This window comes from Gobius niger (assembly GCF_951799975.1).
Source record: "Gobius niger genome assembly, chromosome: 7".
Taxonomy (NCBI): domain Eukaryota; kingdom Metazoa; phylum Chordata; class Actinopteri; order Gobiiformes; family Gobiidae; genus Gobius; species Gobius niger.
In genome coordinates, this window is record NC_136858.1 from 8,983,242 (window position 1) to 9,055,330 (window position 72,089).

At 43.1% G+C, this 72,089-nt stretch overlaps 1 protein-coding gene across 1 annotated transcript; it reads left to right on the top strand.

Moving 5' to 3' along the window:
• Positions 1-5,624: 5,624 nt before the first annotated feature.
• On the top strand, positions 5,625-45,120 carry LOC306965503 (polycomb group RING finger protein 5-A-like). The gene is made up of 9 exons (XM_079559985.1): positions 5,625-5,955; positions 17,458-17,989; positions 19,765-19,861; positions 27,324-27,379; positions 30,601-30,660; positions 33,605-33,780; positions 34,440-34,538; positions 37,444-37,533; positions 44,781-45,120. Exons 2-9 carry the CDS (start codon positions 17,875-17,877, stop codon positions 44,826-44,828), a joined length of 741 nt encoding a protein of 246 aa, XP_079416111.1. The 5' UTR covers positions 5,625-5,955; positions 17,458-17,874; the 3' UTR covers positions 44,829-45,120.
• Positions 45,121-72,089: the final 26,969 nt, after the last annotated feature.

The following is a 72,089-nucleotide window of genomic DNA, read 5'->3' on the forward strand; positions in this document are numbered from 1 at the left end:
GCTTTTTCCGCTGCTGCCCCCCGACTGTGGAACGGTCTGCCCCTCAACATGCGTTTGGCCCCGACTCTAAGCAGTTTTAAGTCCTCCTTTAAAACTCACCTCTTTACACAGGCTTTTTAATATGTTACACTGTTTCTCCATTGTATTTTGTTTAAATTGATGCAATGTTTATCATGCCTTGTTTGTATTTGTATTCCTAGTTTTTTATCATTTGTTTGTGTTGTGAAGCACTTTGGGCAGCCGTGGTTGTTGTAAATGTGCTATAGAAATAAACTTGACCTTGACCTTGGTGTTCCCAAACGGTCTCCCATCCAAGTACCGACCAGGCCCTTCCCTGCTTAGCTTCCGAGGTCTGACGGGATTGGGCATCGCAAAGGCTGTATGGCCACATGAAAGAAGAGGATTATTATTTCTTGTACTTCTTCTGACAAAAAGTACAGCCAAGATGCAGCAGGCATTTGTCATGGAATGATTGTTGCTGCTGTGAGCTGCATCGTTCTCCATGCATGCTCCCATTACCTTTACCCAGAGGCAGAGGGAAATGTGTTTTTGATGAAAACCGAGCATCTTCACATTTTGATGACATCTGACGGGGACATGATCTATGTTAGTGAGGCAGGGTCGGGGGACGAGACAAGGTAACGCAGTCGTTCCCAACGTATTTACAATACAGTATAACGATTAAACATTTGAAACACTCTTCCTGTTTCCCTGTAAACAAATCTATCAAGTACAAGGCCTCTAAAGTTGTGTCCGTCCCCGGTCTCATGCCCCTCTGTGTCCCGTTGCCGTGGAGACGCACTCAACTTCCTGACAGCAGAGGTCAGGTCCTGCTGTGCTGTACCACTGACCCCTGGGCTTCCCTTCCTCTGGCCCCCGATGTGTCCACTGCACTTTTCCATGACTGATACTCACTGAGCAACTGGGACATTGAACAAGTTGGAGTCAGTGTTGCTGGTGGTTGGAGAGATGATGATGATGATGATTGGCACACATTCCCATTTGACAGTTGTTGCTATTTACTTGCCACCACCAAATGAGTCTAGTGCTTAGAGAAATTAAATTTGAGGAAAACAGTGCGACCCAAACACACACCAAAACCCTGCCTTAAAAGGTCTTTGTCCAATCATACATCATAGCAACCGTTGCCACCAGACATGATCTCCTGCCATAGAAAATACAGTAGCGGACAGCTGTGTGTTTATTCCTTTCAAAGCCAAAAAAAACCCTGAAAACAGAGCCTTCTAACTTATAAACCAAGGTAGGACTTAGTTACCGTCTTTTGGCGTGCCAAAAGTTTCATGAGCTGTCGTCATTAACTGTACATAAAAGCTCCTTCTGGATTATATGGCACGTTTGCTTTTTAAATGCTACAGGAAGCAGAGCCTTGATTTACTTGCAGCGGCTGAGTAAAAGCAAGCTTCCAAAAGGATCACAACAACAACACTTTAAGACCTAGCCATGCTCTAACCAGTGTTAATTTGACAACATATTTTAATTTAGTCTTAGTCTTTTGACGAAAATGTAATTCGATTTTAGTCTAGTTTTAGTCAAAAAAATATCTTAAATTTTAGTCTAGTTTTAGTCGACTAAAATTGCAAGTAAATTTAGTCGACTAAATTTAAGACGAATTTAGTCGACTTTGCATTGATAATATTCATTATAATCATATTTAATCTTGTTCCTCTGCTTCATGGAGCTGCTCCACATGAACAGAGCTCAGAGCTGATCCTTTTTTAGTCTCTCCCTTTCATTTTTATTTAGTCTTATTTTAGTCGACTAAAATATCTGGACATTTTAGTCATAGTTTTAGTCTCATGAAAAACTTTTTATTTAGTTTTAGTCCAATTTTAGTCGTCAAAAATAACACTTTGACTAAAATTAAGACTAAATATTTTAGTCGACGAAATTAACACTGGCTCTAACCCAGGGGTAGGCAAGTTTTCTTAACGGGCCAATTTTTTTCAAGACCGTAAAAAGACCGAGGGCCGAAGTCGCCAAAGTAAAACACTACACTGGAAAAATGACCATCTTAAATGAGATGCATGACTTAAAATTGCTTGAATAAAGGTTCTTTATGTTGAATTTGAGTCTGCTTGGACTAATCTAAGATAAAGATACACATACTGATGCCAATGGAAAAAACATAAAACCCACTTTGAAATCAGACAAATGAACTTTTACTTTTAAAAAGATATGTTTTTCACTTGAAATTATACAATATAATCTGAATTAAGAGAGTAATGGCTTGTTCCATTGGCGACAAGATGTTTTATCTGATCTGATCGAAGACCAGACCAAATCTACTCAAACTTTAGATTCAATCTCTTAGTAGGTTTCTGTCATTTCTTCCTTCAAATTATTATTATTTTTCCAGTGCACTTTCGACAAATGCTGGAGTTGTACATAATATGACCTCATTGGGTGTATTAACAGTATTTCTCCCATTTAACCCTAAAACTGTAAAAGTACTTCTGATTTGTGTCACTATGTTTCTCAAAATCATCTCGAGGGCCAGAGGTTCTGTGCTGGAGGGCCGGATTTGGCCCCCGGGCCTGACGTTGCCTACCCCTGCTCTAACCTATTGCCGTGCTGGTTGGTTAGATTTGATCAGGTGGTGGCGTGCATGCAAAAGCTGACGCACGAGAGAACGCTGTGGCTGCACCTTAGGTCCATTAGCGCAAAAACAAATGCGAAAATACAGTGGAACTGACTATAGGCTACGCGACAATGAGCACAGGCCAATTGAATGAAGAACCATACAGATGTGCGCTGTCTCGGCACGATGGCGCAGTGGTTAGCTCTCATGCTTCACAGCTAGAAGGTCCCAGGTCCGATCCCTGGACGGGGCCTTTCTGTGTGGAGTTTACATGTTCTCCGTGTCCACGTAGGTTTCCTCCATGGACTCCGGTTTCCTCTACCACTAAAAACATGTACAATTTCGCCATTTTATTAAAACTCATGCAAAATCTTTACATATGGATAGACCTTTACTTAATCCCCATGAAAGATTTATGACTACGTTTAAATTATCAAAGGGGTTTGTTTCCCATTGCTATGGTGTTTTGCAAAAATGTACTGGGGATAGTGTTGAGAAGCTTATTAAGAAATGGGAAGAAGATATTGGTTTTACTTATACTGAAGCTAATTGGCAAAAAACTATTTGTGATATTTACTCTGTGTTTCTGAGTAACAGATAAAGAGAAATGCAATTTAGAATCTTTCATTGGCAGCATAGGACCCCTTACATTTAAAAAAAAATTTATCCTTCTAGATCTTCTTCATGAGTTAAGTGCAAGCAGTCACCGGCGACATATATGCACTGTTTTTGGTCATGTCCTAAAATATTACACTTTTGGTCTTGTATTGCCAAAGGGATAGGTGCAATTTTAAAATGCCAAATTATCTTAGATCCAGGTCAGTTTTTATTGGGGCTGCCAACTAAAACAACATATTCTAATTCTAAATTATTGAAAAAATTCCTATTCCTTGGCTAGGAAAAGTATATTGAACAAGTGGATTATGGACAAACCACCTACAGTCACAGAATGGTACAGTGAGATTTTTAAAGTGTTGCCAATGGAAAGGATAAGTGCTAAATTGAGAGGAAATGATGATTTGTTTTTAGATATTTGGCAGCCTCTTATAGATCACCTACCAGGAAATCTTAGAGATGTTATCATTAAAGGATCAGCTACAGTAGCCTAATATTTTAGATGAATAATACCGTGTTTAACTTTGATGTTGTTGCCCGTGTTGGAAGAATCATTTTATTTTGTTTTGTTTTTCATGGTGTGCCCATCTTATGATTATTTCATGTTTAATTTGTTTTATATAGTCTGCTCAGTGTTATTTGTGTATGTGTGTGTGTTTTTTGTTATTTAAAAACAAACAAAAACAAATAAAGTCTTATTAACAAAAAAAACAAAAAAAAACATGTACAATAGGTGAATCCTCCAGCTAGGTGATACTGACCATGACCTGGCTCCACATCTGGAAACGGGCCATCAGGCACTGCACTGTGGTCACCCACTGCTCCTGACGGGTCACAGTGGCAATTCGTTACCAATAAGCCTGACTAAAACAAAAACAGTGTCTTCCATGATATACTGTAGCGAGGCTTTCTGTTCTGGGGATGCTGCAGTTGGTCAGGTCTAGGTTTAGCAACACTCTGTGCCCAAAGAATGGGATCAGCTGATGACCTGAGCACTGTGAATGACCGGGTTATTCCATCAATAATTTCATTTGTCTTTTTCCCTGACAGCGCAGGCTTATTCCAAGATGACAATGCCAGGGTGCATCGGGCTCGCATTGTGAAAGAGTGATTCAGGGAGCATGAGATGATCATTTTCACACACAAATTGTCCACCACCAAGTTCAGACCTTAACCCCATTGAGGATCTTTGGGATGTGCTGGAGAAGGCTTTGCGCAGTGGTCACACTCTCCCATCATCAATACAAGATCAGGGTGAGAATGAATGCGACACTGGATCTTTAGACATTGGAGAAGCTTATTGAAATAATGCAACAGCGAATGCGTGTATGTAACACTTGAGCACTAGTAAGTTTTTGAGCAATGACTCTCCACCTGTTACAAAAAATACATATATTTGTTGCCTACAAACGGCATGAATGCTAACATTATCCCATAAGCCATGAGTTGATGTCAAGTCCAAACTTTTCCTCTGTAAAAACCATCTTCCCTCGTTGGGCAGATTGTGAGGTTGGGGAGATGTGACAAAAATTACTCAAAATCAGTTTTTCCTTTAAGAGGGGGTATTATGCTTTTTTCAATCACATAGCACCAGTCTATAGCACACTACAATGATGATGAAACCTTCTGTTGGTCTGTAAATGCAGAAAATTAGAATAACTGCCTTGTATAAAATGTCTCTCTCAAAATGGCTGTAGTGAATGTCTTGAAATAGGCCTCTGTCTCTTTAAGAACCTCTGACCCTTTCCGACACGGCCCCTCCACACGCTGTCTGTGGCATCAGTGGGGAGGGGGTTCTGCTGAGGAGCAGTGGTTGGTTACTCGGCTGGTGACGAAAGCTCGGAGGCGTCTCCAGGAGGTGGGGGCGTTCCTAGGAGGACTCAGGCAAACCTATCCCTAAAATGGCTGCCATCAGAGTTTTTACAGATTACTCAAAAATACGTGAATGTGCCAAGGCAACACTTCAGGCATGTTTTTGACGAGGGAATGACATAATAACATGATGTAAAGCTTGAAAAAGTAGATTTTGCATAACACCCCCCCTTTAATACAATCTTCATACCAGCAGCTCATAGCCTATAGAAATAAGCTTACTGATATGTTTTGGTCCGGCAGTGTATTCAAATCCTTTATTTGCCAATCATATTTTCCAACACTGAAAGCTCCATTTCACCACCCGAACAGTCCCACAAGCTGAAACCACGCAGACAGCCTAATATCAGTAAATGCATATGAAAGCGTAATAGCTAAATCAGTTACCACCCACACTGCCTCTGACAGCCTTTATCTATTAGGCACTGAAAACTTGTCTGCCACAATGCCACGTGGTTGTGGTCTGCCCGCTAACTGCGCAGATAAAAGGCGGCACATTTTCACTAAAAGCTAAGAAAGCTGCGCATAAAGAATGAGCAGCTGAATAAACGGTCCCCGCTCTTTCCCAGCGTGTGCCCGTGCTCGTCCGCGTGCGCGCGTCCCGGGGCCAATAGTCACACACACGGACGGAGTTGCACAAGCGCTTTCAGTTCGAGCCCTACGCTGCTTATACTGCTGCTGCTGCTGCTGCTGCTCTGCTCCCGCCCACCGCGCAGAGCTGTGCCGCTGGGAGGACTGGGCAGAGCGAGAGCGAGCCGACCGACCAGTTCCGCCTTTCCCCAGCCCCGCCGCAAGCCCCCGCTTCGCCGCGCCGACGAAAAGGACCACGGGCTGGTGTCATGGAGGACGGACCTTCGTAAGCCAGAGAGGTAAGCTGCATGTGTGTCTCGCTTTTGGGGCCGTGCGGCGTGTCGCTTCTGGTTCGAGCCAAACTTTGACGCTGTGTCGTAGCTGCACCGCCCCCCTACACTTCGCGCGCACACACACATACGCACACGCACGGGGGCTCAGCGTTGTTGCCCCCGTGAACCGATATCTACGCTTTACGTTGCCGCGCGTGTAGCGTGTAGAACCGCGGGCAACTTTTCCGTGTGTCTGTTTCCGCGCGTGACGAGTGAACATGTAATAACGCGGGCTGTTACGGCATAATGTGATGTGCGTATACCGCTCGTCCCTTTGATGTTGTTTTGACATAGGTGACGTAGAGCGTGACGTGCCGTAACGATGAGATAAGCAGATTCTCCGGCCTGGCTCATTCTCGGAGGAAACATGGGGATTTTTTTGTTGCTGCGCACTTATGTTTCCAGCGAAAATGGCAAAGCTTCTGTCTGCAAATGGCTCTCTCTGTGTCTTATGTTTACACACCTGACACGCGCGCCTGGGTCATGTGACGTCATCCCGCCATGAGCCATGCTGCACATGGACGCTGTAGTAAACCTGTCATAGATGCGTACAGGTGCATAGGTTGCATCGGGTTTAGCTAACTGTTACAAAGGAGTCACAAATGACTATCGCATTATTACAACCTATTACTGCTTTTAGAAAAATAATTCAGCCTACAGCAGGAAAATAGAAGATATTACATTATGATATAGGCCTATAAAGATAAATATGTAACAGTACAATAGGCTAGTATTTTAGTTTACAACAAGCTTCATTGTCACAGGGACCGCTTAAATGTGCAGATGAAGAAGCAGGTACGTTACACATACAATGGTGATTTTTATCTAGTTTAAAAAAAAAAAAGATTATTATTATTATTATTATTATTATTATTATTATTTAGACACGATTAATGATGATGATGAATCTGGAAAATTAATATGTGAGAAAATAAGAATAAACAGCCAGATGCAGGCAAACTATATAACAGACAAAGGCTGATGCACAGTTCATTGTACATAATCATTACAAATATTGTGCTGATAATAAATATGACTTTAATAGTTGGCCAGGCCAGGCCTACTTTTAGAAATGTGTATTCACCTTATTCCGGAGGCTCGTGTGGGCGCCGCCATTAATTGTGCCCGCCCCTTTTCTCCTATCAGTTAACATGGGACTGGAGAAGTCCATGAAATCAGTTACTACACGAAAACAAAGTCGTTTTTCGGTGGCGCTGAGAAACGAGTTGACTTGTTGATGCAAAAGAACATTGGACATTTTACACAAATCAATCGACTAAACATCAGATTTGAGCGGAAAATATTTTCCCTCGTTCTCTGTTTAAATGAACGGGCTTCGCGCTCGACCGGAAGTGTCTGTACGACGGAAGTGCCGAGACAAGGCAAAAAATGGCAATAAGGTGAATATCCACAGTTATAAGGTATTACATGGCAGGGCTCGACATTATGTCCGCTTGCCTGGAGCAAGTAAACTTTTTGTCGGGCAAGTGCCCTGTTCTCCCTGGCTGCCCCATTGGGCAAGTGAAAAATACAGAAGCCACGTGTCCCGACATTTATTAGTCTGCAATTATTTTCTGCCAATACACTTGCCAATAGTTTATCCCCCTGCAGATGTCTATGTTTTTCACTATTATGTTCACCTTTAGCGGCAGTACTGCACGAGCGCCGGTCAGGGAGCGCTGTGTGCACGAGGCGGAGCAACTCGCGAGGAGAAGACAGGTCAGTGCAGAGGCACGTTTGTTCCTACCTGAGTTCACCCTGATTTCCTCATGGTCAGAGAGTGGCTTTTTTGTTTGAAGCAGAGCGCTAACATGAAGCTAACTGCTAAAGCTACTGTCAGAGTTAGTAATAATAATCTATAATAGAAAACGCTATCTCAATGGCCGCCGCCTGGGGGCCGCCATGTTTATTTCCCATACCGACTTTGAAGCTAAGCAGGGACGGGCCTGGTTAGGACTGGGATGGGAGACCGTTTGGGAACACCAGGAAGCCTGGCGACAGTACTGAGTACGTGGTTGGTGGTGCTGCTGTCCGAGGACAACCCGCTGTCACAAAAACACGAGTGCACGAGATCTGACTGCCGTGCGTGTGCGCGCATCCAAACAGGGCGGTGTGTGCGCGTGCGTGCGTGTGCGCGTGCGTGTGTATGTGTGCGCGCGCGCATCCAAACAGGGCGATGTGTGCCATCGTCACTCACCCTAACCTGCAGCTGCAGACGCTCCGCACAGGTACAGTTACCTCCTCCAAAACACATCTGCGTGTCTTTGTTTAAGTCTCTCCTGCAGTGACCGAGGCTGTGGTTCATTATAGATCCAGTGCTGCGTAAAGTCAGAGACGCAGACAAATGCGCAAGATCCAATCCTGGCCGTATTCCGTCTCCAAAGCTTTGTCTCCGAAAAAAAGTACACGCAAAACATTGCCCAAAACACGAGCCTCTAATCAAACGCGCTGCTCCGACTGATTTATCCTCCGTGTGAGTAAAAGCGAAAATGAAACTACCGCTTAACGAGCGCATGGCCTGCACTGCGTATTTTTTTTTCTTTTTTTTTTTACTTTGCTGCTGGACCATTTGTTTTCTATTTTGCTTTCACGTATTGTGAGCCCAGAGATACATTTTATTCTAAAGCAGCTTTGAACGCATTGCCAATTTTATTGTAAGGTTATAAATACTGTCTAACAACGATCATTAGGCTATTTCATTTCAAAACCTACTTCTTATTTTTTTGATTGTACACTACCGGGATGCACCAAACCACCGGTCCTGCACCGTGAACTAAACCGTTAGAGCTGAACCCCTAATATTTATCCATAATTATTCCACTGTCTCTTGAATTCTATTCCCTGAGTTTAGCGAACATATTGTCGTTGTAGTTTATAAGAAAGGAGCACGGGTGCATCAAACACTCAAATTGCAGTTTGTTTTAAATTATTTTTAGCATTCATTATTTTACACATTTAGTGGCCATAGTTTTTGGAATGGGTTGGGAACCACTGGTCTACAGCTGAACTGTGTGACGGGTTGGACATTTCTTTGTAATCACTCATAATCTCAGAATATCAAATGTGGAGACTAGCGAGGCCCGGCCAAAGGCCGGGTCTCAGCTAGTAATAATTCCAAATGAAGACTATTTTACCGGACAAGTAGATTTTGTTGTCGGGCAAGTAAAAAATACCTGCCACTTTCCGTGGGCAAGTACCTCAAAAGCTTAAGGTCAAGCCCTGCATGGGGTTTGTGTTTGTCATGACATGTGTAAATGTTTCAAAAACTGCTTTCCATCTTATTCCAAAACCAAAGATGACTACATAGGGATTAGGAAAAGGTTATGGTTAGTATGCCGTTTTTCTTCTCCCTCCTTGCCTCCAGTGTCTGTGCGCATGAGAGTGTTTGTGAGGGCAAATGCAGGGCAGCAGATGCAAATGAGCTCATGGCCACAATCGGGTGTGTCGTGTTTACACGTGTGTGTTTTATAAACAATAGCAGGGAATTACACATGGGACAATCGTTCATTTGTATTAGTTTGGGTCCATCCATCCATCCATCCATCCATCCATCCATCCATCCATCCATCCACTCAGGAGCAATATCTAGCTGTACAAAGTAAAAAATAAATAAATAAAATGTGTGTAAAGTGCAATGCTTTCCAATGGAAACTATCTTGTTTTGCCGGCCCTATATGGAGGTACTGCAGCAATGACGGCCTCTAGCGTCTCAGTCACGAAGCAGAGCCACCAGCGGCCATTGAGTTTAACTCACTCATTTGTTTCCCAATGGTATAACATGGTTGGCACGGCAACAGTTTAAAAGTGTTTGCCTCTATCTATGTCACTTCTAGTCAGTGTCCAATAAGGAAGTGAATCAATAAACATCACAAAAAATGTCAAACTAAAGAAAGCTGGGTAAAACTTTTAGCAAAATCCATCCATCCATCCATTTTCTTCCGCTTTATCCGGGGCCGGGTCGCGGGGGCAGCAGTCTCAGCAGAGATGCCCAAACTTCCCGATCCACACACACCTCCTCCAGCTGTTCTGGGGGGACCCCGAGGCGACACCAGGCCAGCTCGGAGACATAGTCCCACCACCGTGTCCTGGGTCTTCCACGAGGTCTTGTCCCACTAGGACATGCCTGGAACACCTCCCGCGGGAGGCGACCAGGAGGCATCCGGAACAGATGCCCGAGCCACCTCAGCTGGCTCCTTTCAACGTGAAGGAGTAGCGGCTCTACTCCGAGCTCCTCCCGGGTAACTGAGCTCCTCACCCGATCTCGGAGGGTGCGCCCAGCCACCCTGCGAAGGAAACTCATTTCGGCCGCTTGTATTCGCGATCTTGTCCTTTCGGTCATTACCCAAATCTCATGACCATAGGTGAGGGTGGGAACGTAGATCGATCGGTAAATCGAGAGCTTTGCCCTCCGACTCAGCTCCCTCTTCACCACGACAGACCGATACAGCGACCGCACCACTGCTGACGCCGCACCGATCCGTCTGTCAATCTCACGCTCCATCCGTCCCTCACTCGTGAACAAGACCCCGAGATACTTGAACTCCTCCACTTGAGGTAAGGACTCCCCACCGACCTGTAGAGAGGAAACCACCTTTTTCCGGTGGAGAACCATGGCCTCGGATTTGGAGGTGCTGATTCTCATCCCGGCCGCTACACACTCGGCTGCAAACCGCCCCAGAGCGTGCTGAAGGTCCTGGTTCGTTGGAGCCATCAGAACAACATCATCCGCAAACAGCAGAGATGAGATCCTGAGGCTCCCAAACCGGACACCCTCCGGCCCCTGGCTGCGCCTAGAAATTCTGTCCATAAAAGTAATGAACAGAACCGGTGACAAAGGGCAGCCCTGGCGGAGACCAACACGCACCGGGAACAGGTCTGACTTACTACCGGCAATGCGAACCAAGCTCCTGCTGCGGTCATACAGGGAACGGACAGCCCATAACAGAGGGCCCCGGACCCCATACTCCCGGAGCACCCCCCACAGGGCACCACGAGGGACGCGGTCGAACGCTTTCTCCAGATCCACAAAACACATGTGGACTGGTTGGGCGAACTCCCACGAACCCTCAAGCACCCGACGAAGGGTACTCAGGGCGAATCTCATCCACCCCCGGAGCCCCGCCGACTTTTAGCAAAATCTTAAATAAAATTGTGTTACCTGTGTTTTAGCGAAAAATGTGTCCAAGTGTCATAAATCCAAACACTTTGTTGTTTGGATTATTTGAGCAATTTATATTCATTATTTACATCATATCGCCTTACACAGTAATGACAACTCAAAAGGAGTAGGCTGACGCAAGAAAGTGCCTACCCTATATTCAAAAGTTATTTACAGTCTCTCACGCATTTCAGAATAATGCAAGTGAAGACAAAACATAGCAGTGTATCCTTTCAATAGAAACAGCCCTCAAAAGGCTCTTAATACTTAAGAATATAAGTCTATTGTCTTAAAATAAGGATATTATCTTATGGCTTTTCTTAAAGCCTTAAGAAAATATACTTAGGGCTTTAAGGCACATCACGGCAGGTGACAGTATTGATTTTTACAGTTTAATGTACAGATTTTTTTCCCTTAACATCTTAGTTTTAAGAGTATAAAAAGAGTATAAAAAAGACAAAACTTACCTCGTACGATGCTTATTTTATTATGTTTTGTCGCGAGGTAGAGATATCCCGAAGTAGCATCAATGTCGCTTGGCAAAGCCATCTTTCCCACGAGTATTCATTTACAAATATTGACAGATTATACATCTTGAAGGGTGCCTGAGATGACGCTGAAATCCAAATATGGGATTTTCTTTCTGCAAGACACCTTAAAGCTGGTTTTCTCAAAATGAGGTGTTTTTTCAACTCATCCAACGACATAGCCATGATAGTAGCCCCTACGGACTCCAATACGTATATACAGTCTTGGGCTTAACAAGATTTTTTCCAGAGGGATTTTTTACATCGAATTCCCAGTCTGATTTGTTCAGCTTTGAACCCCAAAAAAATCAACGCAACATTTCACTTTATACAGATTTGTTCACTTATGGCTAGCTTATTCAAAAACTAAACGAGCCAAAATCCCCTCTGAAAAATCTTTGTTGCTAATATGTCAATAAAATGAAACCATACATTTACATCTGGGTAATCCGTGTACCCTTCGATCATTAGTTATTCCGTTTCAAAATAAAATCAGAAAAACTAATTATGTGGTTGTTTTATTGTATTTCCATTTTCTAAATTAAATTGGAAAGGCAAAAAATTCTAAATAAAATATTGACCCATTTCTTTGCTATGCAGTGGAAACAAACACTGCTAAAACAACTTCCGTTATTTTGTTCACTATTGCTTCTGTTTGATTTGCTACTGGAAATGATGAATAACTTTTTCTCTGCCTCTCTCTCCCTCGCGCAAGGGGGAAACAAAAACAAACTTAAGTAAAAGAGGTCGAGCTTCAACGCGATCTCCTCTGTAACCGTTGTTTATTATTTCATTAGGACTTTTAAGTCCGTGGCGGAAACGTCAGTATGTTGCAGGTGGCGTTTCTCCGAGTTGAACCTCCTCATCAACACATCCTTCTACTCAAACTTGAATTCATGAGAGTGAGGTCCTTTTCAAAAGCAGCTGAAAGAGCTGGGCCTTGCGTCTGTGCAGAATATTGCGCCGATGCAACGAAAACACGTTTCTGAGCGTGGAAAACAACCGGACTCTGGGGCTGTAGAACGAGCGCCTGCACCCCCACACTCCCCCCCACACTCGTGCCACCGTTTTGGACCATGAATATGGCTCGGTCAGTGCTGTGGCCGCGTCCACTTTTCAGTCTTTCTCAAGCCTTCACTGAAAGCTCCAGTGTCTGAGTGTAAAACGCACACTTCGAACGCGGAGTCTTTTCGGCTTTCTTTTCGGACTTCAGCGCTTTTTAGTAAAATACACACGAGCACCTGTCACTGCCTTTGCCTCTCACGAGCCGGGACGGGGAAATGAGCATAAAGAGGCCGACATCGTGGACTCTCAGAGCGGAGGATGATCGTTAATACTCATATCATATCAGCTATATTTTATTTTGTGCCCAGACAACACGGGAGCCGTGCGCAATTGCGCACGAGCGCAGCTAGAGGGAACCGTGCCAGAGAAAGAGAGAGAGGGGTGAAATGCCGGCGCTCCCCTCTCTCGGTGTCAGGGGAGGAAATAGTTACTTGTTGTGGAGTTTGGGCTGGTCTCTAATCAGGCAGAAAGCGCAAAAGTAACACTGCGCAAATGAGTGATACGTAGCCTATCTTTGCCCAATTTGTAGTGGTTTTATGGCGTATACCTGAGTATCACGTAGACGACACCACATCTGTGTCTGGGGGGGCACAAGCATCTTGGGGGACGGGCATGGCCCCCTATGGCCCGCCCATAGCGATGGGTATGGAGACGCACAGTGTCTGCCCAGCTTTTTAAGGTTGTTTTCCAAGCAGAATCTCCTCACGGATATTTCTGAGCAACCATTCCCTCCGTGGTCATATAAAGCATCTCTGATCTCTGCATGTGTTGCCCAATTTTTAAAAAGTATATGCATAAAACTTTCCAAACAAGTGTAGGAGCGGCTCTGAGCTGAGGTCTCTCCTCACTTCCGGTGTCGAAAACAATAATAAAACGAAATAATAGTAACGTCATAATTTTGGAGGGAATTTAAAACAACTAGAACCAAAACAAACACATTGACATTGACATATACAAGATTTATTTTTCTAATTCAAGTTTAGAAAGGGAAAAAAACAAATGGAAATGTTGTTTTTCTGATTTTATTTTGAAACGGAATAACTAATGATCGAAAGGTACACGGATTTCGTTTTCGCAATTTTGGCAATATCTATGCTCAAAATGTCTTATTCTTATATGAAAGCATAAAATGACAGAACACTTACAATTCATTTTTCCCCCTCATATTTAGATCAGTAATGTTCAGCAAAAGTTTCAAATTTATATTTGTAAATATTTTTTTCCACTGTTCACCTGCATTGTCTCGAATTAACAGGACTAGATGTAAGTTGGACCTTTTTATGCTCACTACTGCCACCTCAGGTCTTACGTGTAACTGCAGTTTCTGTATTAAGCACGTGCATGACGGCACTTCGGACCCAAAGTAACAGCTTTTTGAGTGACAGTGCAGGATTTTAGAGGCAGTTGTGGTGAACAGGTCTGAGCTCATTCTACACATTAGGACATGGCTGGAACATGTAGGGGGAGGAAAATACTTCACATTTTTAAACTCTGTATTAGGTGCATTAACACAAAATGTAACAAAGTGCTGTTTAACTGTTACTGTAAAACAAAAGAGTGCATGATAAAAATGGCTCCAAACACAACATTGAAAGTATTGCGATACTTGATGAAGTATCGATATTTGATAAAGTATTGATACTTGCTATTGCTACAAAGAATTATTGCGACACAATATTATATTTGGTCCCAACCCTAATAAATAGGCAAATACAGCATTTTTGTTCCAATATGTCAAAAATCCTCCAGACGTGGCAGATTTTTGTACAATCTAACTAAAATGACCATTTACTGCATGTCTTTTGTTAAACTTATAGAAAAATACACTTTACAATTTATTAGTACCGTGGCTTCCCTAGCTATTGGTTTCAAGTAGCAAAAGAGGTTAGATGCCATAACAATTAGCGAATATTAATAACCTATCTTTTGAAATGTCAGAAGTTGAGTAAACTGACAGTCATGTGACAGAAACCCTTGAATCCAATGACTAACATCCCTCACTTACAGTAAGCCTGGCAGCTTCCTGTAAGCAACACAAGTAAGTGATTCCTAGAAAATGTGCAGTGAATATGATACTCCAGTACACAAGGGTCTAAATATGCAGCAGGTAAACCCAAATTCACTCAGATTCATCAGGGCAGGGATAGAATGGGGCCAAGTTCCAAAGTTTTGCTATTCATAGTAAAAGCAACCCAGACAGAATCATTTAGGTCAGGGTTCTGCTAAAAGTTCACTCACAGACTGGTCCACCATCACTGAGATCAGACGTGACATGATTCTCCTTTACTTTAGACACTGTCGGGATACAAAATACATAAAGAGTGAGCACCTCATATAGAAAGAGTGAGATCTGTTGAGCAAGTTAGTGGGACATAGAGGACAGACTCCAGACTAGGGATGGGTATTGTTATGGATATAGCTTTATCAATGCTACTGGTTATATTTGGCTGTAGGAAAATTACAGATACATTCCTGGAAACTTGGGGAACTTGGGAACTTTGGAAATAAAAAAAAATCCAAATGCTTCAATAAACCTGATAGTTTAATTTTTTTTTTTTTTGCATTTATTGATCATGGCAGACGTTGACCAATACTGTTCGAGGAATGGCTCGGGGCCTGTGTCTGACACACAGATGCATTAAACAGAACAGACCTACATTAAAGGAATAGGCCACGGTTTTTAAATACTGAGATATGTACTTACCTGTCGGGGGGCAAAGCTCTCGATTTACCGAACGAGCTACGTTCCCACCCTCACCTACGGTCATGAGATTTGGGAAATGACCGAAAGGACAGAATCGCAAATACAAGCGGCCGAAATGAGTTTCCTTTGCAGGGTAGCTGGGCGCACCCTTCGAGATCGGGTGAGGAGCTCAGTTACTTGGGAGGAGCTCGGAGTAGAGTTGCTACTCCTTCACGTCGAAAGGAGCAGCTGAGGTGGCTAGGGCATCTGTTCCGGATGCCTCCTGGTCGCCTCCCGCGGGAGGTGTTCCAAGCATGTCCTATTGGTACAAGGCCTCGTGGAAGGCCCAGGACACGCTGGACGGACTATGTCTCCAAGCTGGCCTGGTGTCGCCTCGGGGTCCCCCCAGAACATCTGGAGGAGGTGTGTGTGGATCGGGAACTCTGGGCATCTATGCTGAGACTGCTGCCCCCGCGACCCGGCCCTGGATAAAGCGGAAGAAAATGGATGGATGGATGTTCTTACCTCAGCTGAGACGGGTTGATATGCAACTGTCTGGACTTTACGCGTGCCCTCAGTCACGTAAACAGAGCACAGACAGATAAAACATGTCGATTTTATCAGCAGATAAAATGGGAACTATTTTGCAAGGCGTAGTAATATCTCTACGCCTACACTACTATATTGGAAGGTGTAGTAATATTACTATGCCTTGCAATATAGTTCCCCTTTTTATCCGCCTAGTATATTGACATGTTTAATTTTGTGTGACTATACTTGGATCGTGTAAAGGCTCATGTAACCATATTTAAATAGGGAAAGAGCTTGGTAGCAACTAACTTCACCCCAGTTTGGAGCAATACCTATGCTGGGAGAGGCTATGCTAACTCCGTCTGTGCTCTGTTTAAGTGACTGAGGGCATGCGTAAAGACCAGACAGCTAAATATCAACCTGTCTCAGCTAAGGTAAGAACATAGTATTTAAAAACGGTGCCCTATTCTTTTAAGACATTATAATATTGTAATACTGCACACATTTGATGAATATACAGATGGAAATAAACATGGAATGAAGCTCTTCTTTGTATGGGCCACAAAACACTGTCCAACCTAAAACACTGCCATTGCAAAAATGATTTGCTGAGATAGATATTTTGGTGTATAACTATAACATAAAATTTCCATGATTCAGCTCATCTCTGTTCAGTTGTGTTAATTCCGTGTTAATTCCCATTAATTGCCATATATTACTGTTAATTTCCATTCATTCCCTTGGAAAAACTGAATTCCTTTTGCAACCCTAGTAGGGACTGATCCTAAATGATAACTTGAGGTGTAAAATAATCAAGCTTGTCTCCAGTGGGTCAAGATGGACTCTCGCTGACATTCACGTGGGAGCAGCCGTGGGAGCACCCTTGGGAGCACCTGTGGGAGCGTGGACATATGCGAAAATAGACTTACTTCGAAACTCTTTTAGTTCAGGCACCTGTGAAAGAAGAAAACTGCACGTGGCTCGTCTATCTGTACAACACCAGGCGGACAGTTCATCTAGATTTTAGTTTCGCTTTCTGAAGCTTTTTATAGCGGGATAGCGGCAGCAGCTCAGGGGATTTCTGAGCAGAACAAGCAAGCTTTGAATGTTAAACACCACGTGTCTTTCCAGAAGGCATGTCTACGGCGCACCTGCCTCTCAGTATTGCGCACACATCACTCCTATTCGGCAACTCACTGCAGCCCACTCTGACCAGTCCAGACTCCTCCAACTGACCGCACACTACAGAGGTTTGTTTTGAATTGGAGCGAAGGGGAGGGGCTTAGAGACAGTGCGCTTGTTGAACTAGGTAGTGATGGGTCGGTCGCAAACGAGTCAGTACAAAGAGCCGGCTCTTTTAAGCGAGCGATGAGAGCCGAGTCTATTGGTCTGAAGACTAAGAAGCTGTAGGAAAAAAGCTGGGGTTGATCGACACAAGGTACTTCACCCACACTGCTCATTGTGTTTTGAGAAAGTATGTCATTCTCCCCCCTGTCTTTTTGCAGTTCCTTCCACCATCAGTCATGGCCAGTGCAGAGCCGTGCAGCCTGTGGACACCGAGGAGCATCTGCAATTGGATTTACCATGAATATTAGCCGAACAAGAGAAGGCCAGTTTGAGCTTCCTGGAGTTTTGAAACATTTGTGAAGGATGACTTGCACACTTTCTACATCCACCATATTCCGGCATGGATTCACTGTTGTACTGGACCTGACGTTGCACTGAATTCACTTTGGAATTATCACAATGGAGAAAGACTTCACACAGTAGCTTCCTTCCTCCCTTTGTTATGCACGTGTTTTTGCACTAGCCTGGATCACCACTCAAACCTTACAAACTACAACTTGGACCTACTCCTTTGTCGAATCTTCCAGTCTGTTGGACCTAATTGACCCGTCAGCGCCGTTAAAAGAACTGCAAACATGTCCGCCGCTCCGAGGAGGCACCTGGTCCGGGACTTTAACCACTTCATCACCTGCTACCTGTGCAGGGGTTACCTGATCAAGCCCACCACAGTCACCGAGTGCCTGCACACCTGTAAGTAGCCATTTACGAGAGGTTTAAGTCATTTTTAAGATGAATATTGGACACAAAGGGAGTCTGAGAAACAATTTGTAAAGTTAACTAGAGGTCGACCGGGACGATGTTTGGGTGTTTTACAGTATCAGCTATCTGCAGCGCTGCAGATCCAGGACCGCAGATTCAGGGCCTTCATGCTATCGCTAAGCTAGGCTACAGATTTAATTTATTTGATTTGATTTATTCTTCTTATTGTGACTTGCATTTAAGTAAGTGCCCAGCCCTCATGGGTTTACAAGACACATTTCAAAACAAAATTCAGATGGCTGCCAAAATAAAAACACAAAAACTGTACAATCAATCATAACAGAACAACATCCATCGTTATTCGCCACGAACAGTTGTTTCTGAAAAACGTAATTTAAAATTCAAAGCTATAGCCAAAACCTTGCATGTTTAATAAAAAAGGCCAACTGGTGAAACTACTGTAATATCCATAGGCTATAATATATAATTATATATTATATAAAAATATAATGATACAAAAAGACTGTATCAGATCGGTATCGGATTGGTATCGGCCAGATGAAGTGTCAAAATATCGGATCGGATCCAGAGCTGAAAAAAGCGGATCGGTACATCCCTATTTTAAATTTGATATTGCAGACTTTTGCTTATGGAACAATATGAGTTGGTTTTGAAATCTGACGTACACTAAACATGAATGTATTCAATAAACTCGCCCTATGTCCCTAGTAAAGCATCCCCTGTTTTCACAGTTCAGCATTGACACATATTGCAGTTTAGAAGCATCATATACAGGATTAAAATCAAGACATTTTAGAAAAATTGGCCCAAAAAATCGTCAGTGCATATCGGCATTGGCCAATAAAAATCCCCCAAAATTGGCACATGCCTTATAAAACCCATATCGTCGACCTCTTCAAACAACTTACCACATTATTTGAAGATCCATAACTTTAAAGGGATCTGGGAATTGAATATTGACTCTTTGACATACTTTGGTCAGTTTCCCATAGACTTTCTATTGGATTTTGGCCAAATACTTTTTTCCCCACTGTAATTGTTGGATTTAGACAATATTCCCTTGTCCCTTTGAGGGCCGTGGTTGTGTGGAACCCACATGTACAGTAATTTCTGTCCTTTCTTAACACATTGAGCACTGCGCTGTTTTTGGGATTTAGCTGTTGAGTGCCAACAATCCAGACCATTTTTCATGATATTTGTAGCACCACAGCGTATTCTATGTTATAGCCATGGACACATGCTATGGCTCATATAAGATATGATATCAAGTATTGTTTTTTTTTTTCCCATAATGCCTTTAAGTTACAGGCAGAGTTTTTGCAGAGAATCGTTGAATGTGCATTATAAATTGGGTTAGTCGATAATATTGTTTATAGTTTCGAGTTTATAGTAAATATACCACGACAGGCCTATGTACTCATAGTTCTGTTAAGAAGAGACAGAATTGTATACTTTATAGTTTTGTTGTAAATGTAAATGTAAATGTAAATGTGTAAAATTCATTAATGAAAAATCTGTGTCAAAGCATTTCATCAAATAGAAACTGAGTTAACCTTTGGCCTTCAGTGTAAAGGCATCACTCTACTTTGTATGATGTAGAGTCTACATCATACAAAGTCCACATAATTAGGGCACTAGTAAGGGAGCAGTGCTATCTTGTGATACATTACTTTCCGTTTTAAATGACTCATGGAATGGACTTTTAAATCAAGCCAAACGATTTATTGATATTCTCTTTGCCACAGTCTGTAAGAGCTGCATCGTGCAGCACTTCGAGGAGAGCAACGACTGCCCTGAATGTGGCATCCAGGTTCACGAGACCAACCCCCTGGAGATGCTCCGGTGAGTCACGGCTACTATCACTCCATTTGCTCTGCACTTTTCAGTCATTCATTATTCTCTCTTGACTTTGGCCCTTTTCCACTGGCCAAGAAACCCTTTGTGTTTGTACTCTCGCCCAGTCATTCCCAAAGTCCAGGACGTCGCGGCCCCCTTATCGATCCAAAAATTCCCTTGGGACCCCCAATGATAAAGTACATTCTACAGCTAAAATTACACAGAAAGCAACATCTCGCTATGACTGTAGGGTAAATACAGGTTTAAAACAATACATTTCAGCAAGTAAATGTATTTTTCATTGAAATTTATTTTTGTAGACAAGCTTTGGGGGCCCCCTGCAGTGCCTCTGAGGCCCCCCGGGGCCCCCTGCAGTGCTTGGGAACCACTGCTCTAGTCTGTTGTACAAACTTGCAATGTCCCAATGCCAAACTTCAGTTCAAATGATCGTGAAAAGACACTGTAGCGACTGTGCTGCAGATTTAACCTTTTAAAGCATTTTGCCATAGTAACACTACATAGACGGATGATAATGGAAATTTGGACCGATAACTGATCATTTTCAGATAATTTCCAGAAAACCAATACCATCGCACTAAAACTGTACAAATTTAATTGGTAAAAATGTAATATTTGTATAATCAATTAATTATGAGCAAAAAATGCATAATATTGGAATTAATTTTTTAAAAATCAAACGTGAAGAGCTGCCCTATGATGGGACACTGAAGAGTTCTAATGAGAGACATGACACTGCCTTTGTCTATAAGCTCCTTAAATGTGGTGCAAAGGTTATTGCGACTCTAAATGTACATTACATGACCCAGACAGCTGTGATTGGACAATGCACATTCGCTATGATAAAAGTTGTTTTACCTGAAAATTCATATATTCATTTTTCGTTTTACCAATTACAAGTTTTTAAAACTCCCAATTTTTCCCAAACAAAACTTCTTGCTGAACCATATGCCAGTGAAGTTTTCATTTTGCATCACTCTTTCAAAAGAGAGCTATTGATTTTCCGCTTGAAGCTTCATGTCTTCAACACCATGGAAATGTGTATGTCCATAGTCACAGCTCTTTTATCAGTTAAGGGGGGTTGTTCTTAAAACACATCTTCAGATGCACCTGAACACATCATCAGTGATGTAACCTGGGGTCATTGGGTGTTTCGGGTCTTTCAACATCAGACAGGCGACCCAGCCACGGCTGATCAGACCGCGACTCGTGTTCAGGTAGCACTCGCTTTCCCCCATGGTTCTCCTCTTCGGATCCAGAGCCATCTCGAGGCTTTCTCGGCTGCATCGGTGGCGTTCTTGATGGCTCTGTTCCTTGTTGTTCCTACAATGCCCAGCGCAGTAAAGGCTTTGTGGAGGGAGCGCCCCACAAATCCTCTGCAGCCAACCTCGATAGTCATGCATCTCGCTTTCCAGCCCTGTGCTCGGCAGTCTGTGACCAGATGTTCATATTTGGTCATTTTTCTTTCATGAGCTTCTCCCAAGTGGTCCTCCCATGGCACGGTCAGCTCCATAATGATGATGGTCTTGGTGCTCTCTGAGAGTAGGAGGATGTCTCTGGCCTCAGAGATGTGCTGACGATGTGCTGGGGGAATCTCAGCTGCTTCTCCAAATCCACTGAGAGTTTCCAGTCCTTGGCTGATGCCAGGATCCCTGCTGGTGCCTTCCTGCCTTGTGGCTGTTCTCCTGCCCTAACAAATGCAATTGAGCGAGTGGTGTTGCTCCCTCGGCCGCCTTTGATGAGCTCTTTGCTGATGGTGTTTGCGATAGATTTCAGCACCTGGTTGTGACGCCAGGTGTAACGACCCTGGCCGAGCGCTGTTGGGCAGGAGCTCAGAATGTGCGCCAACGTTCCACGAGCTGGGCACAAATGGCAAGTTGGTGTGTCTGCTTTTCCCCACGTACAGAGGTTTGCTGGGCTAGGCAGGACATCGTACACTGCCCGAATCAGGAAGGTTATGCGGTGCGGCTCGCTCTGCCAAAGCTCCGTCCAGGTGACCTTGCGGTCCATGGCCTGCTCCCACCTAGTCCAGGCCCCATGCTGTCCCATTCCAGCAGCTCTGCTTGTCCTTCCTTCCTCCACTGCAGCTCTGACCTCTTCCTGTACTTGGCGGCGTTTCTCCTTCCCTTCTGCTCCTTATGTCGAGGAGGTGTTGGGTACATCCCCACGCACATACATCCGGTCACATGTAAGTGCAAGTTTGATTTGACAAGAGACATTTTTTTGCCAGTCGTGAGAATTTGTAAAAGTTTGTGCTCTTTATCAGCTAATACTTCATCCATCCATACATTTTCTTCTGCTTTATCTGGGCTAAATCTGGGCCGGGTCGCGGGGGCATCAGTCGGCGACAAGGAGTTTTCCGAAACAGATGCCCTAGCCACCTCAGCTGGCTCCTTTCGACGTGAAGGAGCAGCGACTGTACTCCGAGCTCCTCCTGAGTAACTGAGCTCCTCACCCGATCTCGAAGGGTGCGCCCAGCCACCCTGTGAAGGAAGCTCATTTCAGCCGCTTGTATCCGCTTGTAACTGATACTGATAATTTTCAGATAACCAATACTGATAACTGATCATTTTCAGTTAACCGATATTTTCAGATAAAAAATACTGATAACCAGTAATCAGACCACTGATACCTTCTAATTTGACAAAAAAAAAATTTTCAATCAATTGTTTTTTTGTTTTTTGTTTGTTTTCTTGACATTATACTAATGAATTTATGGATGCAACACTTGTGGAATATAGACCGAATATTTCACGGAGACTTCGAGGCATGCCTAACGGGAGACCTTGGTGTTTTTTTCCCTGCTGTCCTGTCGTCTGTTGACTGTAACCTGGTGCTGACACGAGAGAGAAGTGATGCCAAAGCCGTGACTGTGACAGATTCAACTTTGCATTGCACATGAAGGGGATAGCACCATAGCAACACGGTCACTCCTGCATCGGGCTAAATCTGTGCATTTCCCAGTGTCGTGAGGCAGAAACACGACCTGAGGCTCATCGACTTTTCATCAATGCAAAACTCAACCTTCAACCAAAGCTATTGCCTTCATTTTTGAACTGCCAGAAATACAAAGACACCGGTTTAGGACCCTCTCTGTTTGTGTGCTAACTGCAGATTCAATGCAATTTGTTAAGATGGAACCTGCCTGGACAACTGAGAGCTTACGCAGACAAACCAGTTGGTCTGTTCGAGTGTTTCAAATACTAAATGTTTTGGGTTGCACTTTCCATGAACCCAGTGTAATGCACCATGACTGTGCTAATAGCTTCAAAGCCGTTCCTTACCCCAAGTCTTCATGGAAACTGGGTTTGCTTCTTCTGAAGGCAGTTTAAAGTAAAATTTTCTGGTACTAATTACATTTTATGATGAATACTGCACTTAAAATGAAAATCTGTACTTTTCACTCCTCTTCATTTTAGAACTCGATGAAAGATCCAAATTGAGTAGTAGTTTCTGGGCACAGCTGGGAGTTGAGCAGCAACATAAGACACTGTTCTAACCTCACTGCTGTAAGTTCAAGTCTCTGCTGAATGTCTCTCCACACCTTAACCCCACCCTGCTCTGTCCTGTGATCAGGCCCACCTTAATGTACCCATAGGCCCCAGCGCTTTAACAGAATTGTTAAAGGCCCCGATTTTTTTTTTTTATTGATGTTAATGCCATTGATAGTTTCTCTTATTGATACGGTTCTTTATTGTTTTGCTTATCAAGTCATTAAAACATGCTATAAATTACTGCCTAATATGTGCTTTTTTATTTAAACAGAAAAAAAGGAAATTAACCTATTTTGACATAAACTTCCTCATAGCATTTTTATAAAGGCTAATGTAGAATGGTTATTAAATTAACGGGATTTAAAGCCATTTCAATGGCAGACACTCAGACGCTCACTTTTTTATGAACGAGGGTCGAAGGATATTCTTGTTCTTCAGCGTCGTAGTTTGTGAATGATACGAGCGAGCGCGCAAAAGCAAGTGTTTCAGCACATGCGCTTTGTTTTGGTTCTTAATAACGTAGCAGCTGCATGTATAAGCGTGTATGAAGAGGACAGATTCAGAAGGGCGGGCTTATTACAGCATGCAGCGCGGACCCTAAAACAGCGCAGACATTTGGGATGGTGCGAGTGGTGCATGGATCTGCAGGTGTGGATCTGCAGCGGCTCCGCGCCTGCTGGTTTATAAAGAGGCTGCGGCGCAAAGCGGCATCAATAAGAGGCGTCGTTAATGAAGGAGTCACGCGGTTCTGATGGATTACTCATCAGAACCGGTTCTCCTTGTAGATATACTCGTTGCTGCTCCAGTGGGACAAAAAAGGCATTAAAGGAGGCTGAAGAGCTGCATGCGGCTCCGGAGCCGCAGGTTGCCGACCCCTGTGATAGGCCCTTGATACGGTAGGCCCCTGGGCTCCAGCCCCTGCTAGCCCATTGGTTAAGGCGGCTCTGCCTGTGATACAAAGCCAAACATCCGGCAATCAACATAGTTACGATGAAGGTTGCAGCTGATGCGACGCAGAAAGAGCTTTTAGCTAGTGCTAATTTGCAGCTCATAACGTAATATACTTGGCCAGTGTACTCGCTCTCTCACTCACTCACGCACCATTTGTACATAGGCAAAGAGGGTGAGGTGTCTTGCTCAAGACACAGCGACAGTGTGCACCTGTCTTGAACCAGCAAGATGGTGCCATCAGCTTCATCACATCACCCGCGTTACAAACACAAACAGCTGTTCTGTACCTTGGTCTCTGGTCAGGCCCTTTGCAACGATGAAGACAGAGAAACACACCTTCCATCTCCTGCTGACAGTGAGGAGGTTCCTGCATGTGTTAATCTGGGCAAAACTCTAAAAACATGATGCACATGGTCCATGTGCTTCGGTTTGGGGAAATCTGTCAGTCAGTCCAACGATAAGCCTCCTGGTGTCTTAGTTTAAAGTCCTTTTTCCCGCTCGACAGAGCCATGTTTTCATTTGAGCCTGCTGAAGCGGTGATGGTCGCAGAGACAGACACTGTTGCGCAAAGCAGTGATGCGGCGTGAGAGTAGCTCCGTATCCAGGCCAGCCCGACTCCCACAACATGGGACGCTCGGCCCGTTGAGGACTCAGCTTTGTTTTAAAAAACATACTGCAGGGACGATAGACGCTGTACTGCTATGTGCAGGTTGTGCAAACAAGAGTTGGTCTTCCACCGTAGTTACTCAAGTCTAAAATACCATCTCAATGAAAAACATGTTGGGGCAAACACAGAGACGTCCTCGATGCTAATGTTAGCGTTAGCCTCAAACACAGAGACGTCCTCGGTGCTAATGTTAGCGTTAGCCTCAAACACAGAGACGTCCTCGGTGCTAATGTTAGCGTTAGCCTCAAACACAGAGACGTCCTCGGTGCTAATGTTAGCGTTAGCCTCAAACACAGAGACGTCCTCGGTGCTAATGTTAGCGTTAGCCTCAAACACAGAGACGTCCTCGGTGCTAATGTTAGCGTTAGCCTCAAACACAGAGACGTCCTTGATGCTAATGTTAGCCTCAATCAAACGCTCCAGCCAGCCCACTCTGAGACACGATAACCCTAACCCTATTGTTTTATGGCCCTTTTGCTTTCTTTCTTTCTTTACTTTTATAGAAATGTGGCATTATTATTACTGTTTAAGGTACTCTGAAAGCTAAATAACTATAAATGCACTTTGCCTCTGTTACTTGAATAACTATACAGATTAACAATAATAAATACATTTGTTGTTGAACTCAAGTTTCAAATTATTGAATAATTTAGGTGCAAACATTTTTTGTCTTTGGATTTCGATTAAAATGTGATTAATTGCGATTAATTAATTACAGACCTGTAATTACCTCAATTAAAACAATTTAATCGAGTCCCACCACTAGCATTAACGTAATAATAATTATTCAATTTTTGGCTCATTACATTTTGAAACTGGTCAAATTTATTACATTATTGGCCGTTATACCATGGTCTGGGTGAATACTCGATTCTGATTGGCTGGTGGGTGCTAACAAGCGTGCATTATTTTCGTATAACCGCACACGTAGTCCGGTAGTTAAATCACTGGGATATCACTCCGCTGTGGGCATCGCCATAGCAACACATGACACAGCTGAATCAGATAAACACGTAATTAGTGACTGACAGGAACGTATGAGATGGATTTTGTTTAATTTCAACGTTTTTGGCCAAAACAAAATGTTTGATAAATGGGAAGTAGAGGAGAGTGAGCAGCTAGGTTAGCTACTGTTAATAAAATATGAGCTTTCCATTTCTATTGAAAACGGTTAAGGCACCATTCATGATTTTCAGGTGTACATAAAATGATCCTGCATTTAAACATATTTGGCTGGATTAGTAAAGTCAATCATAAAAGTTTCAGTTCGTGGGGCCCGGGTGTAAGCGGACTCCACCGCAGCTGTTTCCATAAACAGTTGAGCTGGTTGAGCTAGCTAGCTAGTTTCAGGTTAAACAGCGTAAAAGTGAAATAACTCCTGCCCACGAGTGCCGCATATCGGTGTTTACTTCCACGGAAAAGTGCCGGGTTAGTCCTGTTGTGTTGTGATTCTGGCGATGCAGCGTGTGCTTATGTTGTTTGGTTGCGTCTGACTGAGATCCTCGTAATAGCTGCGGAGAATGACTCGCTCTGAGACGAGCCTTCAGTGACCGGCTAATAAACCACATAAAATAGTCCCGGTGGTCTGGCATATTTAGTGACTTTAGTAAATGAAACAAATACTTATTCTAAATGTTACGTTTGTAGGACCATGGTATAAGCGGATTAAACAACTCGGAGTCGTGCATTCGACGGTTATAATGCACTCCGCGTCGTGCATTATAACCGTCGAATGCACGGCTCCGAGTTGTTTAATCCTAACTTATTACGTTTTCAGTTACTACACTAAGTATCACCAAGTTGATGCCTGTTGGTCAAATAAATGATACACATTTCAAAGAAATAGTAAAATATAAACATTATTGCTCTGTTTTATGGTTCTAGATGACTATTATTTTTGTATAGGTATCGGAAAAAGGTATTGTACAGGGAACCGGTATCATAAACCAAGTATTGGTATTGGTATGGAATAAAAATCATAGTGTATCCAGCTCTAGTCACAATGTTTTACAGTTTGCTACCCTGTTGCCGTTGTTTTCTGTTTTGGTTTTCAAATGGTGCAATATTATAAAACTAGTAATAGCAATAAGAACAATGTTGGTAATGTACTTTTTTGTTTTCTTTCTTCTTTCTTTCTTCTGTTTGTCTCCCATATTATAAATTGTGATAGAACATAACATTGCGACCTAAGACACTGGTGAATAAGTCTTATTCTGATGTTTTCCTCTCACGTGATGTTGACTAATACAGGGCCGTTCTTTCTCCCCCCCTTCTCCCTGTGACCCTTCCTCACCTTTCTCCTCTCTCTTTCTCCCCTCTCGGTCTGTCCTTCCTCCAGGCTGGACAACACGCTGGAGGAGATCATCTTCAAGCTGGTGCCCGGCCTCAGAGAGAGTAAGTGCTCCAGACGGACTCGTCAGTCTGAACCCGGTCCTGCAGCCGCCGTTTAATCAAGCGGCAGTTCAACGGAGGCTAACGCAATTACAGCACTTTACACGGCCGTAATTAATATCAGCCAACACGCAGGCCACGTATAGAGACGCACGGCAGGATTATATAGGCCTGAAGCCAAAGACTAAACCTTTAGGCTGTTTGAAATGGTGAGCGCTGGGACCATAAAAGGGAAATGACTTGATGGAGAAAACCTGGAAAACTTAAGGCTTTCACTCAATCAAAAGATAAATTATTAATCCCAACACACTCATTTTGCTTCATTTCAAAATATAAATGCTAAGTATTTGGGCTTTTCACGTAGATTCATGAAATGTGAGCAAAGCTTTATATTAGTGTGTTTTATGTCAAACTCATATAATAATTCATCTGATAATTACATTAAAATGAACTGTGATCGTTAGGGATGAATCAAATTTCAAAAGTGTGATTAATCGATTGATCGCACTGCAGGGTTTCCGTGGGGCATTAACAAGCATTAAAAGTCATTAAATTAATTGTGCCTAAATCTAGGCCTTAAATTCAAAAACATTCAATTGGATTCACACTGGAATGAAATTGAAATTTCCTGGAAAATGATGATATTGCTCAACCATTTTGAGTAGAGGCCAATACCGATATATCGGGACAATTTTTAGAGATTTCACAATATCGGCTGATCTAACACCTATTAAAGCCGATATCTCCGGGGCCAAAAGAGATAGAGACTTCCCTTTTTTTTGCATTGGAAAGAGCCTTGTTAGTGCTTTAAAACTCCTCCCACATCTTCCTCGGCCACAGGGGAACTGAGAAACATCGCTCTGAAAATTGGTTAGATACTAGTTTGTTAAATACAAGTTTCACTGAAGCTCCGTCAATACGGTCAATATGCTGCATGCCATTTTAGCACATTTAAGCACGGAACCTGGAGAATTCAATCACTGAGTTAGTTTTAAACTCCGCAATTGTATTTTTCATCGCTACACAAAATGCAGGATTTCCAAGGTTTCTCTTTTCTCCTGCCGGGTTTTTGAGTTTTTCCTTGCCGTGCTGGAGAGTCTAAGGACGGGGGACACCCGCGCCGCTCGTTGCCACCTGCTGCTGACGCTTATTGGACATTATGTTTGCCTGGATACTTCATTCACCTGAACTTTAAATTGTCATATTTATTGTTCTGTTTTATTGCCTTAATGTTCGGTGCAGCCCTGTGAGGCAACTTTTGTTGTGATATTGGGCTATACAAAACCATTAAACTTGAACTTAAACTAGCAACAGTATGCTAATGCTAACGGCAGCATGCTAGTGGTAATGGCAGCATGCTAGTGCTAATGGCAGCATGCTAATGCTAACAGCAGCTAATCAAAGTTGGGATAGAAACTATGATTGGATCACCTAAAGTAACTAAGGCATTAGGTTGTTTACTGTTCAGTCGTTGGTGAGTTAAAGCATTAACGTTGACCGTCTATATTGGAACCCAGAGCCAGGCTCAGGACAGAGCTCCAGATTTAGGGTTAAACTGCTGCTGTGCGTTAGGGCTGCATGATTCACCTTATCAAATCTCAAGGCACACAAACTGCAGACTATTCTCACGCTCGTAACAAATACTGAGTGTTTCATGTCATTTGTTCTCGGAGCGGGTTGGGATGGTCAGAAAATGCGTGGCATTGTATTAAACTACTAAACTGATGTAAATATGAGGCGCATTTTCATAAAATGAGCAGCGTTTTGCAGCTTGTGATTCAGAGAATGCATTGATTTTGCTGAATAAGGAGAAAGAGTGAGAGAGCTCCACGTTAAGAGGTAAGAGAACGATTAAATAAAACTAAGGATGTTTTTCTGACAACAGATTTGTATCTTGTCGCAAAATGAAGCTAAATACCGTGATGTTTAACATCTTATCTGAGGGCATTTTCTCCAGTTCAGCTTTACCCAAATCTAGTTTACAGTCTCAGCCAGTGTAACGCCTCATTTGAAAGCTAAGACCGACAAAACTCAAATAAATGGAGCACACATCTTTATCAATTTTCGCGATTTTGACGTTTTGTTTTTTTTAGCAGTCACGGCTGTGCTGTGTATACAAAAAGGACTTGTTGCTCTCTCAATACAAAGTAGGATGGGCCTCTCAAGGGGGAACATGCTTCTCATTAGTTCATCATGTGGGATGTGTGAGAAGTGGTGGAAGTACCTCTTGCTGGAGCGCTTTCCTGGCCTTGAGACTCCGGGACACACCTGGAGCAACCCCACTACTTTACAATCATTTCAGATGCCTCGTTTCTACATAGTGAACGTGACCCTGGCTTTACCCAAATCTAAAAGCTTCTCGACTGGAGTTCACAGGCCAGTGTAACGCCTCATTTGACCAAACAAAAGCTTCTTCTTCCGTTATGTCACATTTCGTCCTTTGTGGTTGTGTTTTCATCGCATTTTTGTTGCTTTTTTTGGTCACGTTTTTGTGGCGTGATCACAGTTACATTACACTAAAAAATAAAATGCTGACAACACACAGCAAAAAAGCATCAAAACGACTAAAACATGACAACACAAACAAGCAAGAAGCATACATGAGTTTTGTCGGTCTTAGCTTTCAAATGAGGCGTTACCCTGGCCTATAGGCTTTTAGATTTGGGTTAAACTGTAGAAAATGTGCTTGGTTAAGGTGGGGGTTAGTTTTAAAAGTATATATGGAGCTCGATGCTCATTAAAAAAAATCAAACATAGGCTATGCATGATTATTAAAATTGCAAATCAAAACGCAATTGCAATATCTGTCAAAAAAAATTGCAATTGTTTTTTTTTTTTGTCAAAATCGTGCAGCCCTACTGTACATGGGCTGTATGTGTCAGTAACACCTCCCCATCCCCGCACATAGACCCTTCCTCACCTCGGAGCCCCGACTTCCCATTAACGTGACGCTTTCAAATCAAACCTTCATGCATGAGGCCCGTATGTCATGCGTCTCGAAAAACGTATCAGCGTCCAGCGTAGCTATTGGACTTTGGATCGTTTTCAATTTCACCCGAAAAAAAAAGAGAAAAAAAGAAGGCACTTTAGCATGAGATGAGCAGAGCCTTGGATTTCCATCACTGTAATATTACGCTCCACATCTCGCGCTCTCAAATGTGCACTTTGTACAGTAGCTCTGTCTCCCGTCCGTCTGCCTGAACTGTCTCTCCCTGTGTTCGCAGAGGAGGAGGAGCAAGAGCTGGAGTTTTGGAGAAGGAATCAGCCGCGGGAGAATGGACAAGGTAACTGGTCTTTTTTTATAGTGGTCATATCGAGAAAAATCCACTTTTTTTGTTTGAAACCGTGTTATAACGTACATGGAGAGTTCTGCAAAGGTCTTGCATTTATTTTAGTAAAAACTAGGGCTGTGCTCTATATATTGTATTAGTGATATATACGGGTATTGTATCGAGACACCTGTACCGTGATACGCAAATACAGTGGCGAGAAAAAGTGAGTACACTGTGGAATTTCTCACATTTCTGCCTAAATTGGTCACTAAATGTGGTCAGATCTTCATCAAAATGACAGGAATGATTAAACAGTGTCTGCTTAAACTAATACCACCCAAACATTGACATTTAATCATATTTTTATTGATCATGACATGTAAACATTCACAAGACAGAGTTGAATAAGTAAGTACACCACCTGAATCTTGCTGAACTGTAGCAGTTTTGTAAAGAGGAATGGTCCAAGATTCATCCTGATCGTTGAGACTAATCTGCAACTACAGGAAAGCAGTTATTGTTGCAAAAGAAGGATCAGCAGATATTTAATACAAGGGTTCCCTTACTTTTTCCGCGCTGTATTGAATGTCCCAGGTTTTTCTGCAAAATATCTTGATAAACTTGTGAATTCATTTTTCTATTGATGATAGCACATTGTCCTGAGGCAACAAAACAGCCCAACACCATGATTCTCCTGCTCCAGACTTCACAGTGAGGAGAGGGTTTTGGTGTTGATGTGCTTCCATTTTTCCTCCACACATGACGTTGTGTGTTCCTCCCAAACTGTTCAACTTTGGGTCCATCAGTCCACTGAATATTTTTCCAATAGTGCTGTGGGGCATCCAAGAGCTCTGTCACAAACCATAGTTGAACAATGTGAATGTTTTCATGTTGTGCCCAATAAAAATAGGATCAAATGTAAATGTTTGGGTGGTATTAGTTTAAGCAGACACTGTTTACTCATTGATTTTGGGAGAAATGTGAGAAATTCCAAACGGTGTACTTACTTTTTCTCGCCACTGTATATTTGTCTAACTATAGACCCTTTTTTCTTAATCTTCAGAGTATATCTTTGTTATTATAGGTACTATCATGATACATCTGAATAACGATGCATATCATACTGTGAAGGAAAAACCCATATTGCCAAGTGCTTATTTGTGAAGCACTTTGAGCCGCTTAAGTTGTAAATGTGCTAGAGAAATCTTACTTGAGTAAATATTTTGGCTACTCTACCCTCTTCTGGTGACACCTCATTAGAAAACCAAGACTTTTTAGTTTCTAAAAATATGTGTACGATCTGCGTGAGTGAAAGACATCTTCCCCATAATCCATCACCGAATCCGTTCGGAGCTGTTTGACGCTTCAAAGTGTGTCCCTCACGGCGCAAAGGATTTGTTAGCATGCTGTTAGCTTTTTTTTTTATTACTTTATTGTGCCATAAGTTTCATTTTTACAATTTACACAGTTAGCGTGTCAGAATTAACACAAATGTTTTTTGTTTTGTTTTGTTTTTTACACCCAGTGCAGAGACAGCAAATAAATGGTAACAATTATAATAATTATAAAAAATAAACATAAAACAATAATAGTACCAATATTAATAATAGCTAAGGCATACAAGCACATATAGACACATATATAAGTCTACCCGTGCACATGTACACACATGCACACATACGCACCCACACACACGTACACCCCCACATACTTATCCACATACATCTCAGCCATTCCCTTCCTTTTCCCTTTCTCTCTCTTCCCTTTTCTTTCCCTTTATTAAATCCAAAGAAATTCTTTCATTTTCAGTACTATTTTGTTAATTCTACATGGGTTACAGTGATGTAGTGGTGACAACCGCGTCGACAGAAGCACTGGTGATGCCATCGGAACACCCACCATTCACATATACATACAAACATGCGCGTACAAGGCGTACACAGGTACGCCCACAGCGTATACACAAAGGGAAAGAGTAGTGTGGGGGCGTTTGTGATGGACCCTATGCTTTGTGTTGCATTAAAAGTAAAGCAAGGTTTGAGCGGGCAGCTGTCGAAAGATGTGACCTCTCCCAGCTGCCCGGCACCCGCTTACCCTGTTTGATTGTGTTATGCCCTAAGGTAGGTGGTGTGTTTAAAACAACAGGCGTTAGCGGAGGTCCAGGGGTGCTACACCTCTGACATTCAGCCACTCCTGCTCACCCTGTACTGATGCGTATATATGTTTGTGCTGGGCCCTGTGCTGTATGGTGCATTAAAAAAGCAAGGTATGCGGGGGTAACAGTTGAGAGAAGCGTGGTCTCCCAGAGCCACCCCGCACCCGCTTACCCTACGCTGAAAGTTTGTTTTTAATTATTTGTTTTTAATTTACCCGTACTTTAAGCGTACCCATATACGCCCACACACCCACACCCACACTCACCCACACGCAATACACTCAGACTACGTCAGCGAGCCGTCACCACCGTCACACCACTACATCACTGTCAGCCTAATTTTTATTGTATACATGTACATGCATGCTGTTAGCTTGAGATGAAAGCTTGCATTTCCGGCTCTATCACACGTCATTCTCACTGGTTGCCTGCAAATGTCGCAAAATGTAGCCAACACAGTTTTAACTCCCAAAGAATTTTCTTTCCATAGACATTATTTGAAGTTATACAACGTGAAGTTTCATTGCTGAGGTGCAGAACGGTTATAAGAAAAACATAGATTTTTTTAATGCAGTGTTAGGCTGTAGTTTCCATTTCAGAGTTAATGTCAAAGTAGAAAATAGACCAAACTCTCCCATGTTTATTTTGTGATGTTTTGACGACTTGTGCTTTGGATTTGATCAGAAAATCACTAAAGGAGAGTCACTGTGATGACATTGATGACGATGGACCTTTCTGAAATATACACTTAGATGGACAAACCTAATGAATGCCCTCTGATGGTGGCTGTGTGTGTTCCAGCCGACAGTGAGAAGCTCCAGAAGGAGTCCGAGGGCGCAGCAGAGCCTGGAGAAGGAGAGCGGGACGGGGCGGCGGAGGAGGAGGACCAGGACTACCACAGGAGCGACCCACAGATCGCCATCTGTCTGGACTGTCTCCACAACACAGCACAGGCGCAGGGCGAGTCCACGGTCACGGTGTGTATCTGACGCACCTTCACACTGTGTCACCGGGGCATCTGCTCTGGATACGTCATGGAAAATAATCTGCTTCTCACAAGATAGCGGGGGAGAAATATGATGTGTGCGTTCAGATCTCATGATGATCTATGGACCGACACAACTCAATGGGAGAGACCTGCTTTGGAAAGATTTCTCCAGAAAGAAAGAAAATGTCCAAACGTTTCCCTGATCTTTATTTGGAACAATCCCCATTGAAAAAAAATGTTGTTACTAATATGTCAACAAAAAAACTGCTTTTATCCATTTTTTTATATTTGTTGTTGAAAATGGAGGCAATTTTGTTAATTTGTATGCATAAAGTACAAATCAGTTTTTAAAAGGTGTCGTGAATAATAACGTCAAAAAGCCCCGAATCCACCCTCTGCACAGCAACACGAGAGACTTATACTTTTTACTGTGAAGCCTTTATACAGATGTAGTGCAGGAGACAGCATTATGTTTGTTTTTCAAATGTAGTACTTCCTTCTGATTCAAATAATACTCAAGTATCTTGTCGTCATATGGGAGTGTTCGTGTTTATGAAATGATAGAAACCAATGTTTCAAACACCCGCGCTCATCCATAGGTGGACGTCAGTAAACGTTGATGAACACAGTCTGTCTCTCCTCGTGCAGGACCTGATGAAGAGGTTCATCCGTTGCTCCAGCAGAGTCACTGTGGGCACCATCAAGAAGTTCCTCAGCCTCAAACTCAAGCTGCCCAGCTCCTACGAGGTAAACACGCGCAGCTTTGGAAGCCTGTGTCCTTCTGAAGATCATGGAGGTATTATTAGGAGCAGTGGTTTGTCAGGGGCAGCAGGACCTTCTCTGCTAGCCTTGGGCAGATGAAGAAAAATTGTTTATATTGGTTTTATTGATGTGTCACTGTAATTTCCTACACAAAAAGTGCCTTAAACACCTCTGGTGAGCTGCCTCTCCTCAGGGCCTACAGAACAGATTCTGCTGGTCCAGTGTTCATCCTCACACATGATTGACAATCTGCGTGACTGACGGAATTATCAGCCAATCAGAATTCAATGTACATTTATAGTGCGTCCCCAGGGCCTTCTAGCTACCCCTAATGTAACTGCATGGGCAAAATGTTCCAACCAATCAGAAGTGCAGGCTCCACTAAACCGGAAAAACAGATATTCCTCTTGTGAAATGTCTGAACCATTGACAAGAAGAGTTTCAGCTGCGCTGCGACTCAGGTAGGGAACAGGTACGAGCGCTAAAAAAATCATCCCACAAAGCACCAAACTGTAAGTTTGTTTTTATTACGGTGGATTTTGTGTTTGAGTTTATCTCTGATCTCTCGCTCTGTCAACAAAACATCTCCTAAAATCAGCCGTCTGTTTCCATGTTATAACGCGCTCGTCTCCACCTGTCATGTGTCTTGTGTTTCTGTATCCTAGTGCGAGTGTTTTCCGGAAGGAGCGGAGGCACTGCTGCTTTGGTTTGCGTTGTTGATACATCCACGTTAGCAAACAAGTGCCGCGTAAAAAGGCATTTTAATCCATATGCCTATTGTCGTAGTATCAGTTTATATGTGTTTGAGTGGATGAACCCAGGTTGCTCTTGAAGGCCCTGTCTGAAGGCCCGCCACTGATAAAAGCACTTCCAGCAGGTCGTTCTTTGTGCTCGCACACGCCGTTACCTTCACCAGTGCTAGTCTCTAAAAAAAGCATAGTTACTTTAAAGGGGACAGACTACTTTGAGCTTTTAGCCATGTTGTTTTGTTCATGAAAAACACACTTGCTGTAGTATTTTCCTTTTCCAAATATTGTAGAAAAGGAAAAATCTCTCGCACACTGTATACTTGCACCACCAGTGTTCCTTTGTTGGTGTTGCAAGTACAGTGTGCGAGAGATTTTTCCTTTTCTACGTTTGGCCTCTATGCCTTCTCTTACGCACCTACAACAACAAAGAGATGTGCGAAGTAAACCTTCTTTAACTTTTCCAAATATCCAATACTGTACTACTACCTTTTTAGTCTTTCACCTTTTAAAAAAACACAACTTTCACTGACTTAGGCCCAATCTCAATTCTCCCCCTAAGCTCCCCCTTAATTCTCTCCCTCCGCTTTACCCTCCCCCTCCGTTTTGCTGCAGGTACGTCTCCCAGGTTGAATTTGCACTGAAGCTTAATTTCATGAATACTCTTCGTTTGTGACTTTATTTGCTTTGTGCAACAATTTAAACAGTCCATTTCTATAAACGTGTCAGTTCTACGTTTTCACTTTGCTGTTGTGAACATTTATTTGCGCTGTGTTAGCTGACTTTGGAGTTTCTTTCCTAACGGGGTTCAGTGCCTCGCTGCTGCGCCTGCTGTCCCCCCCTATCTGTCTCCCTGTGCCGCTGTGCAATCTGTTTTATAAGTTTAAAATATTGTATAACGGGCTGCAGCCACAGCGACCCGGCGGTAGAAGCAGCAACAGGCGGACAGAGGGAAGGAGATTGTGGCGCCGGATGAAGCAGAAATAGATAAAAATCGGTGGGGTTTGAGCTGAAACGAGTCCTGTGGTTTAGGTGTTACTAAAAAGCATCAGTCTGTTATGAGTTACTGATGAACTGGTTCAGTAGAGACATGCTATAGAGACAAGTAGAGGCTTTTTACATTTTCTTACATATAAATGTGTTCCAGTGGATAAAAAAATATATTCAAGTAAGAATCCCTTCCAAACAAAACCTTAATCATCTGTGTTAGTTGTAAAATGCAGTCAAATGGAGGGCTGTCCCATTTCTTAGGGCAGTCTTTTCAACCCTCACCCTTAGCCCTCGGTTTCAAGGTGTAGGGAAAGGGCGAGGGGAAGCGGTAGAAAAGAGAATTGAGATCGGGCCTTAATCTCAGTGAATATGGACACACTGTACCTCATGTTGAAGCGCTGAACCCGGAGAATTCAATCCATGCCTATTAGAGGCAGCATGCTAACGCTAATCAATTTGGAGACATAAACTATGACTGGTTCATCTAAAGTAATAAAAGAATAGTAGCCAGAAGGGGTCGGTGTTGTTTGGGTTATGAAAATGCTGTTGTTATGATCAGTTCACTTCATTTCATGACTTGTTTATACTAATGTAACCTAATGTAGCCAAGGATATGTAGAAAAGTCCAGTGATCCTTGTTCAATGATTTTCCATTATGTCAGTTAGTAGAAAACCCCTCTAGATAAGGCAAGACATTATTGATCTCACATTGGCAAATTCAGTTACTCACAGCAAACTACTTTTAAGAAAGTCTCTCGGATATCGGCAGATACTCAAACCCCCAGTATCAGAAGTGAAAAAGCTGGATCTGTGCATCTCTAATTCCAAGAGCTTTTACCAAATGCGAGTCTGATTTTGGTGATACAGACGCAATCACGCAATCAAAACAGCATTGTGATATATCGCAAAACCACACACACACACACACACAGAAGATATGAGATATCATTGTTGAAAGCCACATTAACACATGATGTGTCCACTTTCTTCTCTTGAAAACGTTGCCACGCCGCATTCAAATGACACAAACCACACAGCTCGCAGCAGACAGCCCCGAACCCGAGGACTTTCCCTTTCATTTCCTGTTCCACATTTGAATCAGCTCACGCCTGCCTGTAACGCTGAACTCTCGCTTCTGTCTCGTTGTTCGACAGTTGGACGTCCTGTGTAACGGGGAGATCATGGGCCGGGACCACACCCTGGAGTTTATCTACATGACACGCTGGAGGCTGCACGGAGAAAACGTGAGTGAAGCTCCACACGAGAGTCAAAGCTTCCTGTTCACACACAGCGCCACCTCATTCAGTTATAACTACTCACAAAACAAATGCAATTGGGACTGGCAGAGGTGGGAGACTTGAGTCACATGACCAAAGCTCCAGAAAGACTTGACATAAGACATATGACTTGCTGAACACTATATTTATTAGTGATTTGAGTTTAACCGATGAGAGAACAGGATTCATTGTGTAAAATCAGTGCATCTATGTTCACATGTGGTTATTAGCCACATGCTTTTGCAGTTTCCCGGCACAGCACGTCTAATCTATACCGCGGGAAATTTGCATCGCACTGAGAATGCATGATGCAAATCTCTTCTCCCCCTTAGCTGAGCACAAGCACACGTGCAGACATTCACACAAGTATGTCCCAGCTGTTTTGCGCAGCTGCACAGAGCCCTGTTACAGCAGAATGTACTCTGACCAGGGGTGAATCTGAGCATACAGGGGCTGGGGGCATTATGAGGAACCCCTGACTCAGGAACGGTCAGAATAAGCAAATATCAAAAAATATTATGTTTTATTTATACTCAAGACTCCATGGAAAAGCAGCTCATGTATGAAAGAGTCTTGTTTAATTTTTTTGTAAAGTAGCCCCCCCCCGCCTTAAAATACTGTCCTAGTATATTCATCAACTCTGGTACTCAGACTGCAGCCCTCAAAATACTTTTTTTTTTTTGTGACTATTCAATATTGGCTAAACATACCTTCATTAGATTTTGTAAAAGTTTGATGAACCTAAATTGCAACACACCTTCACATAGAGTTGATCAGGTTGTTGTTATCAACAGCAAACACATGGCATTTTGCTCCGGATCAGCGTATACGACGACGAGTCCAGTTCCTGCCAATATCCAGCGACTTCAAGCGAGAGTGGACCAACATTCTACAGGCCACAAAAACAACCTGATCCGCTCTATGAAGGAGGCGTGCTGCACTGTGTGAAGCAAATGGTGGCCATTGATCAGCAACTTGATATGTCACACTTTCTCCACAAGGAAGAAGTGCTCACTAACACAGATTTAGACAGATTTGTGAACAATATTTGAGAGAAGTGGGTCTAAATTATCGTGTTTGTAGAAAATGTTTCTTGTATTTGAATTCCATGAATTCCATGAACCCCATGAAAGGGTATTGTGTTTATATTTTTGATATATATATATTTTTTTTAGATTACATTGGGCCTCATTCATGAACATCTGAAACGGGCTAAAATCAAGTTAGCCATTTTATACTCACTACTGCCACCTCAGGTCATACGTGTAACTGCACCTTCTATATCAAGCTTGTGCATGACGGCACTTCGGACCTGAAGTAACACTGTTTTGAGTGACAGTGCAGGGTTTTAGAGGTAGTTGTGGTGAACAGGTCTGAGCTCATTACACACATTAGGACATTGTTGGAACATGTAGGGATAGAAAAATACATAATTTTGATTATTAATTATTCGATTATTATTCAACTCTGTATAGTCCCCTTAAGAAATCCGTTCTTACAGAGCTAGTGTCAGGAAATTGTGCCAGATTCACCACACATTCTTTAAGGCACACTGCGTAACTTTTTGGACTATACTGTTCATCAGTAATAAACATGCTCCTAATGACCAGCTCAACACAGAAAATACTATTTCTGCAGTGGGTAATCAAAGCATGGATTTGGATGTGAACTTAACTTTATTAAATCTCAAATTCTGCTGCCTTTAGTCGACATCTCAAAAAAGTGCCAGGCACAAAAGACAGACAGAGCAGGATATGAATGACCAAACACAAAACTAATGACCAACAAAACAAACAAGAAAAAATCTCAGCCATCGGCCCCGCGCGCTCAAGGACCCTCCTAATCTTGTACAAAATGTTTAAATAGATATAACCTGTACATCGCAACAGGGTTTTCCTTCCCTTCCCGCAGGTCGGTCCTTAAAATAGATGCGGCTGCAGTGACGCGCTGCCCACCTCGCAGGGGGCACAGGATCGAGGCCCGTGTTCGTCTTTACCATGTCGCGTTAATGCAGCGCATTTAATGCTATTTGTGAACGGCAGCATTCAAAGGTTTTAGCAGTTATACATTAGTACTTTACTTGTCAATACTAAAAGTAGGCTACTAGCGATACTACCAACTTATTTCTGATGAAAGGCATCTGTACTTTATTATAGTTATATTTACATTTTGAATGAATGAATACTTGATTTAATATGTACAAATATACAGTATATGACTCAGAATGTTAGGTTCCATCAGGAGCATGAGCACCTCTGAGTGTTCTCAGGATTTGTTCTTACAGAGGAACGTTTTCAGTTAAGAACAAGTTTTGTGCCAAAACCCTCCTAAGAAGGCCTTAAGAACAAATTTGTGCGTAAGAATGTTTTGTGAATGAGGCCCAATCTCTTTACCCGTGTAGGTACTATTTCTAACCTGATCGAGCTTAAAGGGATATTTCAGGATTTTTGACATAGGGCCTCATTTCCTAGTTATGCAGAGTGTTGTTGATTTCTGGAGATATTTTTTTCTTAAATTCATGCAGTTCTTATCTATTATAGAAAACGCTATCTCAATGGCCGCCGCCTGGGCGCCGCCATGTTTATTTCCCATACCGACTTTGAAGCTAAGCAGGGAAGTGCCTGGTTAGAACTGGGATGGGAGACCGTTCCTCGGATGCTAAGCAGGGAAGGGCCTGGTTAGGACTGGGATGGGAGACCGTTTGGGAACACCAGGAAGCCTGGCGACAGTACTGGTTGGTGGTGCTGCTGTCCGAGGACAACCCGCTGTCACAAAAACGCGGGTGCACGAGATCTGACTGTCGTGCGTGTGCGCGCATCCAAACAGGGCGATGTGTGCGCGCGCGCGTGTGTTCTTTCGTGTGTGTATGTATGTGTGCGCGCGCATCCAAACAGGGCCATGTGTGCGTGTGTGGGCGTGTGTGTATGTGTGTGCGTGTGCGTGCGTGCCCAAAACCTGCTCAAACACGAGCCTCTAATCAAACGCGCTGCTCCGACTGATTTATCCTCCGTGTGAGTAAAAGCGAAAATGACACTACAACTTAACGAGTGCATGGCCTGCACTGCGTAGTTTTTTTTCTTTGTTTTCTATTTTGCTTTCACGTATTGTGAGCCCAGAGGTACATTTTATTCTAAAGCAGCTTTGAACGCATTGTCAATTTTATTGGAAGGTTATAAATACTGTCTAATAACGATCATTAGGCTATTTCAGTTCAAAACCTACTCATTATTTTTTTTATTGTACACTACCGTGATGCACCAAACCACGGGTCCTGCACCGTGAACCAAACCGTTAAAGCTGAACCCCTAATATTTCTCAATAATTATTCCACTGTCTCTTGAATCCTGTTCCCCGAGTTTAGCGAAAATATTGTCGTACTTTATAAGAAAGGAGCACGGGTGCATCAAACACTCCAATTGCAGTTTGTTTGAAATAGTTTTTTGCCTTCATTCTTTTACTCATTTGTAGTGGCCATAGTTTTTGGAATGGGTTGGGAACCACTGGTCTACAGCTGAACTGTGTGACGGGTTGGACATTTCTTTGTAATCACTCACAATCTCAGAATATCAAATGTGGAGACTAGCGAGGCCCGGCCGAAGGCCGGGTCTCAGCTAGTATTTAAAGAGCTTAGTGGCGCTAGGCTAGTGCAAGGCTATTGCATTTCTATGGTATCAGCTAGCTTGCATTAAAAACAGTCTGAACCGCTCCACAGTGCACCTGAGGCAAATCACTTATAACCCCAGACTAACCATATAAATGTCTGCGTCGATAGAATCATTTTTGGAATATAACTGACCTTGTATCACATGAATTATCGCATTTTGAGGGACTATTTTCTCGCAGATCACTCCGCCACTGCATAGCTTACAACCATGAAGCTGATGCTGCTCAAATATAAGTTCATTTAAATGCAGAATAGTTAGAATGATTCTATGGACACAGACATTTATATGGTTAGTCTGGTGTTATAAGTGATTTGCCTCAGGTGCACTGTGGAGTGGGTCAGACTGTTTTTGATGCAGGCTAGCTGATGCCATAGAAATGTGCTAGCCTAGCGCCACTAAGCTCTTCAAATATAAGAACTGCATGAATTTAAGAAAAAAATATCTCAAAAAATTAACAACACTCTGGATAACTATTAAATGAGGCTCTATGTCAAAAATCCAACATTTTAAACACGTCCAGGAGCATTAACATTTGAGAGAAGAGATTTCCAATGTTAGAATGTAAAATAGGCAGGTTCGTGTTCCATGAATTGATGTTACAATGTGCTTCACTGTAGCCTACGTATTACCAGTATTCACAGCTCATGTTTGGTTCTTCACAGTGTCTTGGCTAATGTCACTCTCCGAACTTTGGTGCCCTTTTATCAACAAAAGGGCGGCTTTTGGCCTTATCGTTCAGTTCGTATAAAACGATCCCGAACCTTGTACATGTTATTGAATAAATGACTTTGTAATTGTGGCACCTGGCCTGGCAGACACAGTAGCATGTATGGGTAATCCAATCCAAGTTACGTAATAACAATCTGTTCCAAACATGTAAAGCCTATATTAGTCGCTCTGGTGCTGAAAGATGCTCGTACGTAGCACATCACACACTCCAGTTTCAGCATGAGCGACATGTAAAGTGAAGCTAAGGCGACAGAGGAAGCCCGTCCTACCCGCTCTGGGATCACTTTCAACTGCCACAGAGCATGACGTTTGGCTCATGTGAACTGGACTTGTCCTTTCATGGATGCTAGTTTGAAGTGAAGGCCACCGACTTTTTCAAAGGATACAGAGCAGTTCAAGGAAGCACATTTGCAAAGAGGAGATTATGGTATATTCTTATCATTAAGGAAAGACCTACAAAATAAAATTATTTCAAGTTTTCTGTCATTTTATGTTTTCCTGTAAAATCACGACCAAATTTGAATAATATCCATTATTCAAAAAACGGGTTTTAATTTATGGTTTTATTCCGTCCAACCCTCCATCCATTTTCTTCCGCTTTATCCGGGGTCTGTTCGCGGCGGCAGAAGTCGGAGCTGAGATGCCCAGACTTCTCGATCCACGCACACCTCCTCTGGCTGTTCTGGGGGTTCTCCGAGGCGACTCCAGGCCAGCTCGGAGACATAGTCCCTTCAGCGTGTCCTGGGTCTTCCACGAGGCCTCCTCTCCATAGGACATGTTTGTAACACCTCCCGCGGGAGGCGACCAGGAGGTATCCGGAACAGATGCCCGAGCCACCTGAGCTGCTCCTCTTGATCTGAAGGAGCGTCTTTCACAAAGACATGACCACATTTAAATACAGTACATCAGTGCTGTGAACATAGTGTTATTAGAAGTGTTATCTGGGCCAGTTGAGCAGAAAGTATGAGGGCCAACAGAAATGACGGCCGTATTTGGCTCCTGGGTCATAGTTTGGACATCAGGTTCAGTATGTTGTAGTATGTCGAGGTTGTGTAATGCTGCTGACTTTCCTGTGTCCCGTGGAGTCTGTCCTGTCCCATGGATGTTCCCTCTGTAGCTCTGCTGTGAGCAGGCCTGAGTCATGGGAACACTTTGATCTCACTTTTGTGATGTGAGCTTGTGACTGACAGGTCTGCTCCTCTTGAGGACATTTAGTGAGCCGTGCTGACAGCTGGGTATACCAAACCCACAGGACGGTCTGTTCCTCTGCTAACCGAGCGCAGAGGGAGGGCCAGAGTAGGTGAAGCTCCCTGAGGGGAGCCCTGTGCACTCTTGGTTCAGAAGCACCCCTACATCACAATAATCTCTATAAAATATTCACTTGAGCAGGTATCGATACTTTCTCTCATTTCCTCTGCTGTATTTTTAGCTCCGAGCAGCCCGCCCTCCTGCTGCTCTGCTGCCAATGCACAGTTAGTGCCATGTATTACAAAATCTTCTTCTCGAGCTAAATATCTTTACTAAAGCCCAAATGAAGTTAAAAAAAATAAATGCATCTGCTGTCGAGATGTGGGATCTGATTACTGCTGCCAGGGCAGGATGGAAGGAGAAGCCATTTGGATGAAAGAATTTGCAAAGGCCGCTCGCGTTAGCTTAGCGACCCATTCATTCCTTTGGCTTAGTTTAACCTAGCCGCTGCCATTCGTTTACATCAGTATCAGCTAGCATTGGACATTAAACCATTGTTCTCTTACATTTCTCAACAAAAGTAAATTATATTATGCCAACTGTATAGTCACATGTTTACTGGTTGTATCCTGAATGTTTAGTACTTTGAATTGATGCATTCTTAACGTCTTAATGTTAATTTTACCATTTAACAAATAGCAAAACAGCATCACACCATCTGAACTAATCTTTATGAACACACCGAGCTTGACGTTTATTCAAGTTTGCTTCTGTTTTTATAAATCTTGTTTTATTTTGAATTAAAGGGACAATACAGAGTTTAAAAATGTTAAAATTATGTATGTTCCTCCCCCTACATGTTCCAACAATGTCCTAATGTGTAGAATGAGCTCAGACCTGTTCACCACAACTGCCTCTAAAATCCTGCACTGTCACTCAAAAAGGTGTTAATTCAGGTCCGAAGTGCCGTCATGCACGAGCTTAATATAGAAGCTGCAGACCTGAGATGGCAGTAGTGAGTATAAAATCACAAACTTGCATCTAGCCCCTTTAAGGTTAAAAGGTGGATAAGAAGTGGTTGTTACCCTACACTGGCCAATAGGAAGTGGGTCAAGAACATTCCGAGACAATATCATGAAAAGTTGAAAGTATGGGAGTGGATCCATCATACTTTGGGGTCATATATGTATGCACAATAGGCCAGGATGAATGATGTGTGTGAGTGATTGTATGGTGGTGGTCAGAGGGTCCGTTGGCGCAGACGTGTGTAGTCGCGAAAGCGCTTCTGACAGTCTCCCCCAGGGGAACTGAAGCTACAAACGTAGTTTACCACCACCCAGTATGGAGTTAATGTACAATTGTCTCATGTGAAGCGCTTTGTGACCATGTCTGTGAAAGGCGCTATATAAATAAAGATCTTCTTCTTCTTCTTCTTCATTTGTAGCCAGTGGCACAAGAAACATTTCAGGGGTCGAGGGAAGAATGTATTCAATTAATTTCCTAACTAATTCACTTGGATATGATTAAGAATCAGTCATGATTGACATGATGTTACATAACTGTTCCAAACTAAACCCACCCTCGACATCACGTCGCCATCTCAACATGTTCCTTTTTGTTTACCTTTTACAGACATATCCCATGGTCCTCGAGTACAGACCCCGCATCGACTTTGGCTGAACCGAAGACGCCTGCGAAGCCCTGTCCGAAGCACTTGGCTCTGCACATGATGTGCAGAGGACGAGAGAGATTTACATGTATTTTTGTACAGCTAACGATGACGTGCTGGCATTGTTCTGGTAGAGAGGTTTTATGCGACTATATAGAATAATATATACATGCGATAATATATGCTATTTTTCACTGTACGTCCCTGTGCCTAAACCTGTCGGAGTAAGAAATGAAGTCTGAGCGTACCGTCACACGCCTGTCCAACTAACTGTAGAGTAAATGTGATTTTATATTGGTTATCTGACTCTTTCCTTTCTTGTCCAGGTGATGTAGTGATGTTTTTACTTTTAACAGTAAGGTATATACAGTCCTGATCAACGTTCTGGTTTTGCAGCTGATCAAAAGTTAGGACCACATGCCTTTAAAAGGACAAATCTGTGCAAAAATGTGGATTTGGTGCCATTTTCTGTCAGGTTTTCACGCTCAGGACGTCCTGATGGCAAAGGCAAACAATGTTCCCAATTTGAACGTGTTTGGGTTGTTGAGCTGCATAAGCAGGGCCAGCACTGCTGAGGTAGGACGCAGTAACAAAGTCAATTGGAATTTCTTAAAAGATCCTGAAGGTCATGGAAAAAAAGTCACCAGCACTCCATTCTTTTTGGTCTCACTCCTATTTCTTGTTACAGATTAAAGTTCTACTTTGAAACTTGTTTAGATCCAACCATGCAAAATGTGTATGTTTATTACTACTACTACTTAAACTTTTGATTGGGACTGTATCTCTGGAACTAGTTAGGACTTTTTGGTACAGTGGATTGAGTATTAAAATCAGACAAAGTCCTCTGATGATTTTTGCAAACTGGGTTTAGCCGTAGGATCTGGCAACCCAAAGACAGGAGCCCTGTCTGATTGGATGATTGACTCAAGGACCAATAATGGATTACACTTGTATTGCACTTTACAAGCCTGAGTTTAAGCGCTACACTTTAGTCATTATTCATTGACACCATACTATGTGGTGGAAAGCTCTTACTGAAGCCACAGCTGCCCTGAGGCAGACTGACAGCACAGAGTTTCTACAGGTAGCGTTAAGACCATAGGGCTGCAACACCACCTGAGTGTGATACATCTCCACATAAGAAGACTGTGAACTATGGAAATATCTTATTGACCCACTTTGATAGACACCAGATAAGACTCTACCAACGTGAACTAAATCATGTCGTCTCGTGTTAAATTCGTTAATGATTAGCTTCATGAACACTTTTGGATTGATGTGAGGGATTCAGGGAACAGGCCAATAACACTCTCATTAATCTCCTCCAAAATAGTTCCGGGATCCTTTAAACTCAAGGGCCCTCATCATAGGCTTCTTGCTAACAGCTCTGGTCAGTGCTGTCCTTGTTCGGTCAGTAAGTTTAGGAGGACGGCGGGGTCTTGGTAGGTTTGCAGTGATGTCAGACTCTTTCCATTCCTGGATGGTGTATTTAACTGTACTTTGAGAGATGTTCAAAGCTTTGGAAATATTTTTCTAACCTAACCCAGCTTTATACTTCTCAATAACTTTATCCTGGACCTGCCTGGTGTGTTCTTGGACTTCATGATGCTTCTGCTCCACAATAGTCTCTTAACAGACCTCTGAGACCATCACAGAGCTGCTGTATGTGAACTGACATAACTCTAAACGAGCACATGGACGATCGTTTTCTAATTTTTTTTTATTTTAGAGACCTACAGTTTTGTTTTCTACTATATTTTGTGAGGCCAGGGGGCACAGCTTTAAAAGATGAGAAAGCATAGCCAGTTTTATTCTGAGATGATAAATACTGCCTAATAATAAGATAAGATAAGATAAACCTTTATTGATCTCACAAAGGAGAAATTCACTTGTTACAGTCGGCGTTAATGAACGTATACTTTATATTGCACTTGCACCGTGGTGAATGGAACCATCCGTTAGCTAAAGCGACTAAAGTGAGGAGCATGTCATCACTGGGACACCGCTCCTGTGTGTCTGTGTCGCAGGCTGTGGTCGGGAATAGAAGTGCGACATAATGCTGCTGCTGGAGACATGTGATGCTTCCGGACGTGAGCGAGTGTGAGAGCGCACCAATGTGGGAGCGTGAAAAGAAGAGCCGAAAACGGGAGGTGACGGTGTGCGAGACGATGTGAAGCACGAGGTGAAGCTTGAATGTGCTTTGTAAAGAGGCAGAGGGAAACACTGTGTGTGTGGGAGCATCAGTCTCTGCACTACATTCACATTTCATACCCACTCATAACGCCTCAAACCAGACACTATGAAGGGGGTCATTGAGGGAGATCAGTTTGAAACTTTTGCTGTAGATTACTAACAAATATATCATGTGATTTTATGGTTTGATACATAAACGAGGCATTTTATTCATATAACCTGCCAAAACCCAAATAATGAATAGAGCCAGGTGTAATAGTGATATTCGTAATCCTGCAACAGTTAGCTTTGCCCGTGAGCTTGTTTTCTTCCCCTGATTGTAATAAACCAAATGACCACCTGTACCATGTCATAAACCTCAGAAATGCGAGCCCAAAGTCATTTTGTGGACAACTGAGAGCAGCGAGGGAGATGTTTCCTATTAGTGTGTATTGGGGCTGTCGGGGCAGAGTCTTTCATCTCCCCAATTATCCCATTAATTACCCTCAGACGAGTTCATACGTACCTGTCTGGTCTTTGTGCCCGTGGAGGAGCGTGGTAGCTTTCAACTTCACCCACGTTTGGAGCTATAGGAATATGTTGGGAGAGGCCAAATGCTAACAGCATCTTTGGTCTTTTTGCATGACTGAGTGCACGCACAAAGACCATACAGGTACGCATCAACTCGTCTAAGCACATATCGCAGTATGGAAAAACGGTGGCGTGTTCCTTTAAGGTAAATAAGTTACTTTAAATCTGTATGACCTGCATGTTAATAGTGAGGGCTGTCCTCTCTCCCGTTAGCCAATCAGAGGCAAGCGTCAGTTCAGCGCTTTGGCCACAGCCAGAGCCACAAACGGGTTGACCAGGCAGTGGGCTTCATAACAGAGTCTAAACTTATTCATTGACTGAACAAGTAATCACTAATTAGCTGCTTATAAATGAGTAAGAAATGATGAAGAAAGCGTCCGGGTGTTTTAGGAAATGATAAAAATGCGGCACACTATTACAAAATGTGGTTTTATTACATTAATAATAATTATTTGATCTTTTTGGATGTGGCTCAGTCACTTTGACTCGGCTGGATCAGGATCACAGAGAGAAGCGACGCCTCCCAGTCAGCTGGACGTCTTCATCTGGAACTACACTGTAAAATATAAAGATTATTTCAACAACAACAACAAAAATAATTCCAAGGGCTGCTTTTATGTTGAACCATAAACAACTTTACAATGTAGTCGATTTGAAATTTAAGATTCACTTCTTCAGTTCAATAGGTGGCGTTCAGGATTTAGAATGTGATGATGTCATAATGTCAGATGGAGGGCAGGGCCAATGCAACTCTATGGGAGAAATGCAGTTTTTGGAAGAAATCTCCAAAACGAAAATTGACAAATGTTTTTCCTTTTCAGTATTTGATCGTGATTGGATTCACAAACCTGTGATATTATTTTTATGTCTGAAAGTCCTTTCTATTGGACAACATCATGGTCATGTTTTTGCATATTGTCACCACTTTGTGACAGAGATAATAATTGGACATTAGTTCATATGTGCTGACAGAGGAGACAATGAACTTTGTGACAGTTTTAGATTCATGTGGATTCCTCCAGTAATGACTGAGATATGAGCCAAAACACAAAGACATAAAAATATGCATTTTGTCAGTTACCACCGTTACCATAGTAACCGTCAGTTGTCCTATAAACTAAACTATAGACTCTTTAGAATGTTGTGATGTCACCTGAACGCTACCTATTGTATTCTTAGGTTGTTATGTCAACCTGTTTTCAGTTGTAACTGACGTTTTTCACTTCAGACAACTCAGAACAGTTATGTCAACCTAAGGATACAACTGAACTGTCTAAAGAAGTGAATCTCAAATTTCAAATCGACTACATTGAAAAGTTGTTATTGGTTCAACATAAAATTTATTGGCAGCCCTTGGAATTAGTTTTTTGAGTAGAGACAATTTTACATTTTACAGAACAGAAGGTTCAAAATAATATAAGTTTCAGTAGTATTCAGAAAAAGAAAAAAAAACTTTTTTTTACTTTTTTTCAAAAAGCTTTTAGATTTGGGTAATGCCAAACTGGAGAAAATGTGCTCAATTCATATGAGGTGAAGAGGCTGGAGGAGAGTGAGGCCACATTATAAGCCAAATTTTGGAGGAAAAAAGTCTCCTTTAAACCCAAACTAACACACTACGTACAGTCTACGTACATGGTCTAAGTCTATGTAAGGTTAGGCTCCCCCCGGGGTACAGCACGTCTGGACAGCGTGTTTGTGTATGGGTGCTTTATGGCAGCAGGTGGGTGACATGGAGTACATACTGTATGTGAAACATGCTCTTCCATCAGTGTCAGGGCGACGGTCGGACTGCTGCGTCACCGGGACCGAAAGCCTCAACGGGAAACCACAGCGCATCCAGAAAGTATTCACGCCCCTTCACTGTTTCCACATTTGGTTCTGTTACAGCCTTATTGATTGACTGCGGAATTCTTCCGCAGTCAATTATTGGTTTTCATGTTCTTTATTATTATTCCTCTTCCATCTTTTTCCCGATTTTCTAGAGCTTTCAGCACCTTCATGCTTTGTGCAATTTATGCAAGTTATGCATCAAAATGTTCCGCATGTTGAGGAGAAGGGTGCTATTACTTTTGGGACTTCTGCAATTTACGGTTTTTCCGCAATCGGCCAAAATGTCGGAGATTTTTCCCATTGACTTATAATGGGGCTGCCGCAAATCCATGCTTTTCTGCACTTTTTTCTGCATTTTATGCAATTTCTGCACTTTGTGCATGTTCAGCTTATGCAACTTGTGGGTTTTGAGAAAAAATTGGCCTTCTGCAGTTTTCCAGTTTTTTTATACGAGAGTTTGAAATTTTTGCATTGGTGTGTATGGGGGAATCCAGCCAATGGGAAGAGTCCAGGACTTTCTGCCATTTGTGCAGCTTCTGCCAATCAAGCACTGAGGCCATTTCAACAGTTTGACCAGTTTATGGAATATAAAAGTTTATGCAACATTAATAATTTATGCAAATGAACCACTTTATGGGATTTAACCAGTTAATGCATTTTAAAGCGTTTATGCAACTTAAGAGTTTATGCCATTTAGGATTTATGAATTTTAAAGAGTTTATGCAATTTACACAATTTATGCAAATTAACCCATTCATGCATTTTACCACTTTATGCAGTTTATACAGTTTATGCAACGTGACATTTTATGCATTTTACCAGTTTATGCAAATACGATTATGCAAATTAAGCAATTTATGCAATTTAAACAGTTTATGCAATTTCTGCATTCGCTTCCCGCAATTCCGCAGTCAATCGCAATGGCGCATTATCCATTGAAGTTAAGATAAAAGTTTGGATGTAATATGGCGCCTTTTATCCCCCTCAGTTAGTGCTTTCTTGAGTTATGGTTCTCAGATAATCTCATATGTAATGATCAATGGTCCTCAGATATAACATTACTCATGCCCCTCACATCATATTTGCCAATACGTGAACAGCGTTATTGTAACACCCTCCAGGACCCACTCAGGCCTCGATTTTGCTATTTTGAGAAGTGCATGTTGGGAGTTGTCAGGTGACTCCCCTGCCCCTCGTTTCAATGTGTACACTTTACAATGCATTCCAAATTATTATGCAAATTGTATTTTTGTGTCACTATACACACTGTGTATAGTGTTCCCTATGCAACAATGCCATATGGCTGACGCCTTGCGCCCGCTAAAGCGCCTCATGAGGCTAACGTCCAGAACGCCTGCCCTCTCACACACACTCCTCTCCACACGCTGAGCTGCGGCGGCTGGGCCTCTCACATTACAGCCTCCGTCTGTCCCGGGCCGGATCGCTTCACTCACATACCCACAAACACATGTCTGCGCTTGAGCTTTGTGACGGGATGTGTGGAACTCTCTGGAAGTCTTTGAGATGTGTTGACTGATTCACTTGACTGATTTTACTTCTGGAAATGGAGTGAATTTTATTTTGTCTTTTAACTTCAATCTTAATTGTGTATATTGTAAACTCAAACATTTGTGGGTAAAACAGTGTGGATCAAATTCTAAAACATTTGTAGAAAGTTTGTAAAGTGACCCTGGAAAGTGACCCTGCAAGTTGTGAAATGTGCCAATAAACATGTCCCTTTCAATGATTCGGATGCTACAAATATATTGGGAAAGTTATGAATGAGTTTGGACCACAGCTATCATTTTAATACAGCGGATTCCCCTTTCATTGTTTGCAATAAAAAAAAATCAGGTATAGGGCCTTTAACTTTGCAGGAGGAGCTAAACAGCGCCTCCAATTGACACTGGTGGCCAAAAAGTGTACGGCATCAATGCTGTATGGGCTTAGAATTGAGAATGAATGGGAAAAGTTAAGAGTTAGTAATAACCATATGTTAACCGTAGGTCACCCTCTGGCCCGCGGGCCCCATTTTGGTCACCCCACTCTAGATCATGAGTTTACATGAGTTTGTTCTGAGAAGCTTCAATCATGAGATCTATTAAGGGGAGAATGGACAACTTTAATAGTTTAGTCATATTTTAAAGTAGCTTATTTGATGTAAAGTGAGCCCTTTTCGAGATGGCAAGTTAAGCACCGCATGTCTTTACATTACATGAGAGAGAGAGACAATCATCTTTTCACTGTTGTATTAAATTACACTGGATGTGGAGTGAAAAGCAAACAATACGATCACATGCTCGGTGCAGTGATACGTCGCAGTTTCGGCCTTTTCCGTTAAGTAGTTCACCCATGTGTCCGTCTGGCGTCTGTGTCCATTCCACTGTCAGTGCGAGGCTGCAGCTACAGACTGGAGCAGGAACAGGGGCGGAGCTGACGCTGGGCCCCACTGGGGAACACCAACACAGGATTTTGAAGGTAAAGAAATTAGTAAATCAATAAAATAATAAAGTAATTCCATTTTTACGCTTGATTATAGTTGTTTTGTGTGGGGAGTAGCCGAATGGTTCATTTAAAAAGTCATGGAACTAAATCTCTACTGAATTGGCCTGAAATTTATATTGTATAGGTAGAAAAGAGGGGCCATTTGGAAGACAAAAAGGACGAAAACATGAAAAAAAAAAAAAAAACCATAAAAAATGTGACAAAAACACAGCAACAACGTGGCAACAAAGTTCTGATCACCTTTGTAGGTCTTAGCTTTCAAATGAGACATCACTGCTCTTTACTTTTTAACATGCTTAATGGGAAATTTGGAGTCTCTACTTTTTCTTTCTGGACGTTCGCACCACTGTTTTTTCTGACAACCATAATCTGAAGTCTTCTGTCACATTTTAGTTATTTCTACAAGCCAGTGGTTCTCAACCTGGGGTCTGGTTCCCTCCATGAAAATGACATAATAGCCTTGTTGATGTCATGGACACTGGCCCGTTGCATTGCAGCTGTGAATTATGACCGGTTACTTTAGTGACGAGTGCAGGCCTGCAGTGACAGGCCGGAGACAGTCTGGCATCAGGGGACACTTCAGAGACACAGGGTGATTTAGAACGACCTTTAGGACAGAAGGGGAGGGGTCGCTTTGGTCACATGACGCACACACTCCATCTGCTGCCACGCGCTAGGACTGGCACGCCAAACCCGTAACACCATCCCGTAGTCATCAGGTCAGGCGGACTTAGGACACTTACCGTATGTACGGGAAAGAGTTAGTGAGGACTGTGTCTATTAGAATGAGTAACGGGAAAGACTGACGGCATGAGCTTTTATTTGTTAATAAAGGCACGCTAGCAAATCAATGGCACTGAAATGAAAACACTTAGATTACAGGGCTGTTCAGAACGGGTCCAGAGATGGTTTACAGACTCTGAAAAATGAGGGAATTTTCCGGATTGTATCTATTGAGCCAGTGGTTCCCAAACTTTATGAGGCCGAGCACCCCCAAAGGTTTAGGTGACCAGTCATGTACCCTCTGCTTAAACGCGACTTAAAACGGTGAAAATAGTTGTGAATATCAATTTCATCCAGTATCAGGTAAGTGTATACATATTTAAACTATTTGAAAAGCTGTTAGAGTAAAGCTGAATGGTCACATTTCTACCTGTTTTAGGTACTTAAAGCGCTTTACATCAAATAAACCAGTCACCCATTCACTCAGTCTGCCATACACCAGTGTACGCAGACACTGGAGGCAAGGGACGGGGGACGTGTATTGCCCAAGGACACAAGGGCACCTGCAGGATTCGAACCGCTAACCCTCTGGTCAGAAGACAACCCGCTCTACTCTGCGCTACTGTCGCCCCAAAGCTGAGTGCTTTGCTTTGTCCCAGTGGACCCGGACTCTGCTTTCATCACTCTTTCTGAACATCAGACTCTGCCTCCTGGTCGCCTCCCTCGGGAGGTGTTCAAGGCATGTCCTAGTGGGACAAGGCCTCGTGGAAGACCCTGGACATACTGGTGGGACTATGTCTCCGAGCTGGCCTGGTGTCGCCTCAGGGTCCCCCCAGAACAGCTGGAGGAGGTGTGTGTGGATCGGGAAGTTTGGGCATCTCTGCTGAGACTGCTGCCCCGCGACCCGGCCCCGGATAAAGCGGAAGAAAATGGATGGATGGAATTTCAGTTAGTAATGAATTAGAAATGATTATTTTATTTTTTTCTCAAAAATGTGTTTGTACCCTCTGAGGCATCCTGCGTACCCTCAGGGGTATGCAGGACATCAACCTTAAAACTGCATCAGAATCCACTAAATCACAATGAGTGATAATGAAAAAAACATTATGATGAATAAAATATGATCTCAAATCAAACCAAACAGGTTCACAGGCTCGAAGGCTTTCTGCCTGTCCTGCCGTTAACAGTGGCGAGAGGTGACATCGTGAACATGGACATAGCTGAAACATGGAGGCTATAAACAGATCATTTATAACGCCGCGGTATTTGCAGCGTGTGCACGTGAGAGAGCTCTGCGAGGAGGTTTACGATGTGGATGAACCGGCGGCTCGTGGGGCAGTGGGTTAGACAGACACGGGTGCAATGTTGGAAGGAAAGAAATAGTTTTGAAATTGTGGGTTTGGAAAGTTTTCAGGCTTGTTTTAAAAAATTCTACTTAAGTATGTATCCATACTAAATTCCATTTGCCGTGGCAGTGTTTCTATAAGCCACTGCAACGTCAAAACATCCAGAGTCTTTGCAACACATCTCATAGATTCTCAATGGGGATAACCCCCAGATTCCACCTTCTCTGTGCTCGCCCCGCTCCGCTCCACTCCGCCCCGCCCCGACCTCCGCAGCAAATGCGTTGCTATGTTGAACGTTCAGAAACATTCCACATCGTCCACTCCGCTCCGAAGGGCCTACGTCGCCTCTCCGCCTCTCCGCGATAAAAATACGGATCAACCCTATTTTCAGGTCCGTCTGCGTCCCGTCAGCTCCGGCCGGATCAAGCCCCACAACGACAACAATATCCGTATTTTCAAAGTAAATACCCTCCGAGCGGACTTTATTTTAACGAAAATGTCACTATTTCACACAAAGTGACCTCGATAATTCCCTCTGGGGAGTTTGTTATCACAAAAACAATCACACGACCCGATTAAGCTTCTGTTGCTTTCGTTCACGTAACTTTTTTTTCTCTCTCCCTCGCGCATGAGGGGGGCACAGGCTTCATGCTTCAGCACGGTATAGCTCGCATGCTCATAAATAGTTGTTTATTATTTTATTGGGAGGTTTATTTCTCAAAGTCGCTGCTTTGTGCGCGTGCTCCTCGTGGAGCTGGAGCACTGGCGGAGAGGACCGGGGCGGACTGAAGCGGAGACAGTGGGCGTTGATGTCGCAGCCGTTCGGAGTCGGGGCGGAGCAGAGTGGGGCTGAGCGCACAGGCGGATGATGTGGAATCCCGGGGTAAGGCCTGTGGCATGTCTCGGGGGTGGCCCAAATTCTATTGTGGTAACTATGGTAACTGTCAAACTGCTGAATTGTCGACTTGTTGTATGGACCTATCCACATGAAACAAAAATGGTCAGATGAGAAGACTTTCCGCTGTACGATGAGGCAGGTTTGTGAATCCAATCACTTCCATCGATCAGGGGTAACATTTGGACTTTTCTTTCCAAAACTGTCTCTCTTTCATTGAGTTATATCGAGTTGTATCGGCCACAAACTGACTGCACACATTCCACAATCCATGGGTTGTACACAGCTCTCCAAACTCTTGCACTCTTTGTTACAGAAAACTGGTTAATTCACAGATCCACCCATGATCCAGAAAGTGAATACTTTGCAGCAGAATGAGGACACTGCTCCAACACAATATACAGAAAACTAACAAAACTGATGGGAACAAAATAAACAGTCCTTTTATGACGATGTGAAATGTTACCCGTGTGTCAGTCATAATCCATGTAACTCTCCGTACGCCCACATGGGCCCAGTAAAACAGTCGTGGACAAACCTCGAGGGGCTGGAGTCTCAGTTTCTATGATGCTTATGTTGTAAACCTGATATAGTCCATACCGTGCATACAGTAAGAGGCAACATTAGGCTCTATGATATTTACTACGCACATAAAACATGCTCTGGGCACACTGGCGACAGGCTAGAATTTACTCTGCATGGGTTTCATTTGTATATAGGCTCTATAACAGCACCGTCCCCCAGTGGTCCACGTGGTGCAGACCCAGGACAAGTAAAGGTAAATAATTACCCACAATCCTCCGCCGCTGTTGTCTGCCATCGCTCAGAATGGTCCAAAGTGGGCATTCAAAAGATAAGCCACAGAGGTAAAAGCATATTTATGCTTTTAATATTTTCGCCGTATTGTGCTTTGAAGTATAATTTAAAAGTGCCTGTGCAGATGTCGCCTCAGTACGAGACGCCGGATCCCTTATGTGATCTGAGTTTCCCAATCTCTCAGTTACATAAATGGAAAAAATGGAGATGGCTCTGCACAGCTTGAGCTCCCAATAGTTATTTTATTTCTTGCACCACAAGATGCTACGTTTCGGCCCCTTCATCAGACATGAAGAAACAGTAACTACACACGCGTATATGTACAGTGGTTGGTTAGTATGTTATGTGATCACGTGACAAAAGTTGTTTTTTTTAGCAACAATGGATCATATATTGTACAATGGATGGAAACATAAGTAGAGCGGTAACCAGGGGCCGTATTTCTAAAGATTCTTAGAGTTGCTCCTAGTGGCCAGATTCTAAGAAAATTCTTAGAATCGTGAAGTTCTCTTAGAACTTAAAGGCCGGTCAGCAATCACAGCTGTGCTATTTTACCCTCTACCCAAAGTGAGTAGAAATGTTGAAAGTGCAAAAATGACCAGCATGGCAATTAATATAAGCAAATAAATGCAAGGATACAGGTCTTCATAAGATTAGATTCTAGGAGTTAGGAGGTCTCTGAGGCCCCTGATGTTTACATACACTTTATAAAAAGACACATTTGCATTTTTTTCTCACTGTCTGACATGAAACCAGAATTAACTTTTTTTATTTTTTTATGTCAGTTAGAATTTTAAATATAATTTGTATTTGTCAAATTCCAGAAGAATGAGAGACAGATTTTTTTTTAGAAATGTTTTTGAAGTTTACAAACACTAAGATTACTATACCATACTATACCCACAACTCTGATTCATCCTTGGGTGTATTTTCAAGACTCTTTAAAGGTTCATTGGTTCAAACTGATGGAAATGTCCAGTCATCATACAGATCAGAAAGAAGGCGGGTTCTGTGTCCTAGAGATGAACGTGCTGTGTCTGAAATGTGAACATCGACCCAAGAACAAATGCAAAAGACCTGGGGCCTCATTTATCAAACTGTGCGTGAGACTCTGACTTTGAAAGTGCGTAGGAAAGTAATTCATACGCAAAGTTTATTTCCGATCTATAAAACCCTGCGTATGCGCCGGTACGCACACCTGACCGCAATCTTTCCTTCGCTGATTCCACCTGGAGCAGAAAGCTGCGGACCTCACGCCACGCCCTCTGCCCGCCTCCATTTGACCATAAAAGGCAATGCAAAGTGACTTATGAATGAGATTTCCCTAAACATGAGGCGATAATGAGTGGGTTTTACCGAAGGCGAGGTGCAGAGAGGGAGGGGCTGATGCTGCCGCAGCTCGGGCAGAGACGACACGGGCTCGAGGAGATTTACTGAAGAGTGAACTCTGCTTCTCTGATCACACGTATTGGCATCTTTCTACATATAAATATCAATAAAACTTTTCAAAACACACGTTTACAACGTAAAGAAGAGCCTTAAGTGTCGGCTAGATTTGCCAATAGCAAGATTTGGATATGCCAATAAAACATGATAAACTGTGGAGCATTTCAGTCAAACTCCAAACTCCAAGCGGCACACGCTGTACATTAGGTCATGTTCTGTTTAGGATGAAGCAGCGGTTCGGTCCGGGTGGAGTGAGTGAGGAGAGGTCAGTGTCCGGGCGGTGTGAGTGAGGAGAGGTCAGTGTCCGGGTGGAGTGAGTGAGGAGAGGTCAGTGTCCGGGTGGTGTGAGTGAGGAGAGGTCAGTGTCCGGTGGTGTCTCAGGAGGGCGTGCAGTGGAGCCGTGGTGCCGGTGCGCACTGCGTAAAGACGGCCTCGTCTGAAGGTCATGTGACCCGAGCTTTGGACATAAACCCAGTTGGTCAGACTTATGTCCAGAGATGACTCAAAGCACAGGACAGCGGGGTCATTCCTGCTTCCCGTTAAAGGCTTTAGCGCCAGTGCGCATACGTGCACGGGTACGAGCGTGCACGTATGTGCGCACCAATATTCACAAACATCGTGATAAGTTGCATATTTCATTCTAATCTTTGTAATTGCTGAATAAAGTAAATTCAAACCATTTCAAACCAAACCAAACCAAACCAAACCTGACTTCCTCAAACCAGTGATGTCGCTGCTCTCCAGTCTCTCAGCAGTGTTTTTGAAAAGTGCGTACCTCGTACGGGAGCTCTTTAGTTTGCATGGAGGAGCGCAATGTTTCACGTTCAGTTTGTTTTCTATAAATACCAACTTTGGCGCAGAGGAGCGGCTACGCAAAATTTTGGCCTCATTTTGTGCGCAGCAAGCTTGATAAATGAGGCCCCTGGTGAAGATGCTGAACCTGGTAAGAGTTTGTCATTATCCAGAGTGAAACAAGTCCTGTACCTGCTGAGAGGGAACTCTGCCAGGAAGAAGCTCTTACTCCAAAACAAACATGAAATAAAAGAGTTTGCAAATTAAAAAAAAGGACAAAGACTGAAATGTTTGGAGTCATATCCTGTGGTCGAAAAAAGAGAAGAATTTTTGGGCCATAATGAGATTGAGATTTGTGCCTTGGTGTTTTGGTTGTCTATGAGCACTGACAGAAAACTATAATATGTGTTGTTGACTGACAAAAATGGATGTGTATATTTGCTATGTTCTATTTTTAAAAAGCTGTGGCTACAAACTGAATCTTCAAGCCTGAGAACACCATCCCAAGTTTGATGTACAGGGGGGGCAGCATCATGCTGTGGGGTGGTTTTGCTGTGGTAGGGACTGGTGCATTTCACTAAATAAATAACATCATGAAGAAAGAACACTATGTGGAAATATTGGAGCATCTCAAGACATCAGCCAGGAAGTTAAAGCGAGCAGATTGGTAGGAGCTCTTATGCCAAACCGGATGTGCGTCAGCGTCCGCCATGACAAAATGCTTCCGAAATGGGCTGTCAGTTTGGAAGTAGTTAGAAAAAGGAACCTCGATGCAAACTATCATAGCCACCTTAGCATAGGGACCTCTGGTGCTAACTCACCGGTGATTAGGAGCTATGTGCCAACCCATAAGCCACTGCGCCAATCCCCCCACCCCCCTCGCCCCCACACTCCAGTGATTCATGTGCAACCACTGTTGATTGACAGGTGCACATTTAATAATAAATAATAATATAAAAAAATTAAAAAAAGATTCTGCACAAGCCAAACTTTATAAAAGTGGCAAAATCCATGTTGTCGTCACCACAGCTCAGTCACATGTCAGTGTGTTAAAGAGCCGCCTCAGTAAACGGATTAAATGAAGGCAGTTTGTGCTTTTGTTTTCATTTAGTAGAAACTTAAGCCACATGGATCATTTGCTACTGTAGCTTTATGAAACAGCTGTTGAGATAAAATAAGGTTAAAGAGAAATGTATGGCTCATTTGGATTTTTTTTTCTCCTTAAATGTCTTTGTTTGGACACTATGTTGTTGTTGGAGACTATACAGTAAGGGGCGACATGCACTTTTATTTGGCCTGCACTCCACCAACAACTTTCAAGAAGAAAAAAAACAGCTGTTCGTGATTGACGGTGAGTGACGGATTGTGCAAAATAGCTCTGAAGCTCTAGTTCACTAACTGCATAGAGAACAGTTGACCCCATGAAAGATAAAGGATTAGTTGCTAGAGTTAGTGCTTAGAGGCTACAATTTGATGCTTTCGGACGGAGCCTTAATCTCAGTCCAGTTGAAAATGTATGGGCAGAGCTGAAAAGGCATAGGCACGCAAGGTGACCTACAAATGTGTCTCAGTTACACCAGTTCTGTTTGGAGGAATGGACCATGTTACGACCGGCTCAAAGCCGCAACAAAGCGGTGGAGACGAGACCGGGTAAAAGTGCGCAAACAAAGGATTTATTTACAGAAAGGGAGGATTAAACAGTGAACAGAACAGAAGTCTAACACAGGTGAAATTAACTTAAATGTACAAGTCGATGAGGCCAGCAGCAGTGGCCAGCTACCAAGCGTGGTGGTGGACACCGGGCCAGGGGAGCGAGGAGGAGGAGACCATACACCTGTGTTCAGCCCCTCTTTATTGGTGCCAGGTGAAATCAGCCAAACTCCCAGCACCTGTACAGAGGAGGCAGAGGGAGGAGCAACTGTGAGGGCAGAGGGTCCCCCCAAAACCCTGCCCCCAAAATACGACCCTGGGTCGTAACAACCAAAACTCCTGTCAACTATTCTGGGAAGCTTGTGGGAGGAAATCCAAAACGTTTGACCCAAGTGATACAGTTTAAAGGCAATGCTACCTAATATTAATGAAATGTATGTAAACTTTAGGCTTTGTAAAAAGTAAAAAAAAAATCTTGGCAAAAATTCTATCAAATAGAAATAGAAATTAAAGCTGCAAGCAGCATCGAACGGCCCTCGTGGATGTCAGAAAAATATCCAATAACATTTCCCTCTTCAAAAACACTAACATACAATTTTAACTGTACCCACTTTACCAGAATCATTAGGCTAATATTTGACCACAGGCTGTTACCTCTTTGCCCCTCTCCATTTCTCTGTATCTTTATTTAGCAGAAAAATCGATGCATTCAGAGCGATGACATCATCACGTAACAAACAAACATTCCGTGCACAGAGTTTACTTCCTGCTTTCTGACAGTGTTGCCAAGAGCAACGGCAAGGACGTCATTCCGAGCCTCACAGCATCGCAAGACCATCAGTTTGCCAAGTGAATTCACTTATGGGAGAGCATTTGCTTCACCTCCATGGCCCCATTGGTGTTATGACGGACTTCACTTCATTTGATATATTTTCTCAAAACCTGAGAAGGAGTCTCCCACGCCCAGCGAACTCACCTCCAGGAGAGTGTTCGCTTTGCCTTCATGACCGACGGGAACTTTTGGAGTGTGGGCAGAATAATCCCGAATACACACCAAGAGTTTTTATGGCACGATAGACTACTCGTGATCCGTATAGATCTAATGCACCTGAAAATGTTTTGAAGGATTTCAACCTGCCCTCCTGGAACCACCAACTTAACGTGGTGGAGGGGTTTGAGCCCCGAATGATCCTAGAGCTCTGTTGTCGGGGGCTTTGTGCCCCTGGTCGGGTCTCCCATGGCAAACAGTCCCTATAGGTGACGGATCAGAGAAAGAGCGGTTCAGAAGCCTCTTATGAGTGACCAACAGGCCAGATTAATCATGAGGCCGTCCTCCCGTGGACCCACCACCTGCAGGAGGAGCCAAAAGGGGCTGGTGCAATGTGATTTGGGCAGCTCCAATGGCTGCCCCCACAACCCGGCAACGGACAAGTGGAAGAAAATGGATGGATGGATGTATTTCAACCTATACCCCCTCCTCCCTGTGGCAAGGGCAGACTGGCCAACAAGCCCTCTCCTGTGTGCACCATAGGGAACTCTTGGAGTGTGGGCAGAATAATCCCGAATACACACCAAGAGTTTTTACGGCACGATAGTCTACTCGTGATCCGTATAGATCTAATGCACCTGGAGGTGTTTTGATGGACTCCACCCTATAACCCCCACCCTCCGGCCAGGGCAGACCGGCCAACGCACCCTCTTGTGTCCCGAGCAGAGGGTTTTAATGACGTTTGACATATTTTCTCAGGGAACTCACATCTAGACGAGCGTTCGCTTCATCTCCGTGGCCCACTGGTGTGTGGACAGAATAATCCCGAATACACCTAGAGGCGTTAAGACAAGATAGTCTACTCGTGATCCGTTTTGATCTGATTCACCTGGGGGTAGTTCCTGGTGACGGGTCAGACAAAGAGCAGTTCAGAAGCCTCTTATGAGAGACCAACAGGCCAGATTAATGGTGAGGCCGTCCTCCCGTGGACCCACCACCTGCAGGAGGAGCCAAAAGGGGCTGGTGCAATGTGATTTGGGCAGCTCCAACGACTGCCCCCACAACCCGGCAACGGACAAGTGGAAGAAAACGGATGGATGGGTTTCAACCTATACCCCCCCTCCCGGTGGCCAGGGCAGACTGGCCAACAGGCCCTCTCGTGTCCCGAGCAGAGGGTTTTAATGACATTTGATATATTTTCTCTAAACCTGAGAAGGAGTCTCCCACGCCCAGCGAACTCACCTCCAGGAGAGTGTTCGCTTTGCCTTCATGACCAACGGGAACTTTTGGAGTGTGGGCAGAATAATCCCGAATACACACCAAGAGTTTTTACGGCACGATAGACTACTCGTGATCCGTATAGATCTAATACACCTGAAAATGTTTTGAAGGATTTCAACCTCCCCTCCTGGAACCACCACCTTAACGTGGTGGTGGGGTTTGAGCGCCCGAATGATCCTACAGCTCTGTTGTCGGGGGCTTCGTGCCCCTGGTCGGGTCTCCCATGGCAAACAGTCCCTATAGGTGACGGATCAGACAAAGAGCGGTTCAGAAGCCTCTTATGAGAGACCAACAGGCCAGATTAATCATGAGGCCGTCCTCCCGTGGACCCACCACCTGCAGGAGGAGCCAAAAGGGGCTGGTGCAATGTGATTTGGGCAGCTCCAACGGCTGCCCCCACAACCTGGCAACGAACAAGTGGAAGAAAATGGATGGATGGATTTCAACCTATACCCCCTCCGTTTAGTTCTAATGCACCTGAAATTGTTTTGAAGGATTTCAACCCATACCCCCTCCTCCCTTTGGCAAGGGCAGACTGGCCAACAGGCCCTCTCCTGTCTGCACCATAGGGAACTCTTGGAGTGTGGGCAGAATAATTCCGAATACACACCAAGAGTTTGTACGGCACGATTCATGATCCATATAGATTTAATGCACCTGAAAATGTTTTGAAGGATTTCAATCTTCCCTCCTGGAACCACCACCGTGGTGGAGGGGTTTGAACGCCTGAATGATCCTGGAGCTCTAAAAAAATAAATAAAATATTACGTGTGTATGATATTTTCTAAGATGTGGGCGAACTAGTCCCTGGTTTCTCAGAATAAGCTCACACCTGGTTTAACAGACTCTCGGGACCTGGGACTACAAAAAACATGCAGATTTTTTCCATTCAACCCCCCCCTTTTCAAATGGCGCCCCAACAAAAAACATGCTTTTTCCTGCACATTTGACAACACCTCGCAGGCATGAGCTCTATCTAATCTGGATCATACTTGGCTGACAGAAGGCCACTTACAGTCTGATTCCATTGAGCTCAATAACTGCACAGTGCTCACCACTATAGCTATTAAACCTTGAAAAATGTTGTTTGTCCGATTCCTATGAAACTTTGCAAGTATAGTCTACACATAACAACAAACAAAAAAATATACTACACCATGCCTCTATCTCGCTCCATTCTCTTAATATTTAGGCCCGAGCCGGATGCAGTCCCCAGCAAGGGACTATTGTTGTTGGTTTTCTACAACTTTTCTCTGGAAATTATCGCATTTTTGACCCGCTAAACGTGGCCAAAAACTCACCAAATTTGGCGGAGACATTCGAGCGGCGTGAAAATTTATGGGAATGGACAAATTGGCCACGCCCACAACAAAATAGCTCCACAAGTTGACCTCTATTCAAATGAAAACGCGCATTTTTGGCCGTACGCCCGAACCCTTTGGTACAGTGAAAGGGGACATCAGGACAACCCCAAAACTCAATAGGAGCGCCGCCATGCTCCAATAAAAGGCATCACGCTCACAAGTAACGGACAACTGAATTGAAAGCAAAATGATACATGATTCTGTTATTTTTCAAGAAATAGAAAACTGAAAAGTGGGATAAGCATAAGTATTCATACAGCATGAATGAATACTTTGTGGAACCCCCTTTTGCGGCAATAACAGCAGCAAGTCTTTTGGGGCATGACTGATTTGCACATCCAGAGACTGACATTTTAACCCATTCATCTTTACAAAACAACTCAAGCTCTGTCAAATTAGAAGGAGAATGTTTGTGAACAGCAGTTTTCAGATCTTTCCACATATTTTCAATAGGATTTAGGTCAGGACTTTGACTGGGCCATTCTAACACATGAATATGTTTTTTTTTTGTTTTTTTTAAACCATTCCATTGTAGATTTATCTTTGTGCTTCGGGTCATTGTCCTGCTGGAAGGTGAATCTCTGCCCCAGCCTCAGTTCTCTTGCTGACTCCAGCAGGTTTTCCTCCAAAATGTCCCTGTATTTGGCTCCATCCATCTTCACAACTATTCTTACAATCTCCCCAGTCCCCGCTGAGGAAAAGCAGCCCCACAGCATGATGCTTCCCCCCCATATTTGACACTGGGGATGGTGCACTCAGGACCATGAGCAGTGTTAGGTTTGCTCCATACATTGCATTTGGGCCAAAAAGTTCAATTTTTGTCTCATCTGACCAAAGCTCCTTCGTCCACATGGAGCTGTGTCCTCCATATGACTTCTAGCAAACTTCAAACAGGATTTCTTATGGCCTCCTTTCAATAATGGCTTTCTTCTAACACTTGTCCATCAAGGCCAGATTTGTGTAGATACGACTTATAGTTGTCCCATGTACAGATTCCCCCAGCTCAGCGGCAGGACTTCACAGCTCCACCAGAGTTATCTTGGGGCAGTTGGTTGCATTTCTCACCAGTGTTCTCCTTGTTTGATCTAATATTTTAGATGGACGACCACGTCTTGGTAAGTTCACAGTGGTGCTATACTCTTTCCATTTCCGAATGATGGATTGAACAGTGCTCCGTGAGATGTTTAAATGTTTTAATGTTTTAATTTCTTGGGAAATTTTTGTATAACTTAACGCTGCTTTAAACTACTCCACAGCTTTATCCCTGACCTCTCTGGTGCTCCTTGGCCTTCATGATGTTGTCTAGTGACTATAGCTCTGAGGCCCTCACAGAACAGCTGAAATTATACTGAGAGTAGATTACACACAGGTGGCCTCTATAATAATTATAGTAATATTAATGCATCGGTTTTATATAGCGCTTTTCTGGACACTCAAAGACGCTTTACATTGCATTATTCATTCACTCCATACTTGGTGGTAGCAAGCTACTATTGTAGCCACAGCTGCCCTGGGGTAGACTGACGGAAGCGAGGCAACCAGTCTGCGCCATCGGCCCCTCCGACCACCACCAACCACTTACTCACACACTGCATTCGCTAGGCTTCCTGGTGTTCCCAAACGGTCTCCCATCCAAGTATCAACCAGGCCCTTCCCTTCTTAGCTTCCAAGGTCCGACGGGATCGAGCAGAGCAAAGGCGGTATGGCTATTTAATGGTTAGGCCAAGGTGTGAACATTCTGCAGTCATTAGAAATGTTATAAAGGCAATTCAATGCACTCAGAAAAATGCTGTATGAATACTTATGCACGCCCCACTTTTCACTTTTCTATTTTTTTGAAAAATAACACAATCATGTATCATTTTGCTTTCACTTCACAGTTGTCGGTTACTTGTGTGTGAACGTTCAGTGAAGAAATCCAAATAAAATCTTTATGTTTAGGATTGTAAACATGACAAAATGTGCAAAAGTTCAAGGTGTATGAATACTTTCACTTTCTACAGGCACTGTAGATCACATTGATGGATGATGACAATGCCTTTTATTTTACAGGATTTACCGGTTCTTGGGTGGTTGAAGGACTTTGTTTTCTGTGTAATGTTACATTGCATGCATTTGCTACATCTGTAATTGCCGTGTGCGACGTTTTGAAGAAAACAAGGTTGTGACCGAGCGGGTAAGTTGGCCCTTACTAGTTTGGTGCTTAGATTGGAGGCCTTTTGTACAGAGGAGAGAGGTTCTGTAGAGTTGGGACTGACTGGATTATGTCCCAGTGTTTTTGAATTATTTGTTCAAAATCTTTGCCTAGTGGCCAGTATTTGATTATGCATTGGCTTCCATTTGTTTGTTTTTTGTGTTTTGTAGGCATATACGGCAACTCACATTTTTGGCTGCGCTTTCTCATTCGAACGTAATACCAACTCATTCAAACGTGTTGCCAAAGTTGTTTTAACGAGTTGCCAAAGGCCAACGCTCACCGGAGTGCAGCGTGGTGGCACATCGTCTGATGCGCGTCCATGTGGGATTTCAACACGCTCTGGAGGCGCCGCGTCATGGCACTGGAGTTCAGAGGCTTTTCTCCACCGGAGCCCAGATGATGGTTCTGTCTCCTGCTTCTATCGTCCCTTTAAAGGGTACGGCGGTCTCCCTGTCTGTCGCAGCCGAGACCCGTCTGTGCCTCTGCAGGATGGTTGAAAGCGTAGGCCTGGGTGTTTTCCCCCGCAGCACTGCGTCTGGATCACAGGAGGCGGCTCTTTTGCTGCACCGTCAAGCGTCTGCATGGGGCTTTAGAAGCCGTTTAAGCGACTTTGGAAACATGTTAAAACACTTTGGAAACAAGTTTGAACAAGATGGTATTACGTTCGAACGAGAGAGCACAGTCAAAAGTGTTTCAGGTACGTATCAACTCGTCTAAGCTCAGGTAAGAACACATCACAGTATAAAAGAACTGTGCACTCAGTCACGCAAAATGACCAAAGATGTTGTTAGCATTTGGCCACTCCCAGTATATTCCTATAGCTCCAAATGGGGTGACGTTAGAAGCTACCACCCTCTTCCATGGGGACGCACAAAGACCTGACAGGTACAGATCAACTCGTCTAAGCTCTGGTAAGAACATATCTCAGTATGGAAAAACTGTGGCCTGTTCCTTTAAGATACTTTATTGTCCCCGTAGGGAAATATGTCCTCTGCATTTGACCCATCCTCCGATGCTGCTGGGGCGACCCGTGAGGAGCAGAAGATGATTTTGATGATTTTTAGTTGTTGCATTACTGATATTGAATTTGATGTATTTGTTTGCACTTATAAATGCTAATTACTATAAATACTAATTACATTTTACATAAGGGGGGCCCCGAGTTATTGGTTGAGTGATTTTGGGGGTGTGGCCTGAAAAGTTTGGGCTCCTCTGTTCTATACCAAAATATACCTTAACCTTAAAGGAATAGGCCACCGTTTTTACATACTAAGATATGTTCTTACCTCACTTTAGACGTGTTAATATATCCCCGTCTGGTCTTTGTCCGTGCGCTCTGCCAGGCAAACGGAGCACACACGCAGCCTCTCCCACATGTCATATAGCTCCAAAAAAGCTCACGATAGAAGCTACCAAGCTCTTCCACGTGTTCCCTATTTAAATAAAGTTACGTGAAGTGTTTTCATGCGAAGTATATTTACACAGAAATGTAACGTGTCGATTTTATAAGCAAATAAAAAGGGGGACTATATTGTGAGGCGTAATGATACGAGGAGCACAGCGTCCGCGCAGTAACTCCTAAAGACTTCCCCGCTTTCTTCCGTCAATAACCTTTAGGAGTTACTGCGCGGACGTTTTGCTCCTCGTATCATTACGCCTCACAATATAGTCCCCCTTTTTATTTGCTTATAAAATCGACATGTTACATTTCTGTGTAAATATACTTCGCATGAAAACACTTCACGTAACTTTATTTAAATAGGGAACACGTGGAAGAGCTTGGTAGCTTCTATCGTGAGCTTTTTCGGAGCTATGTGACATGTGGGAGAGGCTGCGTATGTGCTCCGTTTGCGTGACAGAGCGCACGGACAAAGACCAGACGGGGATATATTTACACGTCTAAAGTGAGGTAAGAACATATTTTAGTATGTAAAAACGGTGGCCTATTCCTTTAAATAATTATTGTGGGTCCCTCTCAGATGTGGATGAAACTCTTTTTTTTTCAGTTCACCCACATGTGTAATGAACACATGCAAAGGGATTTGCTCTAACGCCCACATTTTTTTTAGACAATTTACAAAACAAGGAGTTTTAATCACTGTTTCTCCCGGGAGCTTGTTGCATTTGTGTGCACCTTTAAAGAGCTGTTGCTCCGCAATGGAAACATGTATAGAGCTAACATTTAGTCTGTGTCATGTCTACTAAAAATAGTTCCAGGAACAATCATCAGAAATGCAAAGTTTTGGATTTATAAGTTGTGAAAAAAATTATGATTAATTGCTGCATAGACTAGAGGGCTATTTCTGAGTAAGACCATCTTTGTGAAGCTTTAACTCAAAGCCCCTTTATCAGATCGACATCCTGCTTCTACTGCAGCAAAGTCATATCCTAATAAACTAAAACCTAGAATATGAAGATAATCACTCAATAGAGCCCCAGACATTTTTAGCAGTCTGTAAATCCAAAAATGTACAATATAGACTAATGACTAGACACTTGACTCCAGTTACTCCTTCATGTTCAGAGAGGGACTGAGCTGACTGAACACGGACTGGACACTGGAGGAAACGTGAGTGAGCAGCTCCCTCTGGTGGTCACAGAGTCAGTAACAACTCATTTACCCCAAAAGAAAAAGCTTCTGCCCTGAAGCCCAGTAGTTCTTTCTTTTTGTTAGTACAGTCAGGAAATGTTCAATCAAAGACAGAAACTTACGTACAATGAAGAAAGAGCTTTAAAAAGGAGCAATGAAGAAATATAGCAAAATGTAAAAAGGGCAGGGAAGTATCAGTCCTGTTTAGGGCTGGGTACCATTATATTTTTTCCGATACCGATACCTGAACGATATTTTTTCCGATACCTATACTAAAACATTTGTTGCCACCGCGTGACCCTGCATACTGTGTGTATATATCCAATACTGTGTATAAAATGTGTGTTAATGGTGCATCTAAAGGACACCATTAACAGTTGCCTTCAGGCGCTCATGCTGCGTAAATGTTCCTAGTTGTGAACATGTTCATTAACAAGGGCAATAAAACCTTTTCTGATTCTGAGTCTGGTCTAGAACCAGAAAACAGAACAACAATGTGTGGAGGATCTGCAACTTTACAATATCGGGTACATCTCTAATGTGTGTGAAAAATGGGAAATGATTTGGGGGGAAATGAGGAGGAATTGTGTAAAAAAAAAAATGATAGGGACTGAATTTGGTTAAAAAAAATGGGGGGAAATAAGGATAATATTGGTAATAAAACATTAGCAAATATGAGGAAAAAAAATTGTGGAACAAAGCTTGGGGAAAATGGGGCAAACATTGTTCGATATTCATTTAAAAATTGGCGCAAATTGGCACAATCTCATTTATTTGACCTGAAACATCCAAGTCACTTCCTTCCTAAGAGATATTCCAAGAGTTTTGACATGGGGCCTCATTTCCTAGTTATCCAGAGTGTTGTTGATTTCTGAAGATATATATATATATATATATTAATTTATGCATGTTCAGAAAACCACAATTGCAACTTCACTGCCACGGGACCGGAGCAACCAATACACACTAATAGAACATGAAGAAGAAGCTAACAGGCCAACAGGTAAAGCTAACTGCGGGCTAGCGCCACTTAAACAGTATTTACAGCCAAGTTTGAGTGAAAAAATGATCTCCATTGTGTAATTGGATGTACAATATCCCTCTCTCCTTTTGCCTTTTCTGTCAGCGTAGTATTTACTCTCACAGACAATTAATGATAAAATAATAATAAATCACAGGAGATGAGGCCCTATAAAATCCCGAACTATCCCTTTAATGCTGTCCCTGGACCAGCATCAAAACTTGGATCTAAAGATATATTTTTTCAGTACCTGCTTTCAATACTTTTTTTTAACCTCTTAACCCTCACTTGAACCAAGCAAGTTTGACTTTACCCAAATCGAAAAGCTTGAAAAAAAATAGCAACAAAAACAAGGATGAAACGCCACCAACACGTGACCAAAAAAGTGACGAAAACTCAACAAAAAAGTGAGAAAAATGTGGCGAACCCACGACAAAAAAGCAAAAAAAAACAAATAAACCATGACAAAAACGCTTCAAAAATGTGACAAAAACGTGGTGATCAGTTTTGTAGGCCTTCGCTTTCAAATGAGGCGTGACACTGTTGCTCTCCAGTCGAGAAGCTTTAGATTTGGGTAAAGCCGAACTGGAGGAAATATGCTGGGTTAAGACCGGGGTGGGGTGAGGTTCATCTACACTTTTTTTAGGTATGGTTTAACAGTACTCAGCCCCAGTCCTGTTCTGTCCGTGATGTGAACTGGAGTAACCTCTCGGACTCGGGCGTATGCTTCTGACTGAGTGTGTGTGTGTGTGTGTGTTTGTGTGTGTGTGCGTGTGTGTGTGTGTATGTGTGTGTGTGTGTGTCAGAATGCGGTTCCACAGCCTGTAGCTGAACACCGGCTCGTCTTAGTGTCTGTCCCACATGTGAGCGGGACGTCCTGCCTGGGCGGCTCGCTGCTCCGCGTTGCTAAGAATCAACCCAAATATTCCACTGACAACAGAGGCAGCTCCTCCCTTCGGTCTGGGCTGGACGTGTGGATACGATGACAGTAAAACACATGTGTGGGAACGCTGAGCCAAACACTTCACAATGTAGTGACATTTTGTATTTAACAGTATATGGCATTTGAGGACATGCCTGAGTTTCAGTATGAAATGAATGTGAGTGTGAATGGGTGACTGGTTCTCAGCGCTTTGGGTAAAAGTGCTAAATAAGTGGAGACCCTTTACCATTTACAGTATTTAAAAAAAAGCTTCTCTATAGCAACAGCCAATCTAGCCATAGAAATAAAAAGGAAAAGCGGCGTTCGAGCCTAAATAACTGCTATAAAAAGGACGAAACATCCATCGCCCCACAAGCCCAACCTGTTATTCTGGCTAATATACGTTCACAGGAGAAAGAGATGGATTAGAAGATGGTGAAAGACTGTTGTGTTGTTCACAGAGTCCTGGTTTGTCTGTGGGGGTGGAGTTTCACAGGTGACCCTCAGGTGAAGAATGGCATCAGAGCCACAGGAGAAGGAGAAAAAAAAGTGAAGATGAGAAGGAGTAAGACTTAGCCTAGCCTTATCCATCCGTAAACTCCGGTCAATTATAATTTCCCTACATGTACGTCTGAGTCTGATCTCAGTGGCCGCGTTACATCGGTTGAATTTCTACCTACCATTCAGCGAGTAGGGGAGGCGGGGCTTGTAGGTGACGTCAAGCATTTGTGCCGCATTTGCTGGTTATAGTTTGGCAATGGTGGCGGATACGAAAGAAATGGAAGCTCTTCAACCCGTCCTGGATCGGCTCCAAATATCCAGAAATTAAAAATGAAGCCTTGGAATGCGTAAGGAATGTCCTCAAGAGTCATGACAGAGTTTTGATAGAGTTATGATACAGTTATGATAGAGTTATGATAGAGTTATGATAAAGTTATGATAGAGTTTTAATAGAGTTATGATAGAGTTATGATAGAGTTTTGATAGAGTTATGATAGAGTTTTGATAGAGCTATGATAGAGTTATGATAGAGTTTTGATAGAGTTATGATAGAGTTATGATAGAGTTATGATAGAGCTATGATAGTTTTGATAGAGGTATGATAGAGTTTTAATAGAGTTATGACAGAGTTATGATAGAGCTATGATAGAGTTATGACAGAGTTATGATAGAGTTATGATAGAGCTATGATAGAGTTATGATAGAGCTATGATAGAGTTATACTAGAGTTATGATAGAGTTATAATAGAGTTATGATAGAGTTTTAATAGAGTTATGATAGCTGCTTTACTCACTCAGGCGCATTACATACGTCGCGACCAAACACTAGCGAAAATCAGATCCAATCGTTTCAAAGGAGTTCACCCCTCCCACCTGATAACGGGACTCAGTTGTGAAGGTCCAGACCCTTGTACGAAACGCAGTGAGTATGAGGGTCTGGTAAAACCAGGCTAAGCAGTCTCTGCAACGTCTCAGCAACTCGGAATGATTGCATGCATTCAAAGGGCCTATCTCGCAGGCCTGGAGACTAGTTGGAGACTCAAGTTGCCGCTGGTCATGGAGATGTCTCCGAGACGTCTCCTAGATGAGGCGAATCTTCAGGTGGTCTTGGTAAAAACAGGTTCGATTTCAGCATGGTGCATGCTGTCTCCAACAGCTGTGGCAACGTTGCGAACACTATTTGTTGTCCTCAACATGTGAGACGTTTCTGTGACGTCTCGGAGACCTGTCTAATACCAAGGAGATCTCAAAGAGTCGTATTGAGTCTCTTTGAGATCTTCTTGGAATTCGCCAGGTCTCCGAGATTTTCCAGGGACGTCACAGAAACGTCTCATAGGTTGAAGACAACAAATAGAATATGCAACACAACTGCATGAGACTGATGGCGCTTAAAGGAACAGGCCACCGTTTTTCCATACTGAGATATGTTCTTGCCTGAGCTTAGACGAGTTCATACATACCTGTCTGGTCTTTGTGCGTGCCCTCAGTCACGCAAAACGTCCAAAGATGTTGTTAGCATTTGGCCTCCCCAATGTGTTCCTATAGCTCCAAACGGGGGTGAAGTTAGAAGCGACCACACTCTTCCACGGGCACAAAGACAAGACAGGTACGAATCAACGCGTCTAAGCTCAGGCAAGAACAT

Excerpts from the sequence above, each read along its gene's own strand:
- LOC306965503 (XM_079559985.1), top strand. The coding sequence starts at position 17,875 with ATGTCCGCCGCTCCGAGGAGGCACCTGGTCCGGGACTTTAACCACTTC. Across the intron at positions 27,380-30,600 it reads GGTGCCCGGCCTCAGAGAGA|AGGAGGAGGAGCAAGAGCTG; the intron begins GTAAGTGCTCCA and ends CTGTGTTCGCAG. Across the intron at positions 37,534-44,780 it reads GGAGGCTGCACGGAGAAAAC|ACATATCCCATGGTCCTCGA; the intron begins GTGAGTGAAGCT and ends TACCTTTTACAG.